This window comes from Nerophis lumbriciformis, linkage group LG27 (assembly GCF_033978685.3).
Source record: "Nerophis lumbriciformis linkage group LG27, RoL_Nlum_v2.1, whole genome shotgun sequence".
NCBI classification, from domain to species: domain Eukaryota; kingdom Metazoa; phylum Chordata; class Actinopteri; order Syngnathiformes; family Syngnathidae; genus Nerophis; species Nerophis lumbriciformis.
The window spans coordinates 12,209,203-12,281,291 of record NC_084574.2 but is presented as its reverse complement, the minus strand read 5'-3'; the positions used below and the strand labels follow the sequence as shown (position 1 = coordinate 12,281,291).

Here is a 72,089-nt window from a genome sequence, read left to right as displayed (position 1 = left end):
AAAAAGCCAAAACCAAAAATAAAATATTTTATTTTAATGTACTTCCAAAATTGTTTACTTTCATTTTACTTGATTTTGTTTATGGTGCTGATCCGCTTCCATTTCCTCAAAAAGAAAAAGAAAAAAGAATGGAGCAGTTAAATAATGAATGCAGATTTAAGGATATTGAAAGTGATTTTTTTTTTTTTTTTTGGCAAAAATTTAATTATTATTAATTCATCTTATTTTATTGTATTACTAGATTTATTTTTAAATGCAATCATTTATTTTTGTAAAGTGGTGTTGGGGGGAATTGCATTAGAAAGGGTATTCAGCATATAAACACCTTACTGGAAAAAGCAAAAACCAAAAAATATTCTAATGTACTTCAGAAATTGTTTACCTCCTTTATTTTTTTTTATGCTTCTGATCCACTTGCATTTCCTAAAAAAATTTAAGGATATTGAAATAGTGATTTTTAGGTTAAAATTGTATTATTATTAATTTATCTTATTTTATTTAAATTAATTAATTAATTTTTAAATGAAATTATAAATGTTTTGATCCATCCATTTATTTTTTATTTAATATTATTTATTTTAATTAAATTGTATTTAATTTGAATGATTTAATTTTATTTGTGTTTGTTATTTATCAAATGCATTTTTTATTCAATTTACTTTAATTAAATTACATTTGAATTTATGTCTATGAATGTTCTCATTCATCCAGGTCATTATCATCTCAGGGCATTCAATCGTTCGCAACTGGACTGTTTGGTTTGTCTTGGAAAACGTTTCACATCTCATCAGAGGAGGCGGTCTGCAACACTACCTGTCTCCCACATACAACACTGTCCTTTCAGCCATTCCTAAAAGACGCTGCAACTTAGCCTCCAACAAATAACAGGAGTTAGTCACAGAAGGTGACCAGAATGCCATTTTTGTCATTTTTTTACGACTAAATGGAATGCTTACGCTGGGTTTTTTGCTATTTTGCTAATGCTAATGAGGGGAAATTACACTTCAATGCCTGTTGTTGGCTCTGACAGTAAGATTGCTCATTGGCATTAGAACAGTTGTTTTTGTCACTACAATAGGGCGAAACCATCCCTGCACAGGCACACCCTCCTGGTTTTGGCACCTGCCACTAGACTAGATCGGACCAATCTAAGTCTAAGACCAGATCTGACCAATCTAAGACTAGATCTGACCAATCTAAGTCTATGAGCACGAACTGATGAAGTCTACTCGGATGAGCGGCAAAACGTCTTCTAAGACAAACCAAACAGTCCATTTGTGATTAATTATATGCCCTGAGATTACATTTAATACAATTTAATTTGATTTTAAATGGTCTGTATTTATATCGCACTTTACTCTACCTGGAATGATACCCGAAGCGCTTTACGTGATTCATCAAATTCACTCATTCACACACTGAAGGCGCTAACCATGACGCATCAGGAGCAAGGGTGAAGTGTCTTGCTCAAGGCCGTGACAAGGATGGCGGAAGCCGGAATTGAACTTGGAACCGTCAAGTTAAAGTTAAAGTACCAATGATTGTCACACACAGACTAGGTGTGGCAAAATTATTCTCGGCATTTGACCCATCACAAGTTGCTAATTTAACTTAATTTTACTGTATTTATTAAATTTTTTTTCGCTTATTTTAATTTAATTGTAGTAATTCGTCCCCGAAAGGGACAAGCGGTAGGAAATGGATGGATAGAATTTGATAGATTTTTTTTTAGTTAATTCATTAATTTTTCATTTATGTAGATATTTTGTAAAAGTGCCATCAGGAGCAAGGGTGAAGTGTCTTGCTCAAGGCCGTGACTAGGATGGCGCAAGCCGGAATCAAACCTGGAACCGTCAAGTTGCTAATTTAATTTTACTGTATTTATTATTTTTTTTCCGCTTATTTTAATTGAATTGTATTAATTGGATTGCTTTTTTTTTAGTTAATTCATTTATTTTTCATTTATTTAGTTATTTTGTGAAAGTGCCTTCAGGAGCAAGGGGGGAAGTGTCTCAGTCAAGGCCGTGACTAGGATGGCGGAAGCTGGAATCGAACCTGGAACCGTGAAGTTGCTAATTTAATTTAATTAAATTTTGCTGTATATATATTTTTTCCGCTTATTTTAATTGAATTGTATTAATTGGATTGCTTTTTTTTTTAGTTAATTCATTAATTTTTCATTTATTTAGTTATTTTGTGAAAGTGCCATCAGGAGCAGTGGTGAAGTGTTATGCTCAAGGCCGTGACTAGGATGGCGCAAGCCGGAATCGAACCTGGAACCGTCAAGTTGCTAATTTAATTTAACTTAATTTTACTGTATTTATTCAATTTTTTTTCACTTATTTGAATTGAATTGTATTAATTTGATTGCTTTTTTTTTTAGTTAAATCATTTAGTTTTTGTCAGGACTTGGACTATGGCGTGGTTTGTTCTCCCGTGGTGCAAATGATTTGGACCAGACATGGCGTGAAGGTGAAGACATATTTAATTTTAACACTCAAAAAAAAGAAACAAACAAAAGGCGCTCACAGTGGAGGTACAAAACTTGGCTATAAACACAAAACTTGTACAAAGGCAGAAACTATGAACAATGAAACAAAAACACTAACTGTGGCATTAATAAACAAAAACTTACTTGGACGTGGCATGAAGTGGGCAGAGGTAAACAGATTGTGACGGGTATGATGTCGCCAGACAGACAGCCTGGCAACTGGAAGCTTAAATAATAGTGACATGATTAAAGACAGGTGCGTGAGTTGTGAGGGCAGGTGAAAACTAATGGGTTGCTATGGTGACAAACAAGAGTGCACAATGAGTCCAAACGTGGAACAGGTGAAACTAATGGGTAACCATGGAAACAAGACAAGGGAGTGAAAAGCCAGAAACTAAAGAGTCCAATAATTAAACAAAACAAAACATGACTAAAACAAAACATGATTACACAGACATGACAGTTTTCATTTATGTAGTTATTTTGTAAAAGTGCCATCAGGAGCAACGGTGAAGTGTCTTGCTCAAGGCCGTGACTAGGATGGCGCAATGCCGGAATCGAACTTGGGACGGTCAAGTTGCTAATTTAATTTCATTTTATTTGACTATTTATTTAATTGTTTTTGCTAATTTTAATTGAATTGTATTAATTTGATAAACTTTTTTAGTTCATTCATTTATTTTTCATTAATTTAGTTAATTTGTAAAAGTGCCATCAGGAGCAATGTTGAAGTGTCTCGCTCAAGGACGTGACTAGGATGGCGCAAGCCGGAATCGAACCTGGAACCGTCAAGTTGCTAATTTGATTTAATTAAATTTTACTATATTTATTTTATTAGTTTTCACTTATTTTAATTTAATTGTATTAATTTGATTGATTGTTTTAGTTATTTCATTTATTTAGTTATTTTGTGAAAGTGCCATCAGGAGCCAAGGGAGGAAGTGTCTCGCTCAAGGCCGTGACTAGGATGGCGGAAGCCGGAATCGAACCTGGAACCGTCAAGTTGCTAATTTAATTCAATTAAATTTTGCTGTATTTTATTTTTTTCCGCTTATTTTAATTGAATCGTATTAATTGGATTGTTTTTTTTTAGTTAAATCATTTATTTTTCATTTATTTAGTTATTTTGTGAAAGTGCCATCAGGAGCAGTGGAGAAGTGTTTTGCTCAAGGCCGTGACTAGGATGGCGCAATGCCAAAATCGAACTTGGGACCATCAAGTTGCTGATTTAATTTAATTTTATTTGACTATTTATTTAAATGTTTTTGCTAATTTTAATTGAATTGTATTAATTTGATAGATTTTTTTAGTTCATTCATTTATTTTTCATTAATTTAGTTAATTTGTGAAAGTGCCATCAGGAGCAATGCTGAAGTGTCTCGCTCAAGGCCGTGACTAGGATGGCGCCAGCCGGAATCGAACCTGGAACCGTCAAGTTGCTAATTTGATTTCATTAAATTTGACTATATTTATTTTATTATTTTTCACTTATTTTAATTTAATTGTATTAATATGATTGATTGTTTTAGTTATTTCATTTATTTAGTTATTTTGTGAAAGTGCCATCAGGAGCAAGGGGTGAAGTGTCTCGCTCAAAGCCGTGACTAGGATGGCGGAAGCCGGAATCGAACCTGGAACCGTCAAGTTGCTAATTTAATTAAATAAAATTTTGCTGTATTTTATTTTTTTCCGCTTATTTTAATTGAATTATATTAATTGGATTGTTTTTTCTTAGTTAAATCATTTATTTTTCATTTATTTAGTTATTTTGTGAAAGTGCCATCAGGAGCAGTGGAGAAGTGTTTTGCTCAAGGCCGTGACTAGGATGGCGGAAGCCGAAATCGAACCTGGAACCGTCAAGTTGCTAATTTAATTTAACTTAATTTTACTGTATTTATTAAAATTTTTTCGCTTATTTGAATTGAATTGTATTAATTTGATTGCTTTTTTTTTTAGTTAATTCATTTAGTTTTCATTTATGTAGTTATTTTGTGAAAGTGCCATCAGGAGCAATGGTGAAGTGTCTTGCTCAAGGCCGTGACTAGGATGGCGCAATGCCAAAATCGAACTTGGGACCGTCAAGTTGCTAATTTAATTTAATTTTATTTGACTATTTATTTAATTGTTTTTGCTAATTTTAATTGAATTGTATTAATTTGATAGATTTTTTTAGTTCATTCCTTTATTTTTCATTAATTTAGTTAATTTGTGAAAGTGCCATCAGGCGCAATGCTGAAGTGTCTCGCTCAAGGCCGTGACTTGGATGGCGCAAGCCGGAATCGAAACTGGAACCGTCAAGTTGCTAATTTTATTTAATAAAATTTTGCTCTATTTAATTTTTTCCCGTTTATTTTACTTGAATTGTATTAATTTGATAGATTTTTCTTTTTTGTTATTTCATTTATTTTTCATTTATTTACTTATTTTGTCCATCCATCCATCCATTTTCTACCGCTTGTCCCTTTTTTGGGGTCGTAGGGGGGCGCTTGTATTTAATTCAATTTAATTTAGCTTAGTTTAATTTAGTTGTGTTTAATTTTATTTTATTTTAACCGGTTGACTCGGCAGCTGAAAAAAAAAAGTCAGTGCAGAAGTTGATTCAGGCGAAGAAACGGTGGTTCATTGTGAAAGCGATACGGGTGACTCAAAGGGCCCTTTGGGAATCGATACATCCACGTGAAAAAGCTCCTTTGTTTGCATATCTTCCAATAATGACGTGCTTTCTGTTTATTCCAAAATATAAGTCCCTGACCCTCCTGTGGCCTGAGCTTGGTTGGTTGCCAAGCCTTCGCCAAACACGCATCAAAGGAACACTTGGTGCCATTGTGAGTAACCTGGTACACCCCCACCGCTTGCAGTCTTTGCGGCTTCTCCGCCTAGTGGCGTGAGCTGTGGCTCCGCCCTTTTTTGCATCCGGCCCGCCAATGGGGACGCTGCGGTTCGATGCAAATGATGAGGCGAGGAGGCGGGCGTGTGTGACAGGTGTTTGTTGTCACCTGAAACTAAGGTGAATCTGCCTCTTGTCTCATGGGAACATGGCGTAATGTGGCGCACAGGCAAAACACAAATGTTCTGTCCAATGCAAACATGTTATTGAAGTAGTTATTCAAGTGATTAGAACAAACGTAAAGCAGATGCATTCAAAGTGAATCTGATCCTGGAGACAAGCGATCTACTACGGAATGTGGTGGATCTAGATTCCTGACAGACTGCATGCCACACATGCATCAGATAGTAGTTTCAACACGGATGTTGTCTGCACAGTGTGTGCAAAACAAGGTTCAGTAAAAGTAAACTATTTGATTTGAACTATCAGCATTGCCCAACACGGCAAAAACTGAAATCTAAGTAAGATTAAATATCTCAAATAAGGGTGACATTTGCTTATTTTCTGTCTAATAAGATCATTCTTCTCACTAAGCAGAGTTTATGTTAGAGTGTTTTACTTGTTTTACAGGTTTTGGTCCTAAATGATCTCAGTGAGAGATGTTATGAGCTATATTGAGTAAAACATGCTTGAAACTAGAATATCAACTGTTGCAAAGCTGTGTCATCAACACTCACAAGTATAAAACTACTTTTTTAAAGTAATAATTTCTTATTTCAAGCATGAAAAAAAAAAATCATGATTTTTAGGGATGTCCGATAATGGCTTTTTGTTGATATCCGACATTCCGATAGTGTCAGGCTTGGTAAAAAGGATAGGACTCAGATGCAGAGTAGGGAACTTAGACAGGTTTTTATTTTGACAGCTTCCTTTCACCTCCAAAGTCAAGGAATACAATATCTATTTTAACCAAAAACTAATCGGCAAAAAAGGTTCCAAAAAAAATAGGAACAACCAAAAATCACTCCGAACGGAGGAAAACACAAAAGCAAAGACGAACTATAATTGGCGCCGTATATGCTATAAAATGTATAAACAAAAAAACGCTCCAACAGGAGGGAGAAACAACAGCTATGAAAAATTCTACACTATCTAATCTAATAAAGTTTAAACAAAAATTGTCATTCAAAAATTTGAGGAAAGAATGAAAAATAACTGAAACTCACCACTTCGGCTGAATAAACTAAATAACAAAAAATCACTCTGCTGAGGAGGAAGAAAGGAAAACTCAAAATAGCAACGAAGGGATTCAGGATCAAGGAACTTAATCACAAGACGAGGCAAGGCAAGACAAGGCATGGACCGGGACATTGATGCTAGAGAGCACGAATAAACGAAACAATCTGGCACAGAACAAAGGGAGGAGTGGGCTTATAAGACACATGAGGGTAATAGGGAACAGGTGGAAACAATCAGGGAACCGGGATGACGTCAGACTGATGACACAAAAGGAAGGGCAAGTGACCTGAAACGAGAGGAGAGTTACTTTTCAAACTAAAACATGCACATCACAAGACAGAAAAAACCAAGACAAGACATCCCTCACCGCGGTGTGACAGATAGTGTCCAACTCTTTAATTACCAATACCGATATCAACCGATATATACAGTCGTGGAATTAAGACATTATTATGCCTAATTTGGACAACCAGGTATGGTGAAGATAAGGTACTTTTAAAAAAAATTAATAAAATAAGATAAATAAATTAAAACATTTTCTTGAATAAAAAAAGAAAGTAAAACAATATAAAAACAGTTACATAGAAACTAGTAATTTATGAAAATGAGTAAAATGAACTGTTAAAGGTTAGTACTATTAGTGGACCAGCAGCACGCACAATCATGTGTGCTTACGGACTGTATCCCTTGCAGACTGTATTGATATATATTGAGTGCATCTGCCTCACAATACGAAGGTCCTGAGTTCAATCCCGGGCTCGGGATCTTTCTGTGTGGAGTTTGCATGTTCTCCCCGTGACTGCGTGGGTTCCCTCCGGGTACTCCGGCTTCCTCCCACCTCCAAAGACATGCACCTGGGGATAAGTTGATTGGCAACACTAAATTGGCCCTAGTGTGTGGATGTGAGTGTGAATGTTGTCTGTCCATCTGCGATGAGGTGGCGACTTGTCCAGGGTGTACCCCGCCTTCCGCCCGATTGTAGCTGAGATAGGCTCCAGCGCCCCCCGCGACCCCAAAGGGAATAAGCGGTAGAAAATGGATGGATGGATGGATGATATATAATGTAGGAACCAGAATATTAATAACAGAAAGAAACAACCCTTTTGTGTGATTGAGTGTGAATGAGTGTAAATGGGAGAGGGAGGTTTTTTGGGCTGGTGCACTAATTGTAATTGTATCTTATGTTTTTTATGTTGATTTAATAAAACAAAACAAAAAAAACCGATACCGATAATAAAAAAAATTATACCAATAATTTCCGATATTACATTTTAACGCATTTATCGGCCGATAATATCTCTATTATCATCTAATGATTTTGACACAATTGTGTCTCTTAATTAAAACAGATGACAGCCAAATGGACTTTGCTGTTTTATTTTCAATGAAACAATAGAAAATAGGTACTCATATAGTAGTACAGTTGGCACAGTACAGTAACTTGACAGTTCAAATTTAAACATTTGACATTTCTAACAATTTTGAACAGAAATAATTCATGCACATTCAGGTAAATTGCTCAAAATTACAATTAAAAAAAAATTTGGCAGGGGGCCGGGCTGTATATATGCGCACTAATTGACTGAAAGAGCACGCACTTGGCGCGATGATGTCATGTTATCCATGGAAAAATGCATTTTTAAACCATATGATTTGCCTGAGCGGCTAGGAGACCCCGAGAGTAATAAGCGGTTGCCTTGTTGCCTTTCCATTAAGAACAATAAATTAGTTTTTAGTATAAGTTTGCTGATTTCAAGAAATGTAATGCCGAGCGCATATCATTATGTCAAGATAATGGCACTAGCATTTCTTCATTTAAGAATATTTTTCAACATATTGAGCAAAAAGGTCTCTTTTTTTCTATCAAGAAAAGTGCACTTGTTATTAGTGAGAAAATACTTATTTTAAGGTATTTTTGGGTTCATTGAGGTTAGCTAATTTTTTCTTGTTTTGGAAAGTCTTGACAAGCCAAATTTTCTTGTTCTATTGGCAGATAATTTTGCTTAGTTCAAATAAAATACCCCTAATTTTTGTGTTATTTTTTCTTGTTTTTGAACACTGACTTTTTGCGGTGTGGCAACTGGTTGATCCACCAGTGATCCGCTTGTAAAAAAAAGGCTTCTTGCCAAAGCGTCCGTTCGTTTCTCTTTCTCTTTGTAAGGAACACTCGAGGATTTGTGTTGAGTTTGTGTAAATTGTCGCTCCATTGCAAGTTGGGGCCTTAAAGGGGAAGTGCACTTTTTTGGGGGGATTTTGCCTATCGTTATGAAAGTGAAAAAGCTGAAAGGTTTAACATTTTTTTGCATTCTAGCATGTGAAATCAGTTCGTTCTAGGTGGCTAGCAATGCAGCTAATGGAAGAAACTAATTCTACCACTAAATGCATTAAAAAACCGCCAATAATAAGCAGTAGTTCATCCTCCGTATATTCAGCTTCAAAAAGATAAGATAGTGAATCCTCATTTGTCCAAAAATAGACGTCTTTGTTTTTTGTTACCAAGTCTGCTATGATTAGAAGTGCACTTTTTTGGGGAATTTTGCCTATCGTTCACAATCTTTATGAAAGCCAAAAGATTTATTTTTTATTTTTTTTTGCATTCTAGCATGTGAAATCAGTTCGTTGTAGGTGGCTAGCAATGCAGCTGATGGAAGCAACTAATTCTACCACTAAATGGTTTCAAAAACCGCCAATAATACTTCATGTATGTTCTGTAAATTGTATAATAACCAAACAGTAGCAACATTGTTATTGTAAGCGTGAATACTGAGGAACTATTTTTCTAGCGTAGTAACACATCGACGTCCTTCAGTATTAGCCGTAAAAGCTAACTACGGAAAGAGATAAGCTAGGTTTTCCATCCGCACGAAACGCATTTGAGGTTGTGATGCACAACACAATGCGATAGGACAGCAATCTGTACTGAGTGAAAAACATGAACAATAATATTACAGTATCCGTAAAGTATTGGCCCACATTTCATATTTTGTTTGTACACATCTAGCTCAACTGCGTATATATTGTGGTTGTAATAACACGCACGATGTGCTGCATGTATCATAATCGATATTAAAGTGACTCACTTGATAGACAGTTGTCTGTTTGGTCCAGCTGACTCGGGATGTTTTTTGCGGTTTATTTGGGTAAGCGCTCCATTTATGTCGAAATAGCTTTGCTCCAAATTCCACATTGCCATTTTTGAGTCACACCGACCTCACACTCTCGGCTTCCGTCTGCTGCAACGTCTTGCCCTTCCTCCGTGCTGGCTTCTAGAAGCACTAGTTCATCCTCCGTATATTCAGCTTCAAAAAGATAAGGTAGTGAATCCTTATTTGTCCAAAAATAGTCGTCTTTGTTTTTTGTTACCAAGTCTGCCATGATTAGAAGTGCACTTTTTTGAGGAATTTTGCCTATTGTTCACAATCGTTATGAAAGCCAAAAGGTTTCTTTTACATTTTTTTTGCATTCTAGCATGTGAAATCAGTTTGTTCTAGGTGGCTAGCAATGCCGCTAATGGAAGCAACTAATTCTACCACTAAATGCTTTCAAAAAACGACAATAATACTTCATGTATGTTCTGTAACTTGTATAATAACTAAACAGTAGCAATATTGTTATTGTAAGCGCGAACACTGAGGAACTATTTTTCTAGCGTAGTAACACATCGACGTCCTTCAGTATTAGCCGTAAAAGCTAACTACGGAAAGAGATAAGCTAGGTTTTGCATCCGCACGAAACGCATTTGAGGTTGTAATGCACAACACAATGCGATAGGACACCAATATGTACTGAGTGAAAAACATGAACAATAATATTACAGTATCCGTAAAGTATTAGCCCACATTTCATGTTTTTTTTGTACACATCTAGCTCAACTGCGTATATATTGTAGTTGTAATAACACGCACAATGTGCTGCATGTATCATAATCGATATTAAAGTGACTCACTTGATAGACAGTTGTCTGTTTGGTCCAGCTGACTCGGGATGTTTTTTGCGGTTTATTTGGGTAAGCGCTCCATTTATGTCGAAATAGCTTGGCTCCAAATTCCACATTGCCAGCTTTGAGTCACACCGACCTCACACTCTCGGCTTCCGTCTGCTCCAACGTCTCGCCCTTCCTCCGTGCTGGCTTCTAGAAGCACTAGTTCATCCTCCGTATATTCAGCTTCAAAAAGATAAGGTAGTGAATCCTCATTTGTCCAAAAATAGTCGTCTTTGTTTTTTGTTGCCAAGTCTGCCATGATTAGAAGTGCACTTTTTTGGGGAATTTTGCCTATACTTCACAATCGTTATGAAAGCCAAAAGTTTTTTTAAATAATTTTTTTGCATTCTAGCATGTGAAATCAGTTTGTTGTAGGTGGCTAGGAATGCAGCTAATGGAAGCAACTAATTCTATCACTAAATGCATTAAAAAAACGCCAATAATACTTCATGTACCATCGACGTCCTTCAGTATTAGCCGTAAAAGCTAACTACGGAAAGAGATAAGCTAGATTTTGCATCCACACGAAAAGCATTTGAGTTTGTAATGCACAACACAATGCGATAGGACACCAATCTGTACCGAGTGAAAAACATGAACAATAATATTACAGTATCTGTAAAGTATTAGCCCACATTTTATTTTTTCATTCCTAATCTTTGAGTTCTGTGATGTCGAACTGAGGGCACCACGGAGCTAGTGACAGTGTGTGTGCGTGTCGGCAGGGCGGCTGCATAGGAGGAGAGTTCAGCTCGTTGTTTTGACTTTATTAAATAGAAAGTTGACCTATCACTGTTTGATATGCAGTAGCACTTTATATTGTGTTCAAAGTATACAAACTTTCACTAAAATAGGGATTTTTGTCGAGGCTGGAACCCATTATCGGGAAATTTGCTTCATTAAACAAACTTCTCTTTTGGCGAACCCTGTTTAAAGAAACATTTAAGTGTGTAAATCGAGGTTCCACTTAATCAAGCCTCGTTTTTCCAGTGATATACATTCACAACTTTAACAAAAAAAAAACACATTTTGGGGACTTTTTTTTCTTTTATTCCTCCAAAAAAACAGAGTACACACATATTCTTCAACAACACTCCATTTTTATGTGCATTTTATTTCACAGTGGAAACAAAGTGATACTCAAGTAACAAACAAGATGCAGAATAAATTATGTGATTGTCATCACAAAAAAAAAGACACGTAACAAACAAAGCGTTTTCTCGACAAAACATGTACAATCACGTCAAACATATTAAACATCAGCTGCACAGTGTGAAAGTTGGACTGAATTAACACCAGTATACGATTTATAATTATATCATTATTTAAAAGTCTTTTGCGTTTAAGCTGTCTTGTTACTCGAAAAACATGTATTTCATTATTTTTATATATTACATTTTTTAAACATTCTGTATTATTCCTAGCCTACCTCAATACAATTCAACATATATACCTGTTTAGCATGTTCTATATTGTGATAGTTCCCACTCTGGATATCCTTTAAAACGGAGCAGTGGCAATAAAAAGATAAAAGACTTTTAAAATGAAAAAAACTAAACAAAACAATATTAATGTAGCTCGGATATGAATCACATTAGGCTTATTTAACTGCTTATATATTTTGAGCCACACCACAACAAATCAATAACATCTCCGATATCCACTTCATGAATAAATAATAGCAAGATATACACAATATTTCCCGACTCACAACACATAGAGAAAAGGCAGCAGAGTGAATGTTTACAAAACATTGACAGTCTATTTACAAAGACATCTTCATTTCAAACACGTTCTTCATATTTGTTGATAACAAGAAATTCAGCAGCTTTAACCGTTTGCAATAATAAAAAAAACAAACACCTATTTGGTTTGTCTCACGGAAGCAAGCACACAATGGGCCTGATCTACTAAGGTCTACTATACCATGAATTGATTAACGTGGAAAAACGTATTCGGGTGTTACCATTTAGTGGTCAATTGTACGGAATATGTACTGTACTGTGCAATCTACTAATAAAAGTTTCGATCAATCAATCAAACGGTCTTGGCAGAGGATTGCGTCTCTTAAGTGAGCAGAGTCTGTCTTCGTGAGTATGCAGAATATATGCTGCTCGTCAGAAAGCCCACAAAAGTAGGATAACATGCAAATATAATGATTAAACACGTGCAAAGTGATTTATCAAATCTAAAACTGTTCTGCGTGTGCCACTTTGCATCTTTATTTACCGTATTTTTCGGACTATTCGTCGCAGTTTTTTTCATAGTTTGGCCGGGGGTGCGACTTATACTCAGGCGCGACTTATGTGTGAAATTATTAACACATTACCGTAAAATATCAAATAATATTATTTATCTCATTCACGTAAGAGACTAGACATATAAGATTTCATGGGATTTAGCGATTAGGAGTGACAGATTGTTTGGTAAACGTATAGCATGTTCTATATGTTATAGTTATTTGAATGACTCTTACCATAATATGTTACGTTAACATACCAGGCACGTTCTCAGTTGGTTATTTATGCCTCATATAACGTACACTTATTCAGCCTGTTGTTCACTATTCTTTATTTATTTTAAATTGCCTTTCAAATGTCTATTCTTGGTGTTGGCTTTTATCAAATACATTTCCCCAAAAAAATAGACTTATACTCCAGTGCGACTTATATATGTTTTTTTCCCTTCTTTATTATGCATCTTCGGCCGGTGCGACTTATACTCCGGAGCGACTTATACTCCGAAAAATACGGTAGTGTGTCTGATATCTTAAAATAAATAAAAAATAAATGGCTGTGGAAAAGAAGAGGATCGCGCTGCAAAGACACAGAATCTTTTGTGGGTCAACTGAAATTAAACATAACATTTCTTCTATTCAACAATATTATTTTATAATATTAAAGCTCCTGGATGACTTAAGGGGCTAATTAAAAATACCGTATTTTTCGGACTATAAGTCGCAGTTTTTTTCAGTGCGACTTATATATGTTTTTTTCCTTCTTTATTATGCATTTTCGGCAGGTGCGACTTATACTCCGGTGCGACTTATACTCCGAAAAATGCGGTAGTTGGGATTCTATATGTGTACAGCTCTGGTAATGGGTACATTCGCACCCACCTGCACAAATGTACTTCAAAATGTAACAATCAAAATAAATGACTTTTTTTTTTGGTTTACTAGGGCAGTGGTTCTCAACCTTTTTTCAGTGATGTACCCCCCTGTGAACATTTTTTTTTAATTCAAGTACCCCCTAATCAGAGCAAAGCATTTTTGGTTGAAAAAAAAGAGATAAAGAAGTAAAATACGGCACTATGTCATCAGTTTATGATTTATTAAATTGTATAACAGTGCAAAATATTGCTCATTTGTAGTGGTCTTTCTTGAACTATTTGGAAAAAAAAAGATATAAAAATAACTAAAAACTTGTTGAAAAATAAACAAGTGATTCAATTATAAATATGCCCACAAAAAATCTAGCTGTCAACACTGAATATTGCATTGTTGCATTGTAATGAATGGAATAGCCTACTTGATTTGATGTTCAGTTTATGAACTTGCATTCATACTTTGTTGAAGTATTATTCAATAAATATATTTATAAAGGATTTTTGAATTGTTGCTATTTTTAGAATATTTAAAAAAAATCTCACGTACCCCTTGGCATACCTTCAAGTACCCCCAGGGGTACGCGTACCCCCATTTGAGAACCACTGTACTAGGGCATGCATATATAATATGCATTAGTTTGACCATTTAAAATCAACGATAATAAAAAAGGAGATGCTTGGAAATAGCATAAAAATGCCCCAAAAACGTTGGAAAAACGCGATTCATAGCGTTCTGTTCAGGTATATTTCTTTTATATTTTGATAAATCATCATATTTATGTATTACTAAATTTAATTAGGTATTGATCAATCTTTAAGCTGTGTGTATTTGATTTCAGTTTGCTTTTGACATCTTATTTACAATTGTAGTTGAAACTTTTACAACCTTGTGTTGCGCTCATGATGGACGTAACCAAACTAAATTTCATTTAATGATCTTATTTTGAATATTTACATTTAGTATATTTAAATATTCATTTATAAACATTGAATAAATTTCAAATATCAATAAAATGCATTTGCCTTCATCTTATAGGGTAATGTTTAGTTACACCAAGTCATGAGCGTAACACTGAGATTCATCACTTTGACTTGTAATATCTCTAATTCTGGTGGTGTTTTATGCTTTTTTTCTTTTTGGAACATGTACTATACATATAATACAATAAAGTCCCATATAAAAATGATGTTTCTAGCAATACTTTAATTTTGCCTTTGAAAGTAACACGCCAATGTCCATTAGTGGAGCTGTACACATATTGCAGAGAAGTTAGTTGAAGAGCATAATAACATGAATGTGGGGGAAATGAGTGTTTCTATGGACACATAACGCCAGTAGTACACATTTAAATATAGCGGTCTGCACCAGTTATCAATTGTACATGCAGTCTTAGCAGATCACACCAAACACGCCCACTAATTGTACACACAATTTTATAGCGTGCATATGCTGTTTAGCATGTTATTTCGACTTTAGTAGCTCGGCCCAGTGTGTGCAAGACACTTTTTTTTTTTAAACCAAGTAGTTGCAACCTTAACATTCATTAAAGCCATCAGTGCAGGGGTAAAGAACCCACGGGCCAGAGTAACACCAGACAAGTTTAGTTTAAAAAGCTTGGAATAGGCCAGGGGTCGGCAACCCGCGGCTCTAGATCTTTAGCGCCGCCCTAGTGGCTCTCTGGAGCTTTTTAAAAAATGTATGAAAAATGGAAAAAGATGAGAGGAAAAATTTTTTGTTTTTGTTTTAATATGGTTTCTGTAGGAGGACAATTATGACACAAACCTCCCTAATTGTTATAAAGCACACTGTCAGCTTCACTGATTCGAGTATTTGGCGAGCGCCGTTATGTCCTACTAATTTTGGCGGTCATTGAACTCACCTTAGTTTGTTTACATGTATAACTTTCTCCGACGTTCTAGGACGTGTTTTATGCCACTTCTTTTTCTGTCTCATTTTGTCCACCAAACTTTTAAGGTTGTGCATGAATGCACAAAGGTGAGTTTTGTTGATGTTATTGACTTGTGTGGAGTGCTAATCGGACATATTTGGTCACTGCAAGCTAATCGATGCTAACATGCTATTTAGGCTAGCTATATGTACATATTGCATCATTATGCCTCATTTGTAGCTATATTTGAGCTCATTTAGTTTCCTTTAAGTCCTCTTAATTCAATTTATATCTCATGACACATTATTTGTATGTAATATGGCTTTTAATTTTGTTTTTGTATTTTTGGTCCAATATGGCTCTTTCAACATTTTGGGTTGCCGACCCCTGGAATAGGCTAACATTTTTGCAGCCAAATCATCAAAAAAAAGTACAGCGCTTCTGTTATACAAGGAGGGTTATTCTTTGGAAATGTGGCCGCTAAAACAATTCAGCTGAATAGCCCCGAGCAAAGGAGGTGCCAACTACCACAGTGGCTAGTCTGAGAGCACTAGGCGATGAATGAATCGGGCTTTTTCCAGTTGCTTTTGTGCAACAAATCGGCTTCTTAAGTCACGTTTCATACAATCATTGGACGGTCTTAAGGCTTGTACACACATTTTTTAAATCTGAGATAATAATAATAATAAGCATAAGCATAAGCATTCTGTCTCCCCACCATCACTAGTCCTCCATAATCAGGGTTTCTGCAGGTATAAGCAAATCTAATTGAATGCTTTTTAATGCCCACTTAAAACCAATTGAATGTTGTCCTATTGCATGGTCAAAAGCTTACAATTGTCAGTAAAGATAAAATTGTTAGCTTTTTGACGTGGATAATCTTGAACGGTTGAAAAGTTCATATTAACCGTCACTCTGACGGATTAGAATTGGCCATACTTGCCAACCTTGAGGCCTCCAAATTCGGGAGATTGGGGTGGAGGGGTGGTTAAGGGGGGAGGAGTATATTTATAGCTAGAATTCACTGAAATTCAAGTATGGAAAATGGACGGGTGGTTAAAATCAGGCACTTTGAAGCTTTTTTTAGGGATATTGCGTGATGGGTAAAATTTTGAAAAAAACTTCGAAAAATATAATAAGCCACTGGGAACTGATTTTTAATGGTTTTAACCCTTCTGAAATTGTGATAATGTTCCCCTTTAAATAATAGTCTCTGATTAGAGCAGGTGCGTGATCCGAACACATGAGGCAGGTGGAACTAATGAGTCGTCATGGAAACTAAAACAAACAGGAACTATGGAGTCCAAAACCAACAGAACATAACTAAACAAAACATGATCTGGACCACGGATCATGACAGAAACGGGAACAATCGAGACAACAACGGCCTAATTTCCTTTACGTGTGTACCCCACTTCATGTGTCAATCATCTGCTCAGCACCACTAAGTTACATGTTGGCGCTGGATAATAATAATAAATACGTATTTAGCAAACGGTTATGGTACATTCAGACAAGATCAGTGCAAGTAAAAGCATCATCTTCTGAACCTTTTGATTCCGAAGACATGCTGAGGTTTGACATCATGGCATCCTGCAGGCATGCCCCGACCCCTTCATTCATATAAACTATGGCTTCTTTGGAAGATTGACGTAGAAAAAGAAGAATAGCCTTAGTTTTGGGTGTCACTTGTTCAAGGTCAATTAAGCCACATCAATGTCGTCCATTCTAAGGATTTGTCTCTGCAAAAAAAGGAAAAATGAATGGAATATTTTAGCTATGACATTCGGTATTGGCAGGGTGGATGGTGTTAAGATCTACCTGAGGATACACGTAGCCTTCCGAGTCGTTTCTGCCAATGTGCTCCTCGTCCTCTATGGTCTTCTGATAAACGGGATTGAGAAAGTGGATGGTGTTGGTGTTCCTCCGTCGCCAGTGTCTCCATAGCAACGCTACGCCAACTACCAGCAAGACCATGACCACTAGAACGAAGATGGGACAAGAGGTTTGAATGCAAAGTCAGGATAAACGGTGTAGAATTGAGTGAGTTGTGGAATGTTGAAAATTACCGATTGGAATTGCAATGTAGAGGGGTGCGGGGTGAGACGACTCGGCCTCTGCAGGCACATTGGCTTGTCTGTTGGCTGGAAAAGTACACGGAACATGTTTTGTTATAATCTGAAGAGTTGGTCATAAAGCATATACATGACCATACCAATGCTCTGTTTATTCAATTAAAAACTTTAAAACTGCACGATCTTGTTGACCTCAACACACTGCAAAAACTGAAATCTAAGTAAGATTGAATATCTCAAATAAGACTAGATCTGACCAATCTAAGTCTAAGACTAGATCTGACCAATCTAAGTCGAAGACTAGATCTGACCAATCTAAGTCGAAGACTAGATCTGACCAATCTAAGTCGAAGACTAGATCTGACCAATCTAAGTCGAAGACTAGATCTGACCAATCTAAGTCGAAGACTAGATCTGACCAATCTAAGTCGAAGACTAGATCTGACCAATCTAAGTCTAAGACTAGATTTGACCAATCTAAGTCCAAGACTAGATCTGACCAATCTAAGTCAATGAGCATGAACTGATGAAGCCTATTTGGATGACAGGCGAAACGTCTTTGTGGAGGGGGGCGTGGCCTGCTGCACCGAGGCGGGGTGTGCCAGGACCGGCCTCGAAGTCAGCGACAGGTGCGTAGATGGCCCACCTGGGCCTTGTTATCTAATCACCTGTCGCCCTGTATAAGCAGCAAAGCTGGGAGGGGAGAGGTTGTTGGAGTGGGAGCCAGAGAAAGACACACGTAAAGAGACACGCCGGACTGAAAAGTCCAAGTATATATTGCTGGAAAGCAACCCCTACATGGTCGCATGCGAATAAAAACTGTCTTTGGAACAATGAAACGGGCTCGCCTGGAGATGCTTGGTGGTCAGGAGGACCCACTGGAAGAGAGCCCCACAAATGTCCACTTGCAATCGATTAAATGCCCCCGAGAATACAATGACTTGGATGAATGAGAACATCCATCGACATATATTGACCTGATAGAACGTTATCGTTACATGCCTACTTAAATGAAGGTAAAAGGGATTTTTATAATTGGGCGCCAAATTGTGGAAGCTCTCTTCCAGTGGGTCCTCCTGACCACCAAGCATCTCCAGGCGAGCCCGTTTCATTGTTCCAAAGACAGTTTTTATTCGCATGCAACCATGTAGGGATTGCTTTCCAGCAATATATACTTGGACTTTTCAGTCCGGCGTGTCTCTGTATGTGTGTCTTCCTCTGGCTCCCACTCCAACAACCTCTCTCCTCCCGGTTTGCTGCTTATACAGAGCGACAGGTGATTAGATAACAAGGCGCAGGTGGGCCATCTACGCAGCAAGCCGGTCCTGGCACACCCCACCTCGCTGCAGGCCCGCAGGCCACGCCCCCCTCCACAGTCCTCTAAGTCAAACCAAAATGTCCACTTGCAATCGGTTAAATGACCCCGAGAATACAATGACTTGGATGAATGAGAACATCCATCGACATATATTGACCTGATAGAACGTGATTCACGTGTTGCTTGGTTTGAGCTGTACCTGAAGGCTGTAGTGAGGAGGAGATGTTGGGCTTCTGAGGCTGCATGATTGAGGTCGTCGTGATTGTGGCTCTTGTCACAGCGTGGTTGTCTGGATCACTGTTGTTACTTACAGCAGGAGGCGCGACTGAACCGGAACAATAAGAGTTAGTCGCTGTACGTATATGATATGGTTCAAGTTTATCTTCAGCGGCACGTGCTGTGGGACTCTACCTGCCACACATTTCCTCATGTCAGGCGCCATGGTCATGTGGTCAGGGCAGGCACAGGTGTATTTAGGAGAGTTTTGGTTAATGACCGGGGCAGGAAGGCACAAGAACTCACAGCCTCCGTTAATATTGTTGCTCTCTGTGCACCAGTTGCGACCTAAGACCGGGAACGGCAGAACAAATGTGATGACTGTTGGCTAGAATCCAAATTGTGCCGACGTTCTTGTACCGCTTGGTTGCTTGAGGTTGTGGTAGAGCACAATGTCCTCTGGCTGCTCCAGGTCTCTTGCCAGCTCCGTAATGTCCCCTCCTGTCTTACGGCTGGCACTGAAAACAGCACTGTTGCTTGTGTCCGTCCAAAAGACTTTGTCCTGTTTTAAAATAAAAACACATCTTCATCACCATTTGCTTCTTTTAAAGCCAAAACAGGATTAAAGGGGAACATTATCACCAGACCTATGTAAGCGTCAATATATACCTTGATGTTGCAGAAAAAAGACCATATATTTTTTTAACCGATTTCCGAACTCTAAATGGGTGAATTTTGCCGAATTAAACGCCTTTCTAGTATTCGCTCTCGTGACGTCGCATTGGGAAGCAATCCGCCATTTTCTCAAACACCGAGTCAAATCAGCTCTGTTATTTTCCGTTTTTTCGACTGTTTTCCGTACCTTGGAGACATCATGCCTCGTCGGTGTGTTGTCGGAGGGTGTAACAACACGAACAGGGACGGATTCAAGTTGCACCAGTGGCCCAAAGATGCGAAAGTGGCAAGAAATTGGACGTTTGTTCCGCACACTTTACCGACGAAAGCTATGCTACGACAGAGATGGCAAGAATGTGTGGATATCCTGCGACACTCAAAGCAGATGCACTTCCAACGATAAAGTCAAAGAAATCTGCCGCCAGACCCCCATTGAATCTGCCGGAGTGTGTGAGCAATTCAGGGACAAAGGACCTCGGTAGCACGGCAAGCCATGGCGGCAGTTTGTTCCCGCAGACGAGCGAGCTAAACCCCCTTGATGTCTTGGCTCACACCGTTCCTTATGCCACCGAAGATGATCAAGAGAAGAATATCGACCCTAGCTTCCCTGGCCTGCTGACATGAGGGTATGTCTACAGAATATATTAAATGATGAAAATTGGGCTGTCTGCACTCTCAAAGTGCATGTTGTTGCCAAATGTATTTCATATGCTGTAAACCTAGTTCATAGGTGTTAGTTTCCTGTAATGCCAAACAAACACATACCAATCGTTGGTTAGAAGGCGATCGCCTAATTCGTCCTCGCTTTCTCCCGTGTCGCTGGCTGTCGTGTCGTTTTCGTCGGTTTCGCTTGCATACGGTTCAAACCGATATGGCTCAATAGCTTCAGTTTCTTCTTCAATTTCGTTTTCGCTACCTGCCTCCACACTACAACCATCCGTTTCAATACATGCGTAATCTGTTGAATCGCTTAAGCCGCTGAAGTCCGAGTCCGAATCCGAGCTAATGTCGCTATATCTTGCTGTTCTATCCGCCATGTTTGTTTGTATTGGCATCACTGTGTGACGTCACAGGAAAATGGACGGGTGTATATAACGATGGTTAAAATCAGGCACTTTGAAGCTTTTTTTAGGGATATTGCGAGATGGGTAAAATTTTGAAAAAAACTTCGAAAAATAAAATAAGCCACTGGGAACTGATTTTTAATGGTTTTAACCATTCTGAAATTGTGATAATGTTCCCCTTTAAGACATGGGAGGGATTTACATTATTGACCCAAACTGCTGTGTACTCTGAGCCTGTAACAACCTTAGTCGTGCTAAACCAGATTAGCTCACAATGTCAAGGTTCCTTTATTGGTACCGTATTTTTCGGACTATAAGTCGCAGTTTTTTTCATAGTTTGGGGGTGCGACTTATACTCAGGAGCGACTTATGTGTGAAATTATTAACACATTAGCGTAAAATATCAAATAATATTATTTAGCTCATTCACGTAAGAGACTAGACGTATAAGATTTCATGGGATTTAGCGTTTAGGAGTGACAGATTGTTTGGTAAACGTATAGCATGTTCTATATGTTATAGTTATTTGAATGACTCTTACCATAATATGTTACGTTAACATACCAGGCACGTTCTCAGTTGGTTATTTATGCCTCATATAACGTACACTTATTCAGACACAGCTTTGCAACAGTTGATATTCTAGTTTCAAGCATGTTTTACTCAATATAGCTCATAAAATCTCAGCAACAAGCTGTAATATCTTACTGAGATCATTTAGGAACAAAACCCTTAAAACAAGTAAAACACTCTAACACTGCTTAGTGAGAAGAATTATCTTATCAGACAGAAAATAAGCAAATGTCACCAGATATTTAATCTTACTTAGATTTCAGTTTTTGCAGTGTAGGACTTCAGAACCATAAAAATGTGGAGCCGCTCCCCTAAACTAATAATAATAACCTTCATTACAGCAGATCTTATTATCTTAAGTATCATTATTGAGTAACATTATCATTGGAATATAAGGTTAAACATGTTACACACCAAGAGCAAGCCAGGAGCAGTAGCTAAGCTAACCGTTAAGCTACCTTGAAACAACACGAAGAAATAAGTGTTAGTCAAGTTTAAGAAGTGTAGATACGCAGCATCGGTATTGGTATCGGCCGACCTCACTCTGAATCGGTAAAATTGGAACAGTCCCAATTGAAATAGTTCATTGCGCACACAGGAACACCCACGTGGGATGTGTGGCTTTCTTTTGAAGCTGCCTCAAATTAAAACTAATTACATCAAACAAAGTCTACACCGTGCGGCCTATTAAATAGCCTCATTCACTACTATAACATTCTTTTGAACAAATACATTTGTTGGCAAGAAGTTAAGAAAATGAAAGTTAGTCATGAACACCACATTTGATTACAAAAAAGGTAACACCAAAAATACTTTCAATCGACACACAAAATCAAAATGTTTCTATAAAGTTGGACACATCATTTGAGAATTAGCTCCCAGACACAAGAAGGGATCTCCCTCTGCATGTTAAGGATGAGTACCGTATATTTTTCGGAGTATAAGTCGCACCGGAGTATAAGTTGCACCTGGCGAAAATGCATAATAAAGAAGGAAAAAAACATATATAAATCGCACTGGAGCCCGGCCAAACTATGAAAAAAACTGCGACTTATAGTCTGAAAAATACAGTACATAATTTGTTGTTTTTCCATTTGACTTAATAATGTTTAACTTCTTTTTACACACTGCAAAAACTGAAATCTAAGTAAGATTAAATATCTCAAATAAGGGTGATATTTGCTTATTTTCTGTCTGATAAGATAATTAGAGTTTTTTTACTGTTAGAGTGTTTTACTTGTTTTAAGGGTTTTGGTCCTAAATGATCTCAGTAAGATATTACAGCTTGTTGCTGAGATTTGATGAGCTATATTGAGTAAAACATGCTTGAAAGTAGATTATCAACTGTTGCAACGCTGTGTCATCAACACTCACAAGTATAAAACTACTTTTTTAAAGTAATAATTTCTTATTTCAAGCATGAAATAAAAAATCATGATGCCGAGCGCATATCATTATGTCAAGATAATGGCACTAGCATTTACTTAATTTAAGAACATTTTTCAACATATTGAGCAAAAAGGTCTCTTTTTTTTTCTACCAAGAAAAGTGCACTTGTTGTTAGGAAGAGTATACCTGTCATGTCGGTGTAATCATGTTTTGTTTAGTTTAGTTATTGGACTCTTTAGTTTCTGGCTTTTCACTCCCTTGTCTTGTTTCCATGGTTACCCATTAGTTTCACCTGTTCCACGTTTGGACTCATTGTGCACTCTTGTTTGTCACCATAGCAACCCATTAGTTTTCACCTGCCCTCACGACTCACGCACCTGTCTTTAATCATGTCACTATTATTTAAACCCATTGTTGCCAGGAAGTCTCCCTGGCGACATCATACCCCTGACTCTCTGCTTCACACTTTGTTTACCTCTGCGCACTTCATGACATGTCCAAGTAAGTTGTTTCTATTCATGCCACAGTTAGCGACTTTTGTTCATGTCCTTAGTTTTTTTGCCCATGTACAAGTATTGGTTTCATTTGTCAAGTTTGTACTTCCGCCTTGTGCGCACCTTTAGTTTGTTCTTTTTGTAGTTATAGTGTTTAAATAAATCATGTCTTAACCTTCACGCCATGTCTGGTCCAAATGTTCATTTGCACCACGGGAGAACAAACCACGCCCTAGTCCAAGTCCTGACAATACCGTATTTTCCGCACTATAAGGCGCACCGGATTATAAGGCACACCTTCAATGAATGGCCTATTTAAAAACTTTGTTCATATATAAGGCGCACCGCATTATAAGACGCATAGAATAGACGCTACAGTAGAGGCTGGGGTTACTTTATGCATCCCATAGTTGCGAGACCTGTTGTGGCTCAATATTGGTCCATATATAAGGCGCACCGGATTATAAGGCGCACTGTCAGCTTTTGAGAAAAATTTTGGTTTTTATGTGCGCCTTATAGTGTGGAAAATACGGTACTTATTTTAAGGTATGTTTGGGTTCATTGAGGTTAGCTAATTTGACTTGTTTTGGAAAGTCTTGACAAGCCAAATTTTCTTGTTCTATTGGCAGATAATTTTGCTTAGTTCAAGTAAAATACCCCTAATTTTTTTTTTTTTTTTGAACACTGACTTTTTGCAGTGCACTGTATGACCTTTAAGATATGGAATGTATCCTGTTAGACCTTAGATCAGGGATGCCGACACTTTTTCAGCAGGCGAGCTACTTTTCAAATGACCAAGTCGAGGTGATCTACTTCATCTTATACACTGCAAAAAGTCAGTGTTCAAAAACAAGAGAAAAAAAAATACAAAAATGAGGGGTATTTTATTTGAACTAAGCAAAATGATCTGCCAATAGAACAAAAAAATTTGGCTTGTCAAGACTTTCCAAAACAAGTAAAATTAGCTAACCTCAATGAAACCAAAAATACCTTAAAATAAGTATATTCTCACCAAAAACAACTGCACTTTTCTTGGTAGAATTTTTTTTGACTTTTTTGCTCAATATGTTGAAAAATATTCTTAAATTAAACAAATGCTAGTGCCATTATCTTGACATAATGATATGCGCTCGGCATCATGATTTTTTTTTTCATGCTTGTAGTAAGAAATTATTACTTTAAAAAAGTAGCTTTATACTTGTGAGTGTTGATGACACAGCTTTGCATCAGTTGATATTCTAGTTTCAAGCATGTTTTACTCAATATAGAACATAAAATCTCAGCTACAAGCTGTAATATCTTACTGAGATCATTTAGGACCAAAACCCTTAAAGGGGAACATTATCACAATTTCAGAAGGGTTAAAACCATTAAAAATCAGTTCCCAGTGGCTTATTATATTTTTTGAAGTTTTTTTCAAAATTTTACCCATCACGCAATATCCCTAAAAAAAGCTTCAAAGTGCCCGATTTTAACCATCGTCATATACACCCGTCCATTTTCTGTGACGTCACATAGTGATGCCAATACAAACAAACATGGCGCATAGAACAGCAAGCTATAGCGACATTAGCTCGGATTCAGACTCGGATTTCAGCGGTTTAAGCGATTCAACAGATTACGCATGTATTGAAACGGATGGTTGTAGTGTGGAGGCAGGTAGCGAAAACGAAATTGAAGAAGAAACTGAAGCTATTGAGCCATATCGGTTTGAACCGTATGCAAGCGAAACCGACGAAAACGACACGACAGCCAGCGACACGGGAGAAAGCGAGGACGAATTCGGCGATCGCCTTCTAACCAACGATTGGTATGTGTTTGTTTGGCATTAAAGGAAACTAACAACTATGAACTAGATTTACAGCATATGAAATACATTTGGCAACAACATGCACTTTGAGAGTGCAGACAGCCCAGTTTTCATCAATTAATATATTCTGTAGACATACCCTCATCCGCTCGCATTTTCCTTTGACTTTATCGTTGGAAATGCATCTGCTTTGAGTGTCGCAGGATATCCACACATTCTTGCCATCTCTGTCGTAGCATAGCTTTCGTCGGTAAAGTGTGCGGAACAAACGTCCAATTTCTTGCCACTTTCGCATCTTTGTGTGCAACTTGAATCCGTCCCTGTTCGTGTTGTTACACCCTCCGACAACACACCGATGAGGCATGATGTCTCCAAGGTACGGAAAAAACGGAAAATAACAGAGCTGATTTGACTCGGTGTTTGTAATGTGTTTGAGAAAATGGCGGATTGCTTCCCGATGTGACGTCACATCGCTCCGAGAGCGAATAATAGAAAGGCGTTTAATTCGCCAAAATTCACCCATTTAGAGTTCGGAAATCGGTTAAAAAAATATATGGTCTTTTTTCTGCAACATCAAGGTATATATTGACGCTTACATAGGTCTGGTGATAATGTTCTCCTTTAAAACAAGTAAAAACTCTAACATGAAATCTGCTTAGTGAGAAGAATTATCTTATCAGACGGAAAATAAGCAAATATCACCCTTATTTGAGATATTTCATCTTACTTAGATTTCAGTTTTTGCAGTGTACATATGTTGGAGGCTTATTTAGAGCCAAACTATTTGAGAAGTCGGACTAATTTAGTGCATGGACACGTACTGATTGTGGCCTTTAAGGGTATCACTCACCTCGAAGACTGTCAGAGAGAGCGGGTGTGAAAGTTTTTCTTTATTGGAGATGAGAATGTGTCTCGTCCCTCCGTTTACATCTACACTGGAGAGTGTGTGCAACTTTGAGTCCACCCAGTAGAGTCGCTGGTTGACCATGTCTGTCCACACCAAGAAAGACATCAACATTCCACTGGTTATTCAAGTTATTTCATAGAACTAAATGATGGAGACGAGATTACCAAGGGTGATTCCGTTAGGCCACACAATGTTGTCCTTTACCAGGACGATGCGGTCGGCTCCATTTAAACCACTCCTCTCTATCCTTGCCTCCTCACCCCAGTCAGTCCAGTACATGAAGCTGCCATGAAGACATGAAGGTTAGAAAGACAGTCAACCCCTTAATGAAACTCATAAACAGATATTTACTTGTTGATTGGATCCACTGTGATGGCTCTTGGCTTCTGCAGGTTTTCTGTGATCAGCGTCTTCCTCTTGCTGCCCTCTGTTGTTGCCACGGAGATGCAGAGCAAAGAACTGTCAGTCCAGTAGATGTTGCCATGGATCCAGTCCACTGCAAGGCCTTCTGGGTCCTTGATTCCATCGCCGATCACTACGGTATGTTGGGAGGAGTTGGCGGCCAAGTCTAACCTAGAGCTGTGAGGGTGAATCGCCTCATTAGCCCATGTCAACACAAACAAACACCAATGGCGGCTGCTGGACTTTCAAGTAGGGGAAGCTCATTTTCAGCTACTCTATAAACAGGAATCCAGTCTCCAATAACAGATATAAAGATGCTAGTTTTTACAAAGAAAATATCACTTAGATCAGGCCTGGGCAATTATTTTGACTCGGGGGCCACATTTAGAGAAAAAAAATGTGTTTGGGAACACTAATACAAAACCTCACAATAATGTCTGATTGAATGCTAAAAACGTTATGACAGACCGCCTTAAAAAACGTAATGGAATTTCACATTTGTCTATGAAGGATAAAACACTGAATATTGACAAAATATGAAGGTCACACCCCCTTTCGATCGACACATTTTACAATCAAGTGAAACGCAACAAAAATGCAACAAACAGTGAAATATGAACAAAATAAACCCACCTACAATCTGATATATCTGATACATCACTAAGCTTTAGAACTTTGTTGTGAAGTCTCCTTCCGCGTCTGCGGAAACGCTTCCCGCCCACACTGTTTGGTGCCTCGTCTGAGCTGCTGTGACGTAGATTACCATAGTAACTAATTAGATGACCATCGTAACTAATTAGATTACCATAGTAACTAATTAGATTACCATAGTAACTGGTATATCATCCAAAAGCGCAGATTCCAACCATTAAAATACTTTGTGTAGTTGAAGACTTATGGTCATTAGAAAACATGACTGCACATCATAATGGCAGCTACACTTTCCATCTTAAAGATCTAAAAAAATGATTTGGAAATGTCCGGCGGGCCAGATTGAAAAGCTTAACGGGCCGCATGTGCCTTAATTTGCCCAGGTCTGAGAGAATTGTAAAATTATCCATATCAACTCGGAACAACGGAATTAAATAAAAATACTCAGGCAGTGGCTTATATTTTAAGATCGCTTATTCGCCCATTTTCCTGCCAATCAAAAAGGAATTCAGTCTTGGACAAATCAAACAATCACCATGCGGAAGCTCAGCGTCCAGGCCAGCTGAGGCCAATCCCACTTTCCATAACACTTCCAGAGACGCTGAGCGTCCGTGGGCGGGACAAAGCCGAGCATTTATCCAATGACTGTCTAGTTTGGCTGCAGTAGAACAACCCACACTACACTGCAAAAAGTCAGTGTTCAAAAACAAGAAAAAATAATACAAAAATTAGGGGTATTTTTTTTTAACTAAGCACAATTATCTGCCAATAGAACAAGAAAATTTGGCTTGTTAAGACTTTCCAAAACAAGTAAAATTAGCTAACCTCAATGAACCCAAAAATACCTTAAAATAAGTACATTCTCACTAATAACAAGTGCACTTTTCTTGGTAGAAAAAAAAGAGACCTTTTTGCTCAATATGTTGAAAAATGTTTACTTAAATTAAGTAAATGCTAGTGCCATTATCTCGGCATCATGATTTCTTTTTCATGCTTGAAGTAAGAAATTGTTACTTTAAAAAAGCAGTTTTATACTTGTGAGTGTAGATGACACAGCTTTGCAACAGTTGATATTCTAGTTTCAAGCATGTTTTACTCAATATAGCTCATAAAATCTCAGCTACAAGCTGTAATATCTTACTGAGATCATTTAGGACCAAAACCCTTAAAACAAGTAAAACACTCTAACATAAAATCTGCTTAGTGAGAAGAATTATCTTATCATACAGAAAATAAACAAATATCACCCTTATTTGAGATGTTTCATCTTACTTAGATTTCAGTGTTTGCAGTGTATGCTCCCCCATTGAAGTCAACGGACGCTCAGCTTTAACACTGTTTAATGCACTGTGACGCTACCACAATGAATGTGAAGAAAGTGGTGTCAGCGGTCGTGAAAGTAGCGGCTTCTGAACAAAAGTTGAACGCATTCTAGTGCATATTTAGTCATTGAATGGTAAAAACAAAAGTATGTATATTTTGCCCTTTTTTTTCCTGTGCTAACAATAAGTTATAGAATAGAATAGAATAGAAAGTACTTTATTAATCCCTGGAGGAAATTCAGCACCACAGTTCGCTCACAATCGACAATAATAATTATAAATGATATAATATAATATATATAATATATAAATAATATAAATATATTCTACATATACTCTACATTTAAGTGCAGTCAAGGAACATATGCTCCAGTTGGCATCAGAAATACAAATAAAGTAATTTCCTGTAAAGACACAATTAAACAACAGTGCTATTATACTAAAAGGGGTCCTGACAAAGTTAACAAAACAACCAAAAAATGTTTTCATGGTTGTTACGTTGGAAAGAAAAAAAACAACTGTTTTCCTGACAAGGAGCAATTGGAAAATGTGTTCTCCCTGAAAGACCAAAAAACGTTTTGCACGTGGACTTAAGACAAAAACTGCAAAAATGAAATGCAGACAAACTACAGTACATCCCCCAGCATCCGTCATTCATTTTGGATACTGTATATGTACTGTATATACCAGGGGTCGGCAACCCGCGGCTCTAGAGCCGCATGCGGCTCTTTAGCGCCGCCCCAGTGGCTCTCTGGAGCTTTTTCAAAAAATGTATGAAAAATGGAAAAAGATGCGGGGAAAAAAAATCTATTTTTGTTTTAATATGGTTTCTGTAGGAGGACAAACATGACACAAACCTCCCTAATTGTTACAAAGCACACTGTTTATATTAAACATGCTTCACTGATTCGAGTATTTGGCGAGCGCCGTTTTGTCCTACTAAATTTGGCGGTCCTTGAACTCACTGTAGTTTGTTTACATATATAACTTTCTTTTCTCCGTGTTTTATGCCACTTCTTTTTCTGTCTCATTTTGTCCACCAAACTTTTAAGGTTGTGCATGAAAGGTGAGTTTTGTTGATGTTATTGACTTGTGTGGAGTGCTAATCAGACATATTTGGTCACTGCATGACTGCAAGCTAATCAATGCTAACAGGCTATTTAGGCTAGCTATATATACATATTGCATCATTATGCCTCATTTGTAGCTATATTTGAGGTCATTTAGTTTCCTTTAAGTCCTCTTAATTCCACAACACACTATCTGTATGTAATATGGCTTTTAATTTTTTGCGGCTCCAGACAGATTTGTTTTTGTATTTTTGGTCCAATATGGCTCTTTCAACATTTTGGGTTGCCGACCCCTGGTATATCCCATTTAAAATTGTTCAACAAAACAATCTGGTTATAATTATAAACTCAGGTCTACTGTCATTTTAATGGCATTTAATGCATGATGAAAAATATAATTTCTTAAAAAATGAAGAAAAATAACAATTTTCGGTTTTAATGTGATCCTAATAAAAGCGTGACCTGTGTTCTACACATAAAACATAACGAATCAACCAAATGCCATAATGGGATACAAATAGGGATGTCCGATCATGGCTTTTTTGCCGATATCCCGATATTGTCCAACTCTTAATTACTGATACCGATATCAACCGATACCGATATATACAGTCGTGGAATTAACACATTATTATGCCTAATTTGGACAACCAGGTATGGTGAAGATAAGGTCCTTTTTTTAAAAATCAATAAAATAAAATAAGATAAATAAATTAAAAACATTTTCTTAAATAAAAAAGGAAGTAAAACAATATAAAAACAGTTACATAGAAACTAGTAATTAATGAAAATGAGTAAAATTAAGTGTTAAAGGTTAGTACTATTAGTGGACCAGCAGCACGCACAATCATGTGTGCTTACGGACTGTATCCCTTGCAGACTGTATTGATATATATTGATATATAATGTAGGAACCAGAATATTAATAACAGAAAGAAACAACCCTTTTGTGTGAATGAGTGTAAATGGGGGAGGGAGGTTTTTTGGTTTGGTGCACTAATTGTAAGTGTATCTTGTGTTTTTTATGTTGATTTAATAAAAAAACAAAAAAAACACTGATACCGATAATAAAAAAAAAACGATACCGATAATTTCCGATATTACATTTTAAAGCATTTATCGGCCTGCCGACATCTCTAGGTACAAACGATATATTTTTAAAAGATAGATACCTACTACATGTAGAGACATGCTCTTTACTGGTAACACTAGTTTTTTTTCTAATCAAAGCCTGCACAGAAGACCTCATCTTCAATGTCTTATTAAGATCTCTTTAACAAATGATTTACTCATTCTACAGCTTATCTTTTTCAGAGTAATGAGTAAACTAAAGCCTACCCAAAATTACTTTGAATGAGAGGCGGGTTATGCCCTGGACTGGTCACTATAGTCAATACCGGGCACTAGAGATGCGCGGTTTGCGGACACAACCGCGGAGTCCGCGGATTATCCGCGGGTCGGGCGGTTGAAATAAAAAAAAATTATATTTTAAATAGATTCAGGCGGGTGGCAGTTAAACCAATTCGGAAATATATATACATAGTTAAATGTTGTTACCCACATACGAAAAACGAGCAGGCACCTGCAGCATGCCACAACAGAAGAAGAAAAAAAAAAGAGATGGCAACGCCGGCAGCAAACGTGGTACGCGACAAACTAAAAAAGGGGATACTAAAGACCAGGGGAAAAAAAGGCCAGAAAAGTTCAGCGTGGACTCGTTTTTATGAGGTTGTAAATCAGGATGATAGTAATGCTGGCTACGTGATTTTCAAGAGCTGCGACGCTGTTTATGTCTACGACAGTCACAAAACCGGGACATCTAACATGGTGCATCACATTTGTGCAAAACCCCGAACCTCCACAAACACCCTGAGCATGAGCAGTTTCGTCCGCCGTGATCCCAGAAGAGTCCCACAAGATAGAACACAGCTGCCTGCAGCAGTTTGAGTGGCGCGAGCGCGCTTGGAGGTGCGCTCAGCGCGGCTCCCAGATGATTGCGCACTGGGAGGACGGCGTGGCGAAGTTGGGAGAGTGGCCGTGCCAGCAATCTGAGGGTTACTGGTTCAATCCCCACCTTCTACCATCCTAGTCACGTCCGTTGTGTCCTTGAGCAAGACACTTCACCCTTGCTCCTGATGGGACTGGTTAGCGCCGTGCATGGCAGCTCCCGCCATCAGTGTGTGAATGTGTGAATGTGTGTGTGTTAATGGGTGAATGTGGAAAATAGTGTCAAAGCGCTTTGAGTTCCTTAAAAAGGTAGAAAAGCGCTATACAAGTACGACCCATTTACCATTTGGTGTGCGTCTGGGCCGTGACAGCGTGGCACGCATTGAATGTCTCTGCTACATTGGATCAGTCTCCTTTCTTTAACAGGCAAAAGCTTTATAACCTCACTAATGCCTTGCATCGTCTATATTAGATATATAACAACGGGCGGGTGGCGGATGGCGGGCGGGTGCGGTTTTGATTAAATGTTAGTTCGGGTGGATGGCGGATGGTTGACGACTTTTGTGATGCGGTTGCGGATGAAATAATTGCTTATCTGCGCATCTCTACCGGGCACATATACCACTGGTGGGATAAAGCAGGAGGTTTTTAACCTGTAGATTTTCTTGTCGGCAAGGTCCGCCCAGAAGATAATCTCTCTGGGCATGTCCATGTCCAGAGCTACTGCGTTCTTCAGCCCGCCCACCAGACGCATGTACTCGCTACGATCCACCGTCATCTTCCTCACCTCATGTCTGTTTGTGAAATAGAGGGTGGGTGTGGTGCCTGGAGGAAGAGACAGAACGGGAAAAGAAGACTGAGTGGTGTCCAGGATAAAACGGTGTGTTTGCATGTTGTTTAAAGTGCTCACCTGACTCAGCCTTGCAGGTCTTGGCAACAGGGTCCATGGCAAAGCCTTCTTTACAATCACACTTGTAGCTGCCAGGCTCATTGATGCAAATCTGACTGCAGATGTCCGGATCTGCACATTCGTCAATGTCTGCAAGGTGGCCAAACAGATGAAGCATTTTTGCATTGTTTTTTTGAAGAAACATGCAAACACCCACCATACTATTTTCTACCCTTCTCACCTTCACAGTTTTTTTTGTCCACCTGAAGTGTGTATCCTGCAGGGCAGGAACAACTGTAGCCAATCTTTAGATCTATACAACCGTGGGAGCAGCCGCCATTTCCACTCAAGCACTCGTTGTTGTCTGAGGATATCCACACAAGCACAATAATTAACATGTTGTCAAGTGACCAGTCATATTTACTTTCTTAAAAAGTTACTTCAAACTAGCAGTAGATGTTTTAGCTGAAAGTATACAAATAACAGTCACAATTTCCAGCCCATTAGCAGTAATGGCACTAATAGAGCGGGGAAAACAAAAACACTTACTGCACTCGGTGACTGGCTCATCCGACCAATCCTGGCAGTCTTTCTGTTTGTCGCACAACTTCGCCATGCTGATGCACTCCCCGTTGCCGCACTTGAATTGAGTGGGGCCGTCGCAGGCATTTTCTGAGGAGAAAAGGATTGGATAAAGTTTTAAAGGAGTTGTACTTTAACGTAACTCAGTAGTTAATAGAAATATTTCCTTATTCCATGATATAAAACACATTTGCAATTTTTCAAGAAAATGAGGTGCTAAAACCTGTAATTGGAACGCCATATATGCCAATTAAACATTAGATTAAAGCCATCTCTGCATGGAAAAGGCATAAAACGGGAGCAGAGTAATTTGCCACACTTGAACAAACCAAACTAAAACACAGTTTAAATGTAAGCAACAGACAAAAACATTGTAAATAATGTCGGAGGCAGATATTTACATATATCCGAATTTAAGTGTTACTTCTTTTATTTCATAGTCATATTTGAAAACAGCTCGTGTTTTCCATTTCTTCTCTTTCTGTTTGTCTGCAAGTAAACTGTGTGTGTTAACCTTGAGGCTTTGGAATGTAAGAAGGAGAGATAATGTGCATGTGTTTTGACTAGAGAGATTTTAAGAGGAGAGAGGGTTTTGGTCGGGAGGACAGACCATCTTAGCGGGGCGATCCGAATGTTCTATGCTGTCTCTGTCAATGTATATATGCAAAGCTTTGCAAATATATTACAAAATACCTATTCTGTCTCTGGTGGTTTTTCAACTCAGCTTTAGGTGTCGTAAAGAGCTTGGGAGCGACTTGTGACTTGAATTCCCTGGGAGGAACAACTGGTCCAAAACGCAACAATTAATACAATATATCTATAAAAACGTGATTGTAAATGGCTCAAATGTATCCGATCCTTTACTTGTTTATGATTGCGTATAAGGGTGCAAAATTATGAATATATCTGAATTTACAGGAATTCATAGGAATGAACTAGAAATGATATACATTTTAGTGTGGTCTATATTTTCTAATATATATAAATAAAGTTAAAGTTAAAGTATCACTGATAGTCACACACACACTATGTGTGGTGAAATTACCCTCTGCATTTGACCCATCCCCTTGTTGCACCCCCTGGGAGGTGAGCAGTGAGTAGCAGCGGTGGCCGCGCTCGATAGTATTATTTATTATTATTAGCCTTTATTTAATCAGGTAAAAAAATCCCATTGAGATCAAAGATCTCTTTTCCAAGGGAGACCTGGCCAAGAGGGCAGCAGCAAGGTTACATTAAAAACAGTAAACAAACACATAAAACATCACATTTACAACATTAAAACTTGCTCACTTGACACATGTGCATACAGACAAGGTAGACTGCAATCTTTTCACAGAAGCTTTAAACTCATTCAATGTAACAAGGATTTGAAGTTTAATATTCGGATTGTAGGATATTCCAAGCCTTTGGTGCTGAAAACCTAAATGCTTTCTTGCCCAGTTCAGTTCTTACTTTGGGGACGACAAATTGCAGAACATTCATTGAACGAAGATTGTGACTTCCTTGTTTCTTTGTTAAAAGACAAGACAGATAAGATGGAGTGATATCCAGAATGGTTTTGTAGATGAAAACATACCAATGATTGAGGCGTCGAGCACATAAAGATGTCCAGTTAACCATTGAGTATGATACGCAATGGTGAGTAAGGGGAGCGCAGTTGGTGATGAATCTCAGTGCCCCGTGGTACACACTATCCAGCTTGTGGAGACAACCAGCAGTAGCATTCATGTACAACACATCTCCATAGTCAATAACAGGTAAAAAGGTTCCCTTAGTGTTGGGACTAACGCGTTACTTGTAACGCGTTAGTGTAAATAGTAATCTAACGCGTTATTTTTTATATTCAGTAACTCAGTTACCGTTACTACATGATGCGTTACTGCGTTATTTTACGTTACTTTTTATGTAGTATCGGCTAGAAACTGAGAGGATCTGAGCGTGTTTTATTGGAACGCTGCAGAAGAGGCGACGGAGAAGAGGTGCGCTCTTTGTGTGTGTATGTGTGTGTGTGTGGGAGGGGGCGTGTCTGTGTTTACTAACAAGACGTCATGGCGAAGCCCGAAGCCGAGTTTCTTAACATGGAGATATTGTCACTACTTTTCTTTTGTCGACCACAAAGAAAGGAACATTTTAGTTAAATGTAAGTTGTGTCTTGGATCAAAGATCCTATCCTAGCAATTAAAATCTGCTGAAACAGCTACAAAAGCAACATGCTTCGACGAAGCTCGTAAAGAGAGACACACTTCACCTCCTAAGCAACAGCGGCTGGATTTTAACGAGGCACTGCTAGCCAGGACAACATTGATAGAGCCATTGCAGCACTGAAGGTACACACACTCTGTCAATTCTCTTATATACTCTTTCATTCTAGACTTCTAGAGTGTTTGATTATCACATCACTCTAAATGTATAGACTATAAAGTTCACAAACATAAAGAGGGATGCTAGTGGGCCAGGCCAATCTTTCCTTATCTCTAAACTAAAACTGGGGAATTGTGTTGAGTATTCTGGGCTTCAGACATGATTTTATTTCAGAATTCCTTGAGAGAAAAAAACGCCTAGTTAGGCTTTGTGTATGTAGTGTGTGCCTTTCTTGGTTTACAGCTATGTTATTATGCTGTTTGTTACTTATGTATGTTATCTTGCAGCTATTTAAAAAAGTTTTGTCAATTTGTTCTGGCCTGAAACAAATTGGCCCTTTGAAACCTATCTTTGTCTTTGTGTGTTGTATGTAGAGCACATTGCTTAGCAGAGTTCAGTGATGCAAATGCATGTCAAGTTGATCAACAGACTGTATTATTCTCCAGTGCAATAACAGTACTGAAATGAAGGCTAAAAGGGCATTAAAGGGGGCCTTAAAAAAAAAAAAAAAAATACATACCGTATTTTTCGGACTATAAGTCGCAGTTTTTTTCACAGTTTGGTGCGACTTATACTCAGGAGCGACTTATGTGTGAAATTATTAACACATTACCGTAAAATATCAGATAATATTATTTAGCTCATTCACGTAAGAGACTAGACGTATAAGATTTCATGGGATTTAGCGATTAGGAGTGACAGATTGTTTGGTAAACGTATAGCATGTTCTATATGTTATAGTTATTTGAATGACTCTTACCATAATATGTTACGTTAACATACCAGGCACGTTCTCAGTTGGTTATTTATGCCTCATATAACGTACACTTATTCAGCCTGTTGTTCACTATTCTTTATTTATTTTAAATTGCCTTTCAAATGTCTATTCTTGGTGTTGGGTTTTATCAAATACATTTTGCGATTTATACTCCAGTGTGACTTATATATGTTTTTTTCCTTCTTTATTATACATTTTCGGCTGGTGCGACTTATATTCCGGAGCGACTTATACGCCGAAAAATACGGTAAGTAACTAAATAGTTACTTTTCACAGTAACATATGACTTTTTGGTGTAAGTAACTGAGTTAGTAACTGAGTTACTGTTGAAATAAAGTAACTAGTAACTGTAACTAGTTACTGGTTTTCAGTAACAAACCCAACACTGTCCCTTAGTGGCTAAATACATTTAAAATGAAATAGAAAAAAAAAAGATGATTGTACAATAGATGAATTGTTTCGATGATGCAAATTAATCATCCATTATTTTTCTATACCGCTTATCGTCTTTACGGTTGCTGGTAAGCTGGAGCCTAACCCAGCTGAGTTCAATTATGTCAGTCCTTAGGGTCATCATCACTTTTTTGACTTCCAAAACTTCCCCATTAAACTGTAAAGTTTCTGGAAATGAGCTTCCCCTTTCACAACCGTAAAAGTACCTGAAGTTACACTGTATTAAATGAATAAAGTCACCTGCTGGGCAGCCGAGCTCATCGCTACCGTCTGAACAGTGGCGCAGGTTGTCGCACTGACGGCTGCCATGGATGCACGTGCCGTCACCGCATTGGAACTCATCGAGCTGACAAGTAGGGCGAGCTGGAAATAATGAACAAATGGATTAAATGAGAGATGCTGAAAATGTAACTCGATGTAATGAAAAAAAAAGTTAACTCACTGCAGTTGACTTCATCCGAGTGATCCAGGCAGTCCGTGCTGCCATCGCAGCGCCAGCTGCTGTGTGTGCAAAAGCCATCAGCGCACTGGAACTCATGCTCTGAACAAGTCTTCTTCTCCGGCTGCTTGCCCACACAGTTCTGGGGCCACTCGTCGGACCCGTCGGCGCAGTCTTTGTCGCCGTCGCAGCGCCATGTAGCGGGCAAGCATACAGAGTTGTTACACTGGAAGGTCTGCGGGCTACATGTCGGCTTCGGGCAGGAAGCCTCGTCTGAGCCGTCGGGACAGTCGTCGTCGTGGTCACATACGAAGCTGTGAGATATACACTGTCCTGTGGTGCAGCGGAACTGCTGAGCCGTGCACTGCTTTGCCGCTGTGGGGATGAGGAAGGGGGGAATTACCGTATTTTTCGGAGTATAAGTCGCACCTGCCGAAAATGCATAATAAAGAAGGAAAAAACATATATAAGTCGCACTGGAGCCCGGCCAAACTATGAAAAAAACTGCGACTTATAGTCCGAAAAATACGGTAGTAGAATAGCCTATCAAATCAAATTAAATCAACTTTATTTATAAAGCACATTTAAAATTTACCACAGAGGTAGCCAAAGTGCTGTACAATGGGCAGGTTAAAAGATAATACGAGTACCAAGCAAACACAACACAAACAAAACACGATAAAAAATAAATAAATAAAATAGAATAAATAAAAACATAAAAACAGGTTCACAGCAGGTGTATTATGGGGCGCCATTGCAGGATGGATATCACTCAGTGTTAAAAGCCATGGAATAAAAGTATGTTTTTAAGAGAGATTTAAAAACAGGAAGAGAGGAGGCTTGTCTAACACTCAGAGATAGGTCGTTCCAGAGCTTGGGAGCAGCAGCGGCGAAAGCTCTGTCACCTCTAAGCTTCAGCCTTGTGTCAGGGACCGTCAACAGCAGCTGATCGGCTGATCTTAAGGATCGGGTGGGGCAGTAAGGCTGAAGGAGGTCAGAGAGATAGGTTGGCGCGAGGTTGTTTAGACATTTAAAACAAATAAAAGGAGTTTAAAATTGATTCGATAATGCACAGGGAGCCAGTGAAGGGACGCTAATAGAGGGGTGATGTGCTCACGTCTGCGGGTCTGTGTTAGCAGACGAGCAGCAGAGTTCTGCACGAGCTGCAGGCGGGCGAGGGAGGCCTGGCTAATGCCTACATACAGGGCGTTGCAGTAGTCAAGACGAGTCGAGATAAAGGCGTGGATTAATTTCTCGAGATCATGTCCTGATAGAAGCGGTTTCACTTTCGCTATTTGCCGTAATTGATAAAAGCTTTTTTGAACGACGCTGCTGATTTGTTTTTCGAATTTAAAATCTGAGTCGAACTTTACCCCCAGGTTTGTGACACAGTCGCTGAGATACGGGGTCAGAGAGTATACAGCAGGCCTGGGCATTTATTTTGACTGGGGGTTCACATTTAGAGAAAAAAATGTTTCTGGGGGCCGGTACATCTATCTATCTATGTATATATATATATATATAAATATGAACACACACACACACACACACACACACACACACACACACACACACACACACACACACACACACACATACACACACACACACACACACACACACACACACACACACACACAAGCTGTGAAAATGTGCTGTACAGTATGTGTGTTTGGATCCTAACACTAATACAAAACCTCACAATAATGTCTGATTGAAAGCTAAAAACGTTATGACAGACCGCCTTAAAAAAACCGGACGGAATTTTACATGTTCTACTGAATGAGACACCCAGAAAGTTCATGACAATAATGTGGGATTTACAATATTAACTATGAAGCATAAAACACGGAATATTGACATATATATTTTACTTCTCATACCCCTTCTCGATCTACATTTACAATCGAGCGAAAACAACGAAAATGCAACAAACAAGGCGAAATATGAACGTGAAGAGTACAAAAACCAACTTTGTTGTAAAAATCTCCTTCAACGTCTGTGTCATGTCTGTGTGATCATATTTTTGTCTTAGTCATGTTTTATTTAGTTATTGGACTTTTTAGTTTCTGGCTTTTCACTCCCTTGTCTTGTTTCCATGATTACCCATTAGTTTCACCTGTTCCACGTTTGGACTCATTGTGCACTCTTGTTTGTCACCATAGCAACCATTAGTTTTCACCTGTCACGTCACGCACCTGTTTCACGTTTTGAGTCACGCACCTGTTTTCGTTAATCATGTCTGTAGTATTTAAGTTCATTGTTTTTCAGTTTGTCCCCGCATTTATGCTTCTGCGCACTCTCCACACCCTTATGACCCTTGCTACTCTTTTTTCATGCCGGTTCCATGCCAAGTAAGTTTTTGTTTATTAATGCTATAGTCTTTTGGTTTCATAGTTTGCCACTGTGCGCGCTTTTCGTTTGCACGTTTTTTTAAATATATTAAATAAATCATGTACCTTCATTCCCGTCTCGCCCGAGCCAACTTTCCGTTGCATCCCGGAAAAGCAAACACCCAGGACCAAGTCATGATAGTCTGTCCCTGACACCCACATTTCAGGCTCTAGAAACACTCTGTGAAACCGCTCCCCACCCACACTGCTTGTTGCATCGTGGCTTACATTACCATAGAAACTAATTAGATGACCATATTAACTGATTAGATTACCATAGTAACTATTTAAATGACCATAGTAACTAATTAGATAGTAACTAGTATATCATGCAAAAGCACAGATTCCAACCATTGAAATACTTTGTATAGTTCAAGACTTACGGTCATTAGAAAACATCACTGCACATCATAATGGCAGCTACACTTTCCATCTTAAAGATCTAAAAAAAATGATTTGGGAATGTCCGGAGGGCCAGATTGAAAAACTCAACTTAGTTTGCCCAGGTCTGCTATACAGTGTATTTGCAGCTGTTATTCTTCTATGCATATTACATATACATATAACAGGGCCTGGATTTCAGAAGTGGAGAGGAGACAAATGGTTTGAATACAATAGGCCTGGCTTGAAAGGGCATGGTTTAAAGAATTAGATGCATGTTTTGGGATTATTAAGAATACTTGATAAATGTTTAATCTATATTAGTGCAACAATTGTAGGTTGTCGAAGACTTCACTTTTTGTGACTTGAACAGGAATTTAATCTATTTTTTGAACTGTTGTTCACATCTTGATTGCGCACTTTAACTACTAAACCACCAGTCAGAAGTGATAAGCACTGCCATCGCTGATACAGTACATCCGTGTGAAGTGTGCCTGGTATGGCAAGTATGTTTTTTCACTTAATTGTACTTAAAGCACTCTGTCATTTATTGATTTCCATTTTGCAAGCTATTGTTTGCTTCTCAACAGTGTCAGGCGTTTAAAAATAAAAATAAAATAAACCTCACGATGGCCATTGCACTCCTGCAACATACTGATTTTTCGGAGTATAAGTCGCACCGGAGTATAAGGCGCACCTGCCGAAAATGCATAATAAAAAAGGAAAAAAACATATATAAGTCGCACTGGAGCCCGGCCAAACTATGAAAAAACCTGCGACTTATAGTCTGAAAAATACGGTACTCTCTTCCTGAGCTGATAAAATGTACTGTGAACTACACTGCAAAAACTGAAATCTAAGTAAGATTGAATATCTCAAATAAGGGTGATATTTGCTTATTTTCTGTGTAATAAGATCATTCTTCTCACTAAGCAGATTTTATGTTAGAGTGTTTTACTTGTTTTAAGGGTTTTGGTCCTAAATGATCTCAGTAAGATATTACAGCTTGTTGCTGAGATTTTATGAGCTATATTGAGTAAAACATGCTTGAAACTAGAATATCAACTGTTGCAAAGCTGTGTCATAAAACTACTTTTTTAAAGTAATAATTTCTTATTTCAAGCATGAAAGAGACAATTGTGTCTCATAATTAAATCAGATGACAGCCAAATGGACTTTGCTGTTTTATTTTCAATGAAACAATAGAAAATATGTACTCATATAGTAGTACAGTTGGCACAGTACAGTAAACTGACAGTTAATATTTAAACATTTAACATTTGACATTTCTAACAATTTTGAACAGAAATAGTTCATGCACATTCAGATAAATTCTTCAAAATTACAATTAAAAAAATTTTGGCCAGGGGCCGGGCTGTATATATGCGCACTAATTGACTGAAAGAGCACGCACTTGGCGCGATGATGTCATGTTATCGATGGAAAAAGACCATATGATTTGCCTGAGCGGCTAGGAGACCCCGAGAGTAACAAGCGGTTACCTCCATTAAGAACAATAAATCAGTTTTTAGTATAAGTTTGCTGGTTTCAAGAAATGTCATGCTGAGCGCATATCATTATGTCAAGATAATGGCACTAGCATTTACTTCATTTAAGAATATTTTTCAACATATTGAGCAAAAAGGTCTCTTTTTTTTTTTTCTACCAAGAAAAGTGCACTTGTTATTAGTGAAAATATACTTATTTTAAGGTATTTTTGGGTTCATTGAAGTTAGCTAATTTTACTTGTTTTGGAAAATCTTGACAAGCCAAATTTTCTTGTTCTATTGGCAGATAATTTTGCTTAGTTCAAATAAAATACCCCAAATTTTTGTATTTTTTTTCTTGTTTTTGAACACTGACTTTTTGCAGTGTACACCCGTAATATTACAAAAACAGTGTTTGAAAGCGTTTATGATCCCACTTACTAATTTAACAGTAATCTTTTTTTTAAAATAATTTCTATAACATATATATCTCGCCTGTGAATGATCACATCTAACCGTTGATTGGTCAGCTGCCGATGCTGTCAATCAGTGACATGTTGGCAAAAAGGCGGCACCAGAAAGCCGATCAATGAGCTGGTGGGCATTCTAAAGGGGCAAGCTTCGGTTTTCCGCCTTGCACAAGTGTTTGACTTGTCTCCATTTAGTAGCGTCACTAAATAGTGCCTTTTGAAGGGTCGCAGCGGGCATCAAAATACATCCATGGTGTAAAAAACTTACTGCAGTTCTTCTCATCTGCGCCGTTGTCACAGTCAGCTTTGCCGTCACAATGCCAGCCCTGGGGTACACACTGATGCTCGGGGGCACCGCAGCTGAACTCTGTGTCGAGACACGTTCTGGCCGCTGAGGACACAAACAGGAAGTATGACTTGACTTATTATTGAGCACATTGAAACAGAGATTAGAAAACTGAGGTGAATAATTAGTTTTTATTAGTGTATAGTATGGTGTCATCAGTCTGTTGCCAACACTCAAATACAACACTTAAATGGCCATCATAAAAAAGTCCAGTTTGAAGTATGAAACAGTGTGAAGAAGACAAAGAAAACATACCGCATGTTTCAGGGAGTTCATCGGTTCCATCACCACAGTCGTCCGTCCCGTCACAAACCCACCGGCGGGTGACACACCTGCCGTTTGCGCACTTCAGCTGACTGGAGCTGCATTCGTAAGCTGCATAAATGAATGACAAATAAATCACCCACTGTTAAGTCAAACTACCCAAACATGATCAACAGTAAGAAAAAATACGGATACACTTGTCATGTTGATTGATGACTTTTGTAAACTAGAGCAGTGTTTTTCAACCTTTTTTGAGCCAAGGCACATTTTTTGTGTTGAAAAAATCCGGAGGCACACCACCAGCAGAAATCATTAAAAAACAAGTTGGCAGTAAAGAGTCGTTGTCGCAATTGTTGGATATGCAGCCCTTTGAGACACTTGTGATTTAGGGCTATATAAATAAACATTGATTGATTGATTGATATGACTTTAAACCATAACCAAGCATGCATCAATATAGCTCTTGTCTCAAAGTAGGTGTACTGTCACCACCTGTCACATCACGCCGTGACTTATTTTGAGTTTTTTGCTGTTTTCCTGTGTGTAGTGTTTTAGATCTTGTCTTGCGCTCCTATTTTGGTGGCTTTTTCTCTTTTTTTGGTACTTTCCTGAAGCAGTTTCATGTCTTCCTTTGAGCGATATTTCCCGCATCTGCTTTGTTTTAGCAATCAAGAATATTTCAGTTGTTTTTATCCTTCTTTGTGGGGACATTGTTGATTGTCATGTTCAGATGTACATTGTGGACGTCGTCTTTGCTCCACAGTAAGTCTTTGCTGTCGTCCAGCATTCTGTTTTTGTTTACTTTGTAGCCAGTTCAGTTTTAGTTTTGTTCTGCATAGCCATCCCTAAACTTTAATGCCTTTTCTTAGGGGCACTCACCTTTTGTTTATTTTAGGTTTAAGCATTAGATACCTTTTTACCTGCACGCTGCCTCCCGCTGTTTCCGACATCTACAAAGCAATTAGCTACCGGCTGCCACCTACTGATATGGAAGAGTATAACATAGTTACTCTGCCGAGCTCTAGACAGCACCGACACTCAACAACAACACATCATTTGCAGACTATAATTACTGGTTTGCAAAAAATATTTTTAACCCAAATAGGTGAAATTAGATCATCTCCCACGGCACACCAGACTGTATCTCATGGCACATTAGTGTGCCGCGGCACAGTGGTTGAAAAACACTTAACTAGACAAACGTTACATACTGTAGCTAGTAAGTGGGTCTTTTTCTGAATATGGAGCACTTTTCAGGGGATTATTTTGGATGCATACAGGAAGTTTAAGGTGCAAATGCAAACCGGAGATTACCAAGATGTTTTTTACCTGAGTACCGTATTTTTCGGAGTATAAGTCGCACCTGCCGAAAATGCATAATAAAGAAGGAAAAAAACATATATATAAGTCGCACTGGAGTATAAGTCGCATTTTTGGGGGAAATTTATTTGATAAAAGCCAACACCAAGAATAGACATTTGAAAGGCCATTTAAAATAAATAAAGAATAGTGAACAACAGGCTGAATAAGTGTACGTTATATGAGGCATAAATAACCAACTGAGAGGGTGCCTGGTATGTTAACGTAACATATTATGGTAAGAGTCATTCAAATAACTATAACATATAGAACATGCTATACGTTTACCAGACAATCTGTCACTCCTAATCGCTAAATCCCATGAAATCTTATACGTCTAGTCTCTTACGTGAATGAGCTAAATAATATTATTTTATATTTTACAGTAATGTGTTAATAATTTCACACATAAGTCGCTCCTGAGTATAAGTCGCACCCCCGGCTAAACTATGAAAAAAACTGTGACTTACAGTCCGAAAAATACAGTAAATTAGTTTCTGGTAATAAAAAGTTGGTGAAAAGGTAGATTTTTTATTGTTGGCTTTACTGTGGAAGGTTTCATTGTACAATTCAGAGTCTCTGAATTGTACAATGAAACCTTCACTCTAACCACTCAGTGGCTTAGTGGTTAGAGTGTCCGCCCTGAGATCGGTAGGTTGTGAGTTCAAACCACGGCCGAGTCATACCAAAGACTATAAAAATGGGACCCATTACCTCCCTGCTTGACACTCAGCATCAAGGGTTGGAATTGGGGGTTAAATCACCAGAAATTATTCCCAGGCGCAGCCACCGCTGCTACTCACTGCTCCTCTCACCTCCCAGGGGATGATCAAGGGTGATGGGTCAAATGCAGAGAATAATTTCGCCACACCTAGTGTGTGTGTGACAATCATTGGTACTTTAACATGAACTTAAGTCTGCACCTTAATTTGGGCTGCCAAGTTGCACAGAGTTCAAACCATCGTCATGCATGTGTCACGCTTGCTTTGCTTTTCCTTCTGTCTTACTTTGGCTTTTTATTACGCTTATTTCAAGAAAAGGTGCCAGCCTTTACCAAATTTGTCAACCAAGCATGTACTTATAAAGTTAAGATAGTTTTTTAGTGTAAAGTATTTTCACATTTCAACATTAACAGAGGATAACTTGTTTTACACTTGAACACAGTTAAAAAAGTTAAAATATTTTTCAAAAATGTACATTTAATGAAGGTTTTATCAGTCCCTCCAGGGTTTTGCAGGCGTTTTTTATGATTGTTGCGGCCTAATAGGCTTGAATTTGCGGCAGCTTTTTCAGAATGTTGCCGCAAACGTTGCAATATTTTGAGGTTTATTTCAAACTCATTGAATCAAATTGTGATTAAATGAATTTGGTATCAATGTTATAAGTGTTCCTTGTGACCTTAACCTCAAAAAGCACAGGATCTCAACAAAGATGTTTTACTTGTTTTGTACGGCACCGACCTAAAAGTAGGCACTCGATGGCAGTAATAAACGCATATTCAGGAGACCATTGTCAAATTTTAGTTCATTATAACTAATAATAGTAATAATTAATTGTTATTATTACAGAGAGAAACACCACCAAAGGCTTCTTTATTGTCCCCTGTCTGCTATGTCGTCCACAGGTTACAGACATTCTACATGTATGTTTTACGCTTGAAAAGAGTTTGTCCAGCTTAAATAATTATTTAAGCAATTGTAAATTGTTGAGAGCGCTCTATAGCGCTATTTTTGTTAGTAAATAAGAGATGATCAAATATTTGTGGTTCCTTCCAAGGTTTCTCATTGTTCCCATTAGGTTGAGATTTTTCTTGCCCGAATGTGTGATCAGGGGCCGTATTTATCAAGCGTCTTAGAGTGCCATTTTACACTTAAGTCCTGAGAATTTGCGAAATGTAGTCCTACTCTCAAACTTAAGAATAAAAGCTATTTATCAACTTTCTTAAGTCTAAGAATCACTCCTACTCTCCACGATATTTAAGAGACCTTCAGAGGTGTCCTAAGTGGTTAGGAGTTGCCAGCGGGGGATGGCACTGAGGCGAGAGAGACGTGCGCAAACGTTCAGGGAGCGGAAGGATGTCCTGATGACGAGCAGCTGATCAAACGGTATCGTTTAGACAGAGCGGGTATTATTTTTGTCACAGATTTAATAATAAGGGGCGTCATCTCATCAGCAACATCACGCAGCAGAGCTTTCACAGCAGAACTAAAGGTCATCACAATGCTTCGATATCTCGCCACTGGGAAAATGAATTGGAAAGAAAAAGAAACATTTATTTTTGATTCATTGCCAATATTGTTTGTTTTGTATTATTTTGTAGTTTATTGTCAAAATATACACTCCCATTGTCCACTTAAATATTTCTAAGATATTTCTTTGTTCTTAGACAAGAGATTCCCCTTCTGTGATTGGTCATTTCTATGGACACAGAAATGATGTCACCTAAAATTCCGTTTACGGCACATACAATGTCGTAATTCAGCTCTGAGTGTGACACTTAAGATTCAGTCCTACACTTCGCTGAAAGTGTGAGTAAGACGCTTGATAACTAACTTTTAAGTGCAGCTTTCAGCGAAGAATTTCTTTACTCATAAGTCAACTCTTAGCAGACTTCTTAGGAGTAATTCTAAGACGCTTGATAAATACGTGTTGTGGTTTGTGCAGCCCTTTGAGGCATTTGTGATTAGGGGCTAGGGATGTCCCGATCCGATATTTGTATCGGATCGGCCGCCGATATTTGCCAAAAAATGCGTATCGGCAAGGCATGGGAAAAAGCCGATAAAGATCCTGTTTTAAAAAAAAACTCCGGTCCGTGTTTAACAACGCACAGATTCAAATAATACATTCCACTTTTCTGCTGCTCCCTATTTCCGTTCCGCATTTTCCAGCACACCTTCAACACATCCACAGGTCTATGGATTCTCACGCAGTTGCTTTTAGCTGCTGGCATTGCACTACAGGCTCTTCCCACTCCTTCTTCTGTCTCCTTCTCACAGACAGCAAGCGCAACTTCTTACACACGTCATACGTCACATACGTATACGTCCTCTCCCAGCAGAGAGGTAGCAGCATGGCTAACGTTAGCTGTGATGCTAGCGCAGCCGCTAAGGTGCGCGCCTGCTCAAACGTCCTCTGCGCACGGCAAATCTATGCCATGCACAAAATCAAATAAAAAAATAAGCGCATAACAATTTTCGACACACAGACACGACAGAGAAAACAGTTTTCGTCATCATTGTTCAAATATTGTAACGTCTGTCGAGACGCTTATCTCCGTTCGGTGCCACACGTCCACACCATCAAAATGCCGAGGCAAAAATTTCCACATCAACACCGTATGAAAAAATTAGTGATCTATTTAGTTGTGATTTCCTTCTCTGCATGAAAGTTTAAAAGTATCATATATTAATGCAGTATGAAGAAGAATGTTTTAATGTAGACATGCAAGCCTTGAAAGAACATTTTGAAAATCAAGACTACATTTCCTGCAAATGGGTGCATTTCTACCCTATATTTTAACTTTAGATTTATTCTCATATCAAACTCTTTTGGCTGTCTTTTTGACACTTACATCAGGCGCCCCCCTCCACACCCCGGATTATAAATAATTCAATGTGATTATCTTGTGTGATGACTGTATTATGATGATAGTATATATCTGATAGTATATATCTGTATCATGAAACTAGTGGATCCCGACTTAAACAAGTTGAAAAACTTATTCGGGTGTTACCATTTAGTGGTCAATTGTACGGAATATGTACTTCACTGTGCAACCTACTAATAAAAGTCTCAATCAATCAATCAAAACACATAGAATCATCATACTGCTGTGATTATATGCATCAAGTGTTCATTCAAGGCTAAGGCAAAATATCGAGATATATATCGTGTATCGCAATATGGCCTTAAATTATCGCAATATTAAAAAAAGGCCATATCGCCCAGCCCTAGTTTCAATGATGCCATTTCTGTTTGTCATGTATAATTTTGTCTATTTTGTGTTTATCCTTGAATAAACAGGTCAGTTTCTTGTTACCAACCATTGTGTATTATTCAAACTCCCCTAATTCAGCTGGCTAGTTGTTATCAAGAGTACTAAAACCCTTTTCAACATGATTCTGACAACTAAGTAGGCTAAATAACTTTAAACTTTAATACATGCTCGGATACGCCAGTATCGGTCAGTATCGGTATCGGATTGGAAGTGCAAAAACAATATCGGTATCGGATCGAAAGTGCAAAAACCTGGATCAGGACATCCCTATTAGGGGCTTTATAAATAAACTTTGATTGATTGATTGATTGATATATTGTTATATGTTGTTGATCGGGCTTTGTCTACACAATAAACAAACAGTTGCCGTGTGTGTTTGAGCGCTGCTCAGAGACAAATACCATAGGCCAAGATGACGCAGATTGGATCAAAATGCGGGGAAGTTACGGGCATTGGACAAAAATGCAAGTCTGTGCATAATTCATGGGGATTGGTTAAATTTGCGTGAATTGGCACGATCGCGACATTGCGATTTCCTGTAGAGACTGTTTATGATGGCAACGGTTTGACTCGCAAAACAGATTACTTTAACTTATATTATTTCCTTTGGGAAATGATGTTTCATAATGGAGACTTTATTGTACTTGTATTACTACAGCTGTACTGCTGGATCGTACCAGTATTGAAGTGAATTGAATTATATTTATATAGCGCTTTTCTCTATTGACTCAAAGCGCTTTACATAGTGAAACCCAATATCTAAGTTACATTTAAACCAGTGTGGATGGCACTGGGAGCAGGCGGGTAAAGTGTCTTGCCCAAGGACACAACGGCAGTGACCAGGATGGTGGAAGTGGGGATTGAACCTGGAACTCTCAAGTTGCTGGCACGGCCACTCTACCAACTGAGCTATGCCGCCCCAAAATGCCAGTATCAAATATAACTGTAGAAAACACTCCAAAGTAGAGGGATTGGACACAAAACATCTGCAGCTTTACTCCAGTTTGTCATCTGCGTTGAAACGACGTCACTTTTCAATCAAACGATTGAATTTTGAAGCAGTCTAACACTAGAAACGATCTGGGCGTATTTTGAGTTGAGAGGTCGTGACCAAAGGCAATCACATCTATAGCAAAGTACACATTCACGTTCTGTAATGGCAGCGAATGGTACATTCATTCAGGCTCCTCCAGCGAGGGTGTGGCCTTGTGCAACACCTCACCATTATCCTGGAGGACGAGTCAGACTGGCATTTTAGGATAATAGCATGGGAGGAGAACAATCACACCACTGGTTGCTGATTGGTCCGACAGTGAACCTGCCTGCAGCGGCATCACTACAGTAACCCTGAGGCATAGATTTCTCTAAAGAAATCGTTAATGACTAATCATGGAATGTCTGGCTGATGTTTTCAAATCATCACAACAAGAAAAAAGACCATGCAAAGGTAATAAACACGCTTATTTGGGGAGGAAATATCCTACATGTAAGAAAAGGCTGCACTGCTTTCTGCATTCCCCCACCCTCGCTCATACCCAAACCACAACGCCAGCCCACGTGTGACGCAAACCCCAGACTGGAAACCAATTAGCATTTACAGGAATAGTTCCCAAAGTAAGTGCAGCTGTTGCGTTAATGCACAACCGACACAAGGAGACCACAACATTTGCTAAGGACTCGGGTAGTGCCACTCCACCCTCTGGCAAAGCATGCATGCTTCACCATTATCAGACCTTTACTGAATGGAAACTGGAAAGCATACAAGGCCAATGTTTTCATTTCTCATCACCAATCTTTCATTATTTTCAAAAAATGCCTTTAAAGAAGACATTTAAGCTATCTTTATTTATTTATTATTTATTAGCCTTTATTTAACCAGGTAAAATCCCATTGAGATCAAATATCTCTTTTCCAAGGGAGACCTGGCCAAGAGGGCAGCAGCAAGGTTACAAACAGTAAACAAATACATAAAACATCACATTTACAACATTAAAACTTGCTCACATGACACATGTGCACACAGACAAGGTAGACTGCAGTCCTTTCACAGAAGTTTTAAACTCATTCAACGTAACTAGGGTTTGAAGTTTAATATTCGATTGTAGGTTATTCCATGCCTTCGGTGCTGAAAACCTAAATGCTTTCTTGCCCAGTTCAGTTCTTACTTTGGGGACGACAAATTGCAGAACATTCATTGAACGAAGATTGTGACTTCCTTGTTTCTTTGTTAAAAGACAAGACAGATAAGATGGAGTGATACCCAGAATGGTTTTGTAGATGAAAACATACCAATGATTGAGGCGTTGAGCACATAAAGATGTCCAGTTAACCATTGAGTATAACACACAATGGTGAGTAAGGGGAGCGCAGTTGGTGATGAATCTCAGTGCCCCGTGGTACTTTATGCTCATTCTTAATAGAATCCCCCCCCCAAAAAAATTCTGCATCAAACTGAATCGGGAGTTGTTGTGAGTTTCACATCACTAACAAACCACAAATGACCCAAAACATGTAATAAGGGACCAAGTTGGCCTCGATTATTTGCTGCACACTTTAAAGCAACAGTAAGTGATAATTGTTTATATGATAAGAGCTTCATTTGCACGGATCAGGTGAATAGCAGCTCTTTCATCGCCCTGACAACCAGGGATCGCCTATTTCAGTTGTCTACTGCAACCTTTTTTCAGTGATGTACCCCCTGTGAATTAGTTTTTAATTCAAGTACCCCCTAATCAGAGCAAAGCATTTTTGGTTGAAAAAAAGAGATAAAGAAGTAAAATACAGCACTATGTCATCAGTTTCTGATGTATTAAATTGTATAACAGTGCAAAATATTGCTCATGTGTAGTGGTCTTTCTTGAACTATTTGAAAAAAAAGATACGTTTTTATTTATATTTATAAAGGATTTTTGAATTGTTGCTATTTTTAGAATATTTTTGAAAAAATCTCATGTACCCCTTGGCATACCTTCAAGTACCCCCAGGGGTACGCGTACCCCCATTTGAGAACCACTGGTCTACTGTATAACAGGGTTTTCAAAGTATGAAGCCGTATTCCTCTGATGCAGCAGTTTAAAAAAAATAAAGACATACATTTTTCAAGTCTGCTAATGCAGCTTATGTTTAAAAGCAATATCAAATATTTTTTTGTTTCTACACTGAGAAAGCAAAAGTCTGGGTTGAGCAGAAAACTTTGGCAAATGTGCTTCAGGAAATATTTTTTTCAGTGGAGATCCCACCTGTGTTATATTCTCTGAGGGAAGGCTCACTGTCCCATTATCTTCTTAAATATAGATTTAGCTAAATTATTTGGAGTTTTGAGACTTAAAGTTTAAAGTTAAGACTTCAAGTTACAACAGCTTATATGGCTTCAACAATTTATCAATTGAATTGATTACCGTATTTTTCGGACTATAAGTCGCAGTTTTTTTTCATAGTTTGGCGACTTATACTCAGGGGCGACTTATGTGTGAAATGATTAACACATTACCGTGAAATATCAAATAATTTTATTTAGCTCATTTACGTAAGAGACTAGACGTATAAGATTTCATGGGATTTAGCGATTAGGAGTGACAGATTGTTTGGTAAACGTATAGCATGTTCTATATGTTATAGTTATTTGAATGACTCTTACCATAATATGTTACGTTAACATACCAGGCACGTTCTCAGTTGGTTATTTATGCCTCATATAACGTACACTTATTCAGCCTGTTGTTCACTATTCTTTATTTATTTTAAATTGCCTTTCAAATGTCTATTCTTGGTGTTGGGTTTTATTAAATAAATTTCCCCAAGACTTATACTCCAGTGCGACTTATATGTTTTTTTCCTTCTTTATTATGCATTTTCGGCCGGTGCGACTTATACTCCGGAGCGATTTATACTCCGAAAAATAGGGTAATTTGATTTTAAAAAAAGCTTCAATTTAAGTTTTGTTACATCGATTAATCATTTAATGAGTTAATAAACTAATGAACATTGATCAAATCAGGGTCACATTGGGTGCCGAGAACTTTAAGTACGGGGACATAGTTTCCACACGGCCGCTGCAAAAGAGAGTGGGATTGTGCTTGCTGTGATCTGTGTGGCGGCAAACAGCAAAGAGTTTTTTTTATTTTTTTTTTATTAATGCTCGCATTTTAAAGAGTGCAATTTCAAGGTTAATGATGTGTATTGGTTAAGAAAAAAATGAAGGTTATGGTAAGCAGAAAAAGTGTTGTTTGTTTAACAATTCCCCTTAAAATACACATTTAGGCTATGAAGTGTCTTTAATCTGATTACCGTATTTTTCGGAGTATAAGTCGCACCGGAGTATAAGACGCACCTGCCGAAAATGCATAATAAAGAAGGAAAAAATCATATATAAGTCGCACTGGAGCCTGGCCAAACTATCAAAAAAACTGCGACTTATAGTCCGAAAAATATGGTACTCGAACAAACTTATTGATAGATTACTAAAATAATCAATAGATGCAGGCCTGGCAGCTTTGCAGTGTCTTCCTAAACCACTTACCATATTTTTCGGACTATAAATCGCAGTGTTTTTTTTCATAGTTTGGCCTGGGGTGCGACTTATACTCAGGAGCGACTTATGTGTGAAATTATTAACACATTACCGTGAAATATCAAATATTATTATTTAGCTCATTCACGTAAGAGACTAGACGTATAAGATTTCATGGGATTTAGCGATTAGGAGTGACAGATTGTTTGGTAAACGTATAGCATGTTCTATATGTTATAGTTATTTGAATGACTCTTACCATAATATGTTACGTTAACATACCAGGCACGTTCTCAGTTGGTTATTTATGCCTCATATAACGTACACTTATTCAGCCTGTTGTTCACTATTCTTTATTTATTTTAAATTGCCTTTCACATGTCTATTCTTGGTGTTGGGTTTTATCAAATAAATTTCCCCCAAAAATGTGACTTATATATGTTTTTTTCCTTCTTTATTATGCATTTTCCGCCAGTGCGACTTATACTCCGGAGCGACTTATACTCAGAAAAATACGGTAGTTACTCTAAAATAATGTATCTGAACGTGGTTTAGATATAATCTCCCGAATACATTTTGCAGCAAGCTCCATATTGCTGAAGATAAAGAGCACATGGACGGCTGATCTGTTTATAGATGCTATTTATACCCGCAGTTGGAACCTGGCAACCATCGATGCCATATAAGGTCATTGCCTCAAACAGCAAAAGGCTCCTATCATTCACTTCAAATGTCTAATACAAGTCCTCTAGCAGCAAAAACTGGATGAATGAATGTTGGAGTCATATTACAATACAACAATTCTCCTATATGAGCAATTAACTTTTATATGGCACATGGATGCAGTACACACAAAGGGTCTATACAAGGCTGTATGTTTATAGACAAACGGCAAATAGTTAAATATTAACCAGGATCAAGTACAATGTGGAGCCTGTGGAGTGCATTACAACTAGTGTCACTTGTTATATCTATAAAACGCAGCACATCCCCTTTGTATGTTTTTCCCCCTCCATCAGGCCGACTTCCTGTAGTGACATCACCCTTAGAAATGTCCAGTGCAAATAGATTGCTCTGTAAATTATAAGAGAAAGTTCAACATTGAGAAGTGACTCAACCGTTTTAACCATTACCGGAAAACATTACAAGAAAAGGAAAGTAGAGCATGATGAAATACTGGAGCAGCCTTTAGAAACCAAGTTAATACTCTGCACATTGTTGACTTTAAGGCAGAGGTGTCCAAACCTTATCAATCGAGTATTTTATACTAAAAAATCACAGGATGCGGTCGACAATTTTTGGTATTTTTCATTTGAAATGCAGTTTATTTGCTGTAATGGAGGTGATTATTAACTTACAAGAGCAGCTCCACACTGCGTATGGAGACGCATATATCTATATATACATCGATTAGAGATGTCCGATAATGGCTTTTTTGCCGATATTCCGATATTGTCCAACTCTTTATTACCGATTCCGATATCAACCGATACCGATATATACAGTCGTGGAATTATCACATTATTATGCCTAATTTTGTTGCGATCCCCCGCTGGATGCATTAAACAATGTAACAAGGTTTTCCAAAATAAATCAACTCAAGTTATGGGGAAAAAAATGCCAACATGGCACTGTCATATTTATTATTGAAGTCACAAAGTGCATTATTTTTTTTGAACATGCCTCAAAACAGCAGCATGGAATTTGGGACATGCTCTCTCTGAGAGAGCATGAGGAGGTTGAGGTTTGGGGGTGGGCGGGGGGTGTATATTGTAGCGTCCCGGAAGAGTTAGTGATGCAAGGGGTTCTGGGTATTTGTTCTGTTGTGTTACGGTGCGGATGTTCTCCCGAAATGTGTTTGTCATTCCTGTTTGGTGTGGGTTCACAGTGTGGCGCATATTTGTAACAGTGTTAAGGTTGTTTATACGGCCACCCTCAGTGTGACCTGTATGGCTGTTGACCAAGTATGCGTTGCATTCACTTGTGTGCAGAGGTGGGTAGTAACGCGCTACATTTACTCCGTTACATCTACTTGAGTAACTTTTGGGATAAATTGTACTTCTAAGAGTAGTTTTAATGCAACTTACTTTTACTTTTACTTGAGTATATTTATAGAGAAGAAACGCTACTTTTACTCCGCTACTTTTATCTACATTCAGCTCGCTACTCGCTACTAATTTTTATCGATCTGTTAATGCACGCTTTGTTTGTTTTGGTCTGTCAGACAGACCTTCAAAGTGCCTGCGTTACTGGTGACGTTTCACTCCGTTCCACCAATAAAATGCAGTCACTAGTGACGTTTGACTCCGTTCCACCAATCAGATGCAGTCACTGGTGACGTTGGACCAATCAAACAGAGCCAGGCTTGACATGACCTGACTTAAACAAGTGTAAAAACGTATTGGGGTGTTACCATTTAGTGGTCAATTGTACGGAATATGTACTGTACTGTGCAATCTACTAATACAAGTTTCAATCAATCAATCAACAGTGTGAAGGAAAAAAGACACTTTTTTTATTTCAAACGTACATCCCGTCACAAGCCTAAAGACTGACTGCACAGTTCCTGTCTTCACAATAAAAGTGCCGCTCCATCGCGCCTGCGCTTTCAAAATAAGAGTCTCCGAAAGCCAGCGCAAACAAGCTAGCAAGCTACGGAATTTGCCGCCAATGTATTTCTTGTAAAGTGTGTGAAAACGAATATGGAAGCTGGACAAATAAGATACCAAAAACCAACCACTTTCATGTGGTATTAGAGAGAAAGGAGGAACTTTTTTTCTCCTGCATTTGAAAACGTGGACGTTAAGCACTGCTGTCTGATTACAATCAATGCAAGTCATCAGAATCAGGTAATACACCAACTTATATTCTTGTCAACATGAAAGAAAGGAATCTATATGTGTTAAACATGCATGTATATTCATTAAAACACCTTTAACATGTAAACAAAAACGGCAAAATAAATCAATATAAATGATATACTGTGTATATCAATGTATGTGTATATATATATATATATATATATATATATATATATATATATATATGATATGTGTGTGTATATGTTACTCATCAGTTACTCAGTACTTGAGTAGTTTTTTCACAACATACTTTTTACTTTTACTCAAGTAAATACTTGGGTGACTACTCATTACTTTTACTTGAGTAATAAATCTCTAAAGTAACAGTACTCTTACTTGAGTACAATTTCTGGCTACTCTACCCACCTCTGCTTGTGTGTGTGAAAAGCCGTAGATATTGTGTGATCGGGCCGGCACGCAAAGGCAGTGCCTTTTAAGGTTTATTGGCGCTCTGTACTTCTCCCTACGTCCGTGTACACAGCTGCGTTTTAAAAAGTCATAAATTTAACTTTTTGAAACCGATACCGATAATTTCCGATATTACATTTTAAAGCATTTATCGCCCGATAATATTATCGGACATCCCTAATATCCATCCATCCATTCATTTTATACCGCTTATCCCTTTTAGGGTTGCGGGGGGTGCTGGAGCCTATATATATATACCTGTATATATAGCTGCTAGCCACTTGTCAGCCGGGAGAGTAAAAATGAATACAGTGTCAGCCAGAGAAGATCAGCATTTGTGATTGCTAACAAAATACAATATTCGGCAACGGAGATCACATATTTTTTCCACAAAAATCTGCCCATACTGATCAATGGCCAATCTATCGGCACATCCCTAGTTGTAACGTTAAAGAAAATAACAACCTGCATGTCAGCTTTGAGTTTTAGTGGATCCGAAAAATGATTGTATTATTAAATCAGATTATTCGGTTTACAAATGATTGAATCATTTGCATCGATGTTTGAAAAATGCAATAAATAAATGACAGGACATGATTGTATGTATTTAACATACTATATGCTATTAACTGCGCCATATGTTATGTTATGACAATTCAAATCAAGCATACACCACGACATGTCATGCAACATCTCTTGCATATCTGTCCTCAATTCCTGTAAACTAGGCTATAAGCTACAGTTACAGGTGTTAAGAACAGTATCATAACATGTGCAGAGACGTTATGTTGAGAAGGTGGATCGATCAACAAACGCTTTACTGAGCAAAACCTAACAACCGTAACCAAGCCAAAGCAACATTAGGAACAATCTAGCTGCTTTTTTCAACAAGCCTCCTCTTTTACTCGCACCAACAGTCTCCTAACACAGACAGCCGAAAAAACATGAGCTCCCAACAAAAAACATAGCTGCCAGGACGCTATAGTATTTTAATTTTCAAAACGCAGCATAGTACAGTAGCAATAAAACCGAGCCACGGTTTTATCCTACAAAATAAAATGAGGTCATCTTGTGGTTGAAAACCTACTCAGGAACAAAAGAACATGCAAACTCCAGATAAAAAAAAATTGTGCTGTCAAATTAATATTTTTTAAAACATTTTAAATCACACTTTTGCATTTGGATTAGTCATGATTAATCACATTCGCTTGCATAAATTAAATTAACTTTTTTTTTTAAAAGAGTCCAATATTTGGACATAAATGCAATTTTATTGTCAGAATATCATCAACATTTTTTTAACTTGAATGGAAGTCACTCATAACTAACAGCTTTACCTAAAGTCCCATCAGAGTGTATTTTGAAGTGAAATTTGCCAGTCAGCACCAGTCAGCTGTGTGCTATTTAGTGTCAATATTGCTCTTTTAGTCCAACTTTTAATTGTTGTTTTTTTAAAATAGTATTTTTAAATAGTGTCACCGGCTGTTAAAAAACTAAGCTGCGGTATTTTTATTGTATCATTCGTAGTGCAATAATGTTCAGTGTCGGTTTTATTACTATTTACTTTAGTAACTGTTTCTTTGCTGTGACCTTTTACAATATATTTGCTCATATTCTTCTGTTGTTGTCTCTCCACGACAGAGAAAGGGACAAGCGGTAGAAAATGGATGGATGGCATTTAATAAAGTCAAATACAAATAAGGCAGCAAGAGAAGTATCCCACACTTCTCTTTTGTAAAGCAATTCTGTACAGCAGACATTGGCATCTACATCAACAACAGCATCAAGGGTTGGAATTGGGGGTTAAATCACCAAAATGATTTCCGGGCGCGGCCACCGCTGCTGCCCACTGCTCCCCTCACCTCCCAGGGGGTGATCAAGGGTGATGGGTCAAATGCAAAGAATAATTTTGCCACACCTGATGTGTGTGTGACAATCATTGGTACTTTAACCTCATGTTTGGGTTTTTTATTGGGTTATATGCATTAAACTACTTAACCCTTGTGTAATGTTCATATTGTTGTTACTCAGCCAGCGTTTGTGGGTCTGATGGACCCGTTGCATTTTGTGGCTTTTAATGCCTCACAATCAAACACTTTTATGTTAAAATATTGTACGGATATTTATTGGGATAATGTAAACATCTGTTCAGTATTTTAACATAAAAGTGTTTGATTGTGAGGCATTAAAAGCCACAAAATGCAACGGGTCCATCAGACCCACAAACACTGGCTGAGTAACAACAATATGAATGTTGCACGGAAAATTTCTCTGCCAGTTTCTGCATCCCACAGGGATTCTTCTTTTGTGTTTCTGCACCTGCGGTTCTCACACAAGGTTGCAACATTGTTTGTCAACACTGTCTGCTCTCATTTTCTCGCACATTTGACCCTCTGATGTTCTGTGTACCTACACTCTGTCCTCCTCCTGTCTAGGCCTGCTGTGTGTGTGTGTGTGTGTGGTACACAGAACATGTGTACCACATCTTATATGTAATAGAAATGTGTGTGTGTGGGGGGGGGGGGGGGGAGGTGTATGGTGTGTGGTCATTAGGGACCGAGTCCCTTTGGGACAGAGGACCCTATTGTATTTCTAGCGTTTTATTATTACCGTATACCGCCGCCTCTTTGAGCTGTATGTTGACCCCCTTAACATGCTTCAAAACTCACCAAATTGGACACACACATCAGGACTGGCGAAAATTGCGATCTAATAAAAAAACCAAACCCCAAAACTCAAAATTGCGCTCTAGCGCCCCCTAGGAAGACAACAGACAAAACTGCCTGTAATTCCCAGTAGGAATGTCGTAGAGACATAAAACGTATGTAGGTCTCACTTAGACCTATATTTCATACACTGACAACCCCCAGCAAAAATCAACAGGAAGTTTGCAATTCCCCCTTCAAAACAAAAGTTGTGTAAAAACAGTCACCTTTTTTCAAACATTATCTCCTCTGAGCGCGTTTGTCGTGTCGGCTTCAAATTAGCACAGGAGAGAGATTGAACCCTTCTGATTAAAAGTGTCATGATCCGTGGTCGGATCATGTTTTGTTTAGTTATGTTTGGTTAGTTTTGGACTCCTTTAGTTATTGCTTGTGCACCTGTGAATTTGTTTCGTCACCATGGTTACTTATTATTTTCACCTGCCGCTTGTGTTCCCTACGCACCTGTTTTCCATCACTGACACTATTTAAGCCTGCCTTTCTGTTCACTAGTCCGGTGCTCCTTGTTTGCGGTAAGCTACATTCACGTTCTTGTATTTCATGTTCCAGACTCCTGTGCTAAGTGTTAGCCATAGCTTCCCGTGCGTTCGGCACGCTTTTCTTTTGCTTGTTTTCTATTTGTTATGTAAATAAATCACCTCATACCTTCACGTTTTTGTCCGGAGTGTCCGTGATCCCGCATCAATATGCGACCCCCACGTGACAAAAAGTTGATGAAATAGTTTTAAATACTGCTCCGGTTTGGATTTTATGAGCCCTCAAAGTCGGTCCCGTCCGTCGCTGCTTGCAGCTTTAATTGAATATGTATTCTGATACAGTATATGTTCTTCACAGAAAATGAGTCTCAGTTTGAAAAATTAATTAATTGTATCATTTTTCTTTTAATAAAAAATGAAAATGGGTCCTACAGATCCGAACACCACACAAGGGTTAAACAAATACTAAATCATATTTATTTATTTAATATTTAGACTAAATATTGCATATGGCCCATATCTCACAGCCACGAAGAGAAAATTGTAGTTTCCCGTATTTCCATGCCACCCAGTCAAAGAATGGAATGTGGCCAAGAGTGCCACGCCCACCCAACTACTACGAATGACATGAGCCACGCCCACCGGAAGCTATGAAACGGCACCGGCACTACTATGGAGAAATGTCAAAAGAAAAAAAGCTAGACCGTCCTTTAATCAAACAAATAAAGAGTAACAGTAAATACAATTTTTTTTAAATACAATTTGCCGTATTTATAGTGTCGAATTTTTAATAGGCGAGTTTGGAATACTGAGGGACATTTGGTTCATCTTGGTGCAAACAAACGAATAGTTCCGTGTTGCACACGGACACAAATCAATGAGGACATCCTGCTGCCAACAATAAATACAACAAAAATAAAAATGGTCTCACCAGACAGAGCAGAAGCGTGGATGAGCATCAGCAGGCAGCAACACGCCACCTGTCGCGACCACAGCATCTTCTTCCTTCGTCGTCGACTTCAACGTCTGCCGCTCCGGGATGTCACAGCGAGCGTGAGTTGGCTCCCCTTACTAAATAAGCCGTGTCACGCTAAGGAAGTAGACGTTGAGAGTGAGAGGCGCTCTGACCGCATTTGGTCCATTTTTGAACGGCGGGACAGGACCACAAAGGGGCGGAGCTACAGCAGTGGCGTGATGTTTCAAACCGGAATGCGGAGACCTCCCAGGGGCGGAGCTACAATTCTAGTGAGTCAGTTACTCTCCATCCGTCTTTTCTTCCCCTTCATGTCAGTGTCATGAAGTAAAATTGCGTAAAACTTTAGTGAGGATTTAATACAACTATATTTGAAAAAAATAAAAAAGAAGACTAAAGCATTAGTTCTCAATGATTTTCTGTTATCAATCAATCAATCAATGTTTATTTATATAGCCCTAAATCACAAGTGTCTCAAAGGGCTGCACAAGCCACAACGACATCTTCGGTACAGAGCCCACATAAGGGCAAGGAAAATCTTACAACCCCAATGGGACGTCGATGTGAATGACTATGAGAAACCTTGGAGAGGACTGCATATGTGGGTGACCCCCCCCCCCCCTCTAGGGGAGATATCGGATGCAATGGACGTCGAGTGGGTCTGACATAATATTGTGAAAGTCCAGTCCATAGTAGATCTAACACAGTGGTTCTTAACCTGGGTTCGATCGAACCCTAGGAGTTCGGGAGGTCAAGACACACCCGACTCATCGTGTGAATACAAACTTCTCCCTATCGGCGTATTACGGATACGGCAACCGCTGACTGATTGGCAGGTGTGTAGTTTGTTGTGAGTTTATGCACTGTGTTGGTTTTGTTCTTTGAACAAGGTGATGTTCATGCACGGTTCATTTTGTGCACCTGTAAAAAAAACATGGTAACACTTTAGTATGGGGAACATATTCACCATCAATTAGTTGCTTATTAACATGCAAATTAGTAATATATTGGCTCTTAACTAGTCATTATTAAGTACTTATTAATGCCTTATTCGGCATGGCCTTATTATAACCCTAACTCTCTAACCCTGACCCTAACCCTAACCAAAAAACTCTAAATTAAGTCTTTATTACTTAGAATATGTTCCCCTAGTGTCCAAATAACTCTAAATTACGTCTATGTTACTTAGAATATGTTCCCCTCGTGTCCAAATAACTCTAAATTAAGTCTTTGTTACTTAGAATATGTTCCTCGACTGTCCAAATAACTCTAAATTAAGTCTTTGTTACTTAGAATATGTTCCCCTAGTGTCCAAATAACTCTAAATTAAGTCTTTGTTACTTAGAATATGTTCCCCTAGTGTCCAAATAACTCTGAATTAAGTCTTTGTTACTTAGAATATGTTCCCCATACTAAAGTGTTACCAAAAACATATAACTTTGTCTTGAATTTGAAAAAAAACATTTTATTTTTCACTAAAGAAGGGTTCGGTGAATGCGCATATGAAACTGGTGGGGTTCGGTACCTCCAACAAGGTTAAGAACCACTGATCTAACATAATAGTGAGAGTCCAGTCCATAGTGAGGCCAGCAGGAGACAATCCCGAGCGGAGACGGGTCAGCAGCGCAGAGATGTCCCCAACTGATACACAGGCTCGCGGTCCACCCCGGGTCCCGACTCTGGACAGCCAGCACTTCATCCATGGCCACCGGACCTGTGCCCCCGCCCCCTCCACAAGGGAGAGGGGGGCAGAGGAGAAAAGAAAAAAAACGGCAGATCAACTGGTCTAAAAAGGGGGTCTATTTAAAGGCTAGAGTATACAAATGAGTTTTAAGATGGGACTTAAAGGCCTACTGAAATGCGATTTTCTCATTTAAACGGGGATAGCAGGTCCATTCTATGTGTCATACTTGATCATTTCGCGATATTGCCATATTTTTGCTGAAAGGATTTAGTAGAGAACATCGACGATAAAGTTCGCAACTTTTGGTCGCTGATAAAAAAGCCTTGCCTGTACCGGAAGTAGCAGACAATCAGGGTCATGGCCACCAGCAGCGAGAGCGATTCGGACAGAGGAAGCGACGATTTCCCCATTAATTTGAGCGAGGATGAAAGATTTGTGGATGAGGAAAGTGAGCGTGAAGGACTAGAGGGCAGTGGGAGCGATTCAGATAGGGAAGATGCTGTGAGAGGCGGGTGGGACCTGATATTCAGCTGGGAATGACTAAAACAGTAAATAAACACAAGACATATATATACCGGTACTCTATTAGCCACAACACAACCAGGCTTATATTTAATATGCCACAAATTAATCCCGCATAACAAACACCTCCCCCCTCCCGTCCATATAACCCGCCAATACAACTCAAACACCTGCACAACACACTCAATCCCACAGCCCAAAGTACCGTTCACCTCCCCAAAGTTCATACAGCACATATATTTCCCCAAAGTCCCCAAAGTTACGTACGTGACATGCACATAGCGGCACGCACGTACGGGCAAGCGATCAAATGTTTGGAAGCCGCAGCTGCATGCGTACTCACGGCACCGTGTCTGCGTATCCAACTCAAAGTCCTCCTGGTAAGAGTCTCTGTTGTCCCAGTTCTCCACAGGCCAATGGTAAAGCTTGACTGTCATCTTTCGGGAATGTAAACAATGAAACACCGGCTGTGTTATCCGGCAAAACAGTCAGGGGGTGCATTCTACGGCGGGGTGCGTTATCCGGCACAACACCTGCCGCAATACACCGCTTCCCACCTACAGCTTTCTTCTTTGCTGTCTCCATTGTTTATTGAACAAATTGCAAAAGATTCACCAACACAGATGTCCAGAATACTGTGGAATTTTGCGATGAAAACAGACGACTCAATAGCTGGCCACCATGCTGTCCCAAAATGTCCGCTACAATCCGTGACATCACGCGCTGACGTCATCATACCGAGATGTTTTCAGCAGGATATTCCGCGCGAAATTTAAAATTGCACTTTAGTAAGCTAACCCGGCCGTATTGGCATGTGTTGCAATGTTAAGATTTCATCATTGATATATAAACTATCAGACTGCGATGTCGGTAGTAGTGGGTTTCAGTTGGCCTTTAAATGCTTCTACTGAGGTAGCATCTCTAACTTTTACCGGGAGGGCATTCCATAGTACTGTAAGCTGTAATCGCTTACTGAGATAATTTAGGACCAAAACCCTTAAAACAAGTAAAACACTCTAACATAAAATAAGAATGATCTTATCAGACAGAAAATAAGCAAATATCACCCTTATTTGAGATATTTAATCTTACTTAGATTTCAGTTTTTGCAGTGTGATTAAAAAAAAAAAGATAATTTGACAGCCCTAATTTAATTATTTCAAGCTATTGTTTACTAACACTTGCTCCAGATAAGGAGTGTATTCTACTTAAGGGGGTATGCAAAACCTACTTTTCTTACCTGTTGGTATCTGTTTTTGTGTATTTGGGATTCTGAAAGTCCTGAACATTTAAACTCAAACCACGGAGGCATGGCGGAGTTACTATATAACACTGAAATGTTATGTTTCACAATTTTTACTTCTGCATGTTTCAATATTTTCAGAATGAAACATTAACATTTACAATCAAATGTGTGCAAAAAGTCAGTTCTGCAAATCATCAAGAGCATTTAATTCCACAAACGACTCAGTTGGTCACATATTGGACTTCATACTAACCTAAGAAGCTGTACGTTTTGCAATACAGAATTTTTTGGAGTCAGCAATTAATTTTTCATTCATCAATGACACTGTGGTGACTAATAGTGTAACAAGTTTGTGTGTAGGCTATTGTACTAGAAGAGATGGGAAGGAACTTACGCTCAATACTAGTAAAGCTGGGAAGCATTTCTGGAATGGGGTAATACTGGTTTGATTACATATTTCTTCATCGCCTGATCCGCCCTCAAAGATGACTCACCTATACGGGCTTGCTGTCTGTGTATGCCTGGCTATGTTATAAAATTCAATAATTTACTATGTGAAAGTGAGAACTTGCCACAGTATTTCATTGGTTTTACATTTTGAAGTGTTTAGCCTTTACACTTTGGTGACAGTAAAGAGTGTTCAAATGCAACTTTGTCTTCGTTGCTGTTTTATGTGTCCCTCGGGAAGTCCTGTGGAGAGTGCTCAGAGAGTATGGGGTATCGGACTGTCTGATTTTGGCGGTCCGCTCCCTGTATGATCAGTGTCAGAGCTTGGTCCGCATTGCCGGCAGTAAGTTGGACACGTTTCCAGTGAGGGTTGGACTCCGCCAAGGCTGCCCTTTATCACCGATTCTGTTCATAACTTTTATGGACAGAATTTTCTAGGCGCAGTCAAGGCGTTGAGGGGATCCGGTTTGGTGGCTGCAGGATTAGGTCTCTGCTTTTTGCAGATGATGTGGTGCTGATGGCTTCATCTGGCCAGGATCTTCAGCTCTCGCTGGATCGGTTCGCAGCTGAGTGTGAAGCGACTGGGATGAGAATCAGCACCTCCAAGTCCGAGTCCATGGTTCTCGCCCGGAAAAGGGTGGAGTGCCATCTCTGGGTTTGGGAGGAGACCCTGCCCCAGGTGGAGGAGTTCAAGTACCTCGGAGTCTTGTTCACGAGTGAGGGAAGAGTGGATCGTGAGATTGACAGGCGGATCGGTGCGCCGTCTTCAGTAATGTGGACGCTGTATCGATCCGTTGTGGTGAAGAAGGAGCAAAGCTCTCAATTTACCGGTCGATCTACGCTCCCATCCTCACCTATGGTCATGAGCTTTGGGTTATGACCGGACAAGATCACGGGTACAAGCGGCCGAAATGAGTTTGCTCCACCGGGTGGCAGGGCTCTCCCTTAGAGATAGGGTGAGAAGCTCTGTCATCCGGGGGGAGCTCAAAGTAAAGCCGCTGCTCCTCCACATCGAGAGGAGCCAGATGAGGTGGTTCGGGCATCTGGTCAGGATGCCACCCGATCGCCTCCCTCGAGAGGTGTTTAGGGCACGCCTGACCAGTAGGAGGCCACGGGGAAGACCCAGGACACGTTGGGAAGACTATGTCTCCCGGCTGGCCTGGGAACGCCTCGGGATCCCCCGGGAAGAGCTGGACGAAGTGGCTGGGGAGAGGGAAGTCTGGGCTTCCCTGCTTAGGCTGCTGCCCCCGCGACCCGACCTCGGATAAGCGGAAGAAGATGGATGGATGGATGGATGGATGGATGCTGTTTTATGATCGGGACAGTTTGACAAACTTCTAGGATTTCTACAGATTTATTTTCCCATTTTGTCCTTCAGTATGGACAAAATAGTTTCCAAATCTGAACAAGTGTTACAGAATGTATTGTTTTACCCCAAAAGTTGCCATGGTAGCACGTTCACAGACCTCTCTCGCCAACAGATGTTGACAGCTGGTTGTAGGCCGCCAGTGGTTCCTGGAAAATACGAAACCAAATCTTTTACACTCCCACCTCCCTTCCCTGCATGGAAGTAAATTCTTCTTGGAGGTCTTACTCACAGGCATGTACTGCATGTATCATTTTTGATAAACATAAATGTCTGTGAAGTTGTTCGAAAAATGTTTGCAGGTTTGATGTTGAGTCATGGAGAATGCAGAGTTAGAACTAGAATTTTAAAAATGGTTCAGAATTTTCACTGTAACAACTAAACTAAACTTTCCAAAGTATTGTGTGTTGCAAATTATTTGCCTCTTGCCAAAATTTTTAATTTTATTTTGCGAAATGTCTCTAGTTTTAGAGCTATTTACTTAACTTTAGTCACTGGTTTGACATTATAATCTTAAATTTAGCATGAATGATTATATTTTGTGTAGTTTAAAAATGTTAAAATTGAGAAAATAACTATTCAAATCAGATATTTTTTCCCCCCACATAGAAAATCGTCCCGAGGATGGTCAATTTAAGAATTCCAAGTTGAATAATGCTTGTTTTCAGAATAAAATATGAATTTCTAGCTTCAAAGTCCTGCTAATTTCTAGATGAACAGAACTTAATTTAGGATGTACATTAACTAGCTGCATTGACAGATAGTTTCAGTAATTTTTAGTATTTTTTCCTAAAACTAGTCTTTTTAGCTTATATTTTGCGAGCATTATATCCTGACCTCTTCCGACTTTTAGCGCAAAATCACGTAAACTAAGCTATATGTAACACATATGCATTTGTGTGTTGTCAGCTACTATGATAGCGATTTGGTAAAGACTATAGCTTCTAACGTTAGCGGTCACTGAATTGATATTTTGTCATAACAACAACATAACTGCAAATTGTTAGTTGCTTCTGTGGTACTACTTTTGTGTATGTGCATGCACTGTAGGCGTGTGCATGTGTACGAGACAGCTGTGAGTGACAGCCATGAACTCCAGACTAATTAATCAGTCAAAAGTGCAATTTTTATTCAATGTAATTTGTAATTGTGAACAGTTTTGAAAAAACATTTTTAAAAACACATGTTCTGTTAAACCACCAGCTAGGTGCTGTTTTGATTTTACATCTTGGATTGAAAAATGTAACTTTGAGCAAGTTTCAAACAGCAGCTTTAACATTTTCCAATTAGCCTTATTTCAAAACTAAACTGTGCTGGCGCTTTATGAGACTGCCATCTTGTGGCTAAATAGCAACATTACTTAACAGAGTTCACAAAACAACCAGTGACTGTTAAGTTATTTTAATGAAAAAAAAGTATATATACATATTAAATTGATATAATAATACAATACAATACATTCGTATTATTGTTATGATTATTGTCCTAATTTAATACAATTTAATTAGGGCTGTCAAAAATAACATGTTAACTCATGTGATTAATCACAAAAAATTATCACATTAATCATTGATATACACAGATAAATCACACAATTTATTTTGATTGTACATATTCTGGTTACCTGAAAGGCAGCACAGTTTGCTATAGGGTCAGTGATCAGATCACTGCATATACGTCAGTGCAAAAATGAGTGAGGAGACTCTGACTGGTGTGCTTGCTTGCAAATTTCACTTCAAAATACACCCTGACTGGACTTTAAATAAAACTGTTAACAGGTTTTAAATAAATAAATGACGTGTATTCAAGTTAAACATTAAAAAAAAAAAATTCTGTATGACATTCAGACAATAAAATTGCATTTGTGTCCAAATATTGGGGTCTTATTTAGGTTCATTTAAATCATGCAAGCAAGCCATAACCTGTAAATAATCATGAGTAATCCAAATTCAAAAGTGTGATTTAATCGTATTAAAAAAAAAATTGACAGCAATAATTTGAATTTATAAACTTATTAATACAAGTTATTAACAAAAAAAACAAGACATAAATTATAATGTTTTTAATGTTAAAATGTGTTACTGTAATGAAAACCTGTAATTATTCCCAGGTTTTGTATATAATTTTTAATGATACAATTACATTTGTTCTTTGGAGGGAAAAAAATAAATATTTAATAAATAATAAAAACATTAATTGATTATCTTGAAAATATGTGATTATGTTTACCACAAATATTGAGGTTATATGCATATATTTCAAATAACAATAATAAATAATAACTTGTATACATACAGCCGCAGCGGTAGTCTATTTTAATACACTTTTCCACCACTTGCTGCAGTAATGACAATACAAATGGAAAAAGTGTGGAGCTAAAGTAATTTCCATTTCTTAAGCGCAACAATTATGACTTAAGTGGTGAAGCTGTATTTTCATTTTAGCTTCAATTTTATTGACAGTTTAGTTAATGAACATATTAATTTAGTTTATTTTAGCCAACATAATTATATGTAAATACATTTTTAATACTTATTTTTCTAATAAGCCGAGTCTAAGGTTTATGTGTTATATACATAGATATATTTATTGAATAATGTTATTAGCTTAAGTCAAGAATGAAAGTGCTAAGGTGGGCCTATAATTAAATATGAAAAAAACAAACAAGATAATGACATCAGAAAACATCAGAGAGTTCAAGTTGGATCAAGAAAACAGAAGTAGTGCAGTCGTTCTGCTTCCTAGGCAGTGAAATATATGAAGATGGTGGGTGTTCAAAGGAAATCTAAATAAGATTAACAATGGCCAGATCATCACTGATTAAACTGAATGATATGCTCAAGAGCAACCACATTCTTCTAAGCACCAAGATCACAATGATAGAGACTTTAATATTACCAATAGCAACTTATGGATGTGAAAGTTGGATATTGAAAAAACAAGACTCACGAAAAATACTTTGAGTTATTATGTTGGCGCAGAATCTTAAAAATTCCGTGGATAAAACGAATCTCAAATAAAGAAGTGCTAGAGAAAATTAAACCAAGCATTTCATTATTAGACAGGATCATTAAACAACAGCTAGGTTACTTTGGCCATATCATGAGAATTAGATACAACAACTTAGGTAAAGACATCATGCCTGGAAAATGTGAGGGGAAACGACCAAAAGGAAGACAAAGGCAAAGGTGGATGGAAGGAATTACAAAAACAACAGGAATGACATTAGCTGAGCTAAGAGATAGAGTGGTGGAAAGAGCAGAATAGAGAAGACTGGTGCATGATATCATCCAAGGTCGACGTCAACTAGACGGAACCGAAGAAGAAGAAAAAGAAGAAGTTATTGAATACGATTAAAATCAAGACTAAGATTTGTAGTTCAGAGTTAATATTTCAGTGGGTCCATGCCCCTCGGTAGAAGAAAAGTTGGGCCCCATGGTCAAAAAGGTTAAGAACCTCTGTGCTACATCATATTTTATATTTTTTCAGGGCAAATAATTGATCGCAACTGGACTGGACTGACAATCTAAGTCCATGACTAGATCTGATCAATTTAAGTCTAAGACTAGAGCCGAACAATTTAAGTCTAAAACTAAATCTGACCAATCTAAGTGTATCTGAGTAATGTAAGTCTATGATAAATAAATAAATGGGTTATACTTGTATAGCGCTTTTCTACCTTCAAGGTACTCAAAGCGCTTTGACAGTATTTCCACATTCACCCATTCACACACACATTCACACACTGATGGCGGGAGCTGCCATGCAAGGCGCTAACCAGCACCCATCACGAGCAAGGGTGAAGTGTCTTGCCCAAGGACACAACGGACTTGACTAGGATGGTAGAAGGTGGGGATTGAACCCCAGTAACCAGCAACCCTCCGATTGCTGGCACGGCCACTCTACCAAGACTAGATATGACCAATCTAAGTCTATCTGACCAATCTAAGTCTATGACTAGATCTGACCAATCTAAGTCTATCTGACCAATCTAAGTCTAAGACTAGATCTGACCAATCTAAGTCTATGAGCATGAATTTATGAAGCCTACTCGGATCAGAGGCGAAACTTTTTCTAAGACAAACCAAACAGTCCATTTGCGATCGATTGAATGCCCTGAGATTACAATGACTTGGATGGATGAGAACATTCATATGACATATTTTACATTATTTTCATCATGTTCATTTAACTTTTTTTTTTTTTAATGAAGCAATGTGTGTGGAAAAATGATTGCCATTTCCTTAATGTGATTTTTTGACTTTTGTGTGTGTGTTTTCCTAATCAATGTTTTCTTTATTATCTTCTTTAACTTATTTCATAATTTTTTTTGATGAAGCTGTGTCAAAGTCAAATGTATGTTTTTCATGTAGAAACAGACGACAAAGCCATTCTCTATTCCAGGGGTCCCCAAACTTTTTGATTTGGGGGCCGCATTGGGTTAAAAAAATTTGGCCGGCCCATGTATATTCCGAGCACGATGATGTCACGTTATCGATGGGAAAATGCATTTTTAGACAATATGATTTGCCTGAGCAGCTAAGAGACACCGAGAGTAACAAGCGGTAGAAAATGGATTAGAAAGGACATATTCAAAAAAATAATAATACATTTTTATTTTTTTTAACCTGAGACTTCAGGCGGGCCGGATTTTGGATGCTGGAAATGCCAATGAATCCTATTCGGCCTGCAATTAATTAGTGTGCTTTGAATTTTGGCCCCCTGTGTGATTGAGTTTGACACCCGTGGGTTAGTTTTATAATTTTAGACCAGGGGTCCCAAAACTTTTGGACTTGGTGCCGCATTGGGTTAAAAAAAACTTGGCCGGGTACTGGGCTGTATATATATATATATATATATATATATATATATATATATATATATATATATATATATATATATATATATATATATATATATATATATATATATATATATATATATATATATATATATATATATATATATATATATATATATATATATATATATATATATATATATTTTTTTAGACAATATGATTTGCCTGAGCAGTTAGGAGTATCAAGTGGTAGAAAATGGATTAGAAAGGACAGATTAAAAAAAGAAAATTACAAAAAAATAAATAAATATATATATATATATATATATATATATATTTAGTAACACTTTAGTATGGGGAACATATTCAACATTAATTAGTTGCTTATTAACATGCAAATTAATAACATATTGGCTCTTAATTAGTCATTATTGAGTACTTATTAATGCCTTATTCTGCATGGCCTTATTATACAACCAGTAAGCCGGTAACACTTTAGTATGGGGAACATATTCACCATTACTAACCCTAACCCGAACCTCAACCCTAACCCTCTAACCCTAACCCTAACCCTAACCAAATAACTCTAAATTAAGTCTTTGTTACTTGGAATATGTTCCCTAGTGTCCAAATAACTCTAAATTAACAGATAATTTTACTCATTTTCATTAATTACTAGTTTCTATGTAACTGTTTTTATATTGTTTTACTTTCTTTTTTTATTCAAGAAAATGTTTTTAATTAATTTATCTTATTTTATTTTATTAATATTTAAAAAAAGGACCTTCTCTTCACCATATCTGGTTGTCCAAATTAGGCATAATAATGTGTTAATTCCACGACTGTATATATCAGTATCGGTTGATATCGATATCGGTAATTAAAGAGTTGGACAATATCGGAATATCGGATATCGGCAAAAAAACATTATCGGACATCCCTAATATATATCCATCCATCCATTTTCTACCGCTTATTCCCTTCGGGGTCGCGGGGGGCGCTGGAGCCTATCCCAGCTACATTCGGGCGGAAGGCGGGGTACACCCCGTACAAGTCGCCATCTCATCGCAGAGCCAACACAGATAGACAGACAACATTCACACTCACATTCACACACTCGGGCCAATTTAGTGTTGCCAATCAACCTATCCCCAGGTGCATGTCTTTGGGGGAGAACATGCAAACTCCACACAGAAAGATCCCGAGGCCGGGATTGAACTCACGACTACTCAGGACCGTCGTATTGTGAGGCAGACGCACTAACCCCTCTCCACCGTGCTGCCCCCTAATATATATATATATATATATATATATATATATATATATATATATATATATATATATATATAAGAAATACTTTAATTTCAGTGAATCCTAGCTATAAATATACTCCCCCCCCCCAAAAAAAATCTCCCGAATTCGGAGGTCTCAAGGTTGGCAAGTATGTCCCCTAGTGTCCAAATAACTCCATACTTGCCAACCCTCCCGGATTTTCCGGGAGACTCCCGAAATTCAGCGCCTCTCCCGAAAACCTCCCGGGACAAATTTTCTCCCGAAAATCTCCCGAAATTCAGGCGGAGCTGGAGGCCACGCCCCCTCCAGCTCCATGCGGACCTGAGTGACGTGTTGACAGCCTGTTCACACGTCCGCTTTTCCCACAATATAAACAGCTAATGATCGAGGGCGAGTTCTTGGTCTCTTATGTGGGTTTATTGTTAGGCAGTTTCATTAACGTCCTCCCAGCGCGGTAACAACACACAACAACAGCAGTCAAGTTTTCGTCTACCGTAAAGCAGTTCGTCTGCCGTAAACAGCAATGTTGTGACACTTTTAAACAGGACAATACTGCCATCTACTGTACATGCATATGTGACCCACCCATAATGTGTCACATTTTTGTGTTGATTTATTTATTTTATTTTGTGGTTTGAATTCGTTTTTGGAGCTGTCATTACACATTTATCAGTATTCACATTGGTCAGTAGGGAGCAGTAGGGCGTTTCTTCCCAATTTAATGCTATCACCTGCAGACCGGAAGTGTCTTGTCATTCTGATGAGCGCGACCAGTCTGTGAACAATTGAAACGTCCTGTGTGCTTTTTCCTCCTGTATAACAGGTTAGTTTTGGTGAATCAACTCACTGAATAATATCCACGTGATCTTTATAAGTTTAAGTACACATTCTGATGGTGGAGCCTAACTCTAAAGTGTTTGTGAGTTGAAGTATTTGTGAATGAATCCAGTGCACAGCTGCAGTAATCAATACAAAAAGGCGACGTGAGTGCGCAATGTTTATATAGGAACTTCTGATCCTAATTTAGACTCCCAAATTAGAGCTCCCGTTTTCTTATTGATTTTATAATGTATATTTGTATAATGTGTGTGTTCTGAAATAGTGACAGAGAATAGAACAAGGATGGACAAT

At 38.3% G+C, this 72,089-nt stretch overlaps 1 protein-coding gene across 2 annotated transcripts; it reads right to left on the bottom strand.

The window, feature by feature from the left end:
- Positions 1–16,388: 16,388 nt before the first annotated feature.
- LOC133570153 (low-density lipoprotein receptor-like) lies at positions 16,389–59,971 on the bottom strand. Of its 2 annotated transcripts, none has more exons than XM_061922861.2 (18): positions 59,558–59,971; positions 42,284–42,403; positions 41,951–42,073; positions 36,955–37,380; positions 36,753–36,875; positions 32,888–33,010; positions 32,580–32,702; positions 32,360–32,488; positions 32,103–32,274; positions 26,409–26,636; positions 26,222–26,340; positions 26,001–26,140; positions 19,566–19,707; positions 19,341–19,493; positions 19,129–19,254; positions 17,606–17,680; positions 17,358–17,518; positions 16,389–17,278 (listed from the first exon to the last, which is right to left on the bottom strand). In XM_061922861.2, the coding sequence occupies exons 1-18, from the start codon at positions 59,622–59,624 to the stop codon at positions 17,240–17,242; spliced, it is 2,589 nt and encodes an 862-aa protein (XP_061778845.2). In that variant the 5' UTR covers positions 59,625–59,971; the 3' UTR covers positions 16,389–17,239. The 2 variants fall into 2 exon arrangements, with proteins under 2 accessions (XP_061778845.2, XP_061778846.2); XM_061922862.2 differs by having other exon boundaries at positions 36,955–37,326.
- Between the last annotated feature and the right edge of the window lie 12,118 nt (positions 59,972–72,089).

Excerpts from the sequence above, each read along its gene's own strand:
- LOC133570153 (XM_061922861.2), bottom strand. The coding sequence starts at position 59,624 with ATGCTGTGGTCGCGACAGGTGGCGTGTTGCTGCCTGCTGATGCTCATC. Across the intron at positions 19,494-19,565 it reads CAACCTCAAGCAACCAAGCG|GTCGCAACTGGTGCACAGAG; the intron begins GTACAAGAACGT and ends TCCCGGTCTTAG. Across the intron at positions 17,519-17,605 it reads CTACATTGCAATTCCAATCG|TGGTCATGGTCTTGCTGGTA; the intron begins GTAATTTTCAAC and ends TCTTCGTTCTAG.